The following is a 72,089-nucleotide window of genomic DNA, read 5'->3' on the forward strand; positions in this document are numbered from 1 at the left end:
ACGCTCCCGCAGTCTTTCAGGAATTCATCAATGATATCTTCCGAGATCTTCTCTATATGTGTGTTGTAGTTTATCTCGATGATATTTTGATTTTCTCCCCAGATCTGATGACCCATCGGAGGCATGTCCGTCAGGTTCTTCTGCGACTAAGGGAGAATCGCTTATATGCCAAGTTGGAGAAGTGCGTCTTTGAAAAGAGGTCTTTGCCCTTTCTGGGCTACTTCATCTCGACTCAAGGTCTTAAGATGGATCCTGAGAAACTAAAGTCTGTCCTGGAATGGCCACATCCTCAAGGTCTGAGGGCCATACAGCGGTTCCTGGGATTCCCCAATTTCTACCGGCAGTTTATTTCAAACTTCTCATCTCTGACGACTCCCATCTCTACCCATATACCCATACCAAGAAGGCTGTGAACGCCAAGGACCTCACCTACCTTCAGTCCGCTCAACGACTAAATCCCCATCAAGCCAGGTGGTCGCTGTTCTTCACCCATTTCAAATTTGTGCTCCACTACCGTCCCGCTGACAAGAATGTGAGGGCCGATGCCCTGTCCAGGTCATTTGAGATGTATGACACGGTCAAGTCCCTTCAAACTATCATAGTCCCATCCTGCATTGTAACTGCTAATCCTTTGCAGGTTAGAGACATCCCTCCGGGGAGGACTTTTGTTCGGTTGGCAGACAGGAAATTAAATCTCCGCTGGGGACACAGTTCTAAACTAGCTGGGCACGCTGGTGTTCATAATACCCGAGACCTGATTGCTAGTCACTTCTGGTGGCCCACATCTACCTAAAGATGTTCTGGACTTTGTCTCTTCCTGCACGGTGTGTGCTTCTAACAAAGTTACTCACTCCAAGCCTACCAGCCTGCTTCAACCCCAATGCCCCCTGGCAGCACATTGCGACGGACTTTGTCACAGACCTTCCTCCCTCAGCAGAATGCAACACTGTCTGGGTGGTGGTGGATCGGTTCTCTAAGATGGCACATTTTATCCTGCTGACCGGCCTACCTTCTGCTCCCTGACTGGCGAGTCTCTTCATTCAGCACATCTACAATTTTTGCGCTACAAAATGTTGCGCTATAAAATTCAAACAACGCTCCTTCCATTCTGAGCTCTGCTGTGGATCCAAACAGTAGTTTATTACCATGTTTGGGGAATTTCCGTAATCTGGAGAAATTGCTTTACAAATGTTAAGGTGCTTTTCTCCTTTATTCCTTGTAAAAATTAAAAAAATTCTATGTTTTTTTCAGAAAAAAGATTCTCATCTTCACAGATTAATTCCAATAAATTATGCAAAGAAACTGTGGGATCAAAATGCTAACTATACCCCTAGATAAATTCCTTAATTGGTGTAGTTTCCAAAATGGGGTCACTTTTGTGGGGTTTCCCCTGTTTTGGCACCACAAGACCTCTTCAAATCTGACATGGTACCTAAAATATATTTTTAAAAAAAGTAGGCCCCAAAATCCACTAGGTGCTCCTTTGATTATGAGGTAAAAAAAAAATGTATTACAAATGTCATTTGTAAATTTCACCTCTACTTTGCTTTAAGGCTGGGTTCACACGAGCATGTTACGTCTGTAATGGATGGAACGTATTTCGGCCGCAAGTCCCGGACCGAACGCAACGCAGGGAGCCGGGCTCCTAGCATCATAGTTATGTACGATGCTAGGAGTCCCTGCCTCTCCGTGGAACTACTGTCCCGTACTGAAAACATGATTACAGTACGGGACAGTTGTCCTGCAGCGAGGCAGGGACTCCTAGCATCGCACATAACTATGATGCTAGGAGCCCGGCTCCCTGCAGTGTGTTCGGTCCGGGACTTGCAGCCGAAATACGTTCCGTCCATTACGGACGTAACATGCTCGTGTGAACCCAGCCTAATTCCTGTGAAACGCCTAAGGCCTCATGCACACGACCGTAGCCATGTGCACGGCCGTAATTTCCGGGTCGGCCGGCCATGGAGTGAGAGCCGCGAGCCGGCCGCAAATCACGGGCCATTATGTTCAATGAGCCCGGACCGCAGAACACGGCCGTAATAAGGCTTGCCCATTCTTTCTGCAGTCCGGACTCCGGGGCCATGCACGGACCGTGAAAACCACGGTCGTGTGCATGGCCCCATAGGAATGAATGGGGCCACAATTCTCCCGTGGATTTTCGGGGGAATTGCGGCCGCAAAAGCACGTTCGTGTGCATGAGGCCTAATGGTTTAAGAAACTTTCTGAATGCTATTTTGAATACTTTGAGGGGTGCAGTTTTTACAATATGGTTATTTATGGGGACTTTCTAATATATAAGTCCCTCAAAGACACTTCAGAACTGAACTGGTCCCTGAAAAAATAGCCTTTTGATATTTTCTTGAAAATTTGAGAAATTGCAGCTAAAGTTCTAAGCCTTGTAACGTCCTAGAAAAATAAAAAGACGTTCAAAAAAATTATCCAAACATAAAGTAGACATATGGGGGATGTTAAGTAGTCAGTAATACCACATAAAATAGTGACTATCTGTTTTATAAACAGATACATAAAAATTTAGAAAAATGCCAATTTTTGCACATTTTCTCTAAATTTTGGTGTTTTTCACAAATAAATACTGAATTTATTGACCAAATTTTTTCACTAACACAAAGTACAATATGCCACGAGAAAACAATCTCAGAATAGCTTGGATAGATAAAAACATTCCAAAGTTATCAACAAATAAAGTAACACGTCAGATTTGAAAAAATCGGCTGTGTCCTGAAGGCCAAAACAGGCCGTGTCTTGAAGGGGTTAATGTAGGACTTAGCTTATATCACCAAATTCCTTAGTAACCTACCAAGACAGCTGTAGGACTAAATAATTAGTCCCTCCCGAAAATATGGGGCGTCCCAGGGGGCATTTCATATCTTTGTGTATCTTAGGTAAACAATGTATGAGCGGAGTAACTGGATGTCGGGGTAATAGAAATTCAAACAAATCCTTATCTATGGAGGTCTGTGGCATATGCATGATCAATCAATAACTTTAATCTCTTCATGAAACCAAACTTAGGATCTCCATTATCCTTCATGTATACCTCAAGATCATTCAACTGTCTTTCAATTTCACCAACATACATCTGCCGGTCCATAACGCTGATCGCACCCCCTTTGACAGCAGGTTTACTCACCAGATCGTCGTTATGGACCAGCTCTTGTAATGCGGTCACTTCATCATTGGTTATATTAGGATGTACCGAATGTTCACCATGACTGTTTAACTTGGTTTTCAACATATCAATGTCATTTTTCACAGAGGAAATAAAGCCTTCTAAAACATCAGAATCACAGAGGTGTAAAAATTCACTTCTATTATATAACCCAAATTTTTTTAACCATAACTCATGGGACATTGGAATCATTATATTACTTGCTATCTGCTGTTGGGAAAACCATACCTTAAGTTTAAAAGACCTAAAAAATGGCTTGCAAGTCAATGTCCATTGGCACCAGTCCATAGAGGATACTGGACAAAAAGAGAGACCTTTGCTGACTAAGGACGTTTGTGTGGGGGATAAACTTAGAGGAAATATTTACCACCAGACACTGTGTAACGTCCACGGCCTGGACCGTCAAGTGAGTGCTGGCCCGCATCTCCTACCCAGGTGACAGCACTCACTTCCACTCCGCTGTGTCCCGTAGGGTGCACACGCACACCCATGCCCGGCCTTAAAGGCCCAGCGCATGCACATGAATGTTACAAATTAGCCCTAATCACTCTGGACTATAAAAGGGGCTCTGCCCTTTAACTCCTTGCCTGAGCGTTGTTTGTATTCCTATGTTAGTCTTGCAAATGGTCCCTTAGTCGTATCCTGTTCCCTATGTTCCCGTGCCCTGCTACCTGTATCCTGCGATGTATTTGTTTCTGTGCCATCTCTAGTGTTGGAGTCGTGTTGTGCCGTCTACTTCGGTTGCTGACTTACACTACGTCTGGTGTCATCCGCCACGTTTTGCATCTCCTGCCGCCAAGGTCCCATCTTTGCCTAAGCCTTTGCTACTGTCTGGACTATTACAGGTACCCTTGTGCTTGGACTTTATATTGACTTGGTACACTGCAGTTGGGCCAGCTGCTACGCCGCTACGGCGGTGCGGCCCAGTGGGTCCACATACCCACGGATCGTGACAGTACGCTCAGACCATAGCCCCCGCTGGCCAACCCAAGAGCATGACGATGTAACAAGCCATGCAGGCAGACCCACGAGACCTTCTGTCACGACAGGACCAACTCCTCCTGGCGGTGAATTCCATTGCACATCGGCTGGATGTGCATGCTGCAGTCCCCACAGCACCTGTTCCTGTTACTCTGGCTGTTCCTCCTGCTACACCTCCTGTCAGTACCACTGCCGACTTCCTATTCTCGCTGCCACTACCTCCTCGCAATGACGGATATGCGAGGGCCTGCAGGGGATTTCTGAACCAGTGCCAGATCCGCTTCAGTCTACATCCTAGAGCATTTCCTTCTGATGGAGCAAAGATCTCAATCATAGTCTCTCTCCTTACTGGCTAGGCCCTGGCATGGGCGAATCCCGTCTGGGAACGTCAGGGACCAGAGTTCCGTGACTTGCAGTGTTTCCTACAAACTTTCCGCACAGTATTTGAGGAACCTTGATGAGTCTCTTCAGCAGCTGCATCCTTGCTGAACCTGCGCCAAGGAGACACCTCTGTGGGCGAGTATGCCATTCAGTTCCGTACCCTGGCTGCATAGCTGACCTGGAACAATGACGCCTTAGTTGCCACATTCTGGCAGGGTCTATCCTCTGATATCAAGGACAAGCTTGCCGTTTGAGATCTGCCTTCTACCCTAGATGACCTCATTCTTCTAGCCACCCGGATTGACATGAGGATTCAGGAATGGTCTCAAGAGGTTCGCCGGGCCAGAAGACTTCCTAGGCTGGCTTCTACATTCCAGCAACCCCTATTGCCCTCATCAGCTGCTCCACCTGAGGAGCCTATGCAAGTAAACCACCTCAAATTGTCTGTCCGAGAGAAACAACACAGACGCACTTCGGGACTCTGTCTGTGTTGTGGCCTCGGAGGCCATTTTGTGCGTCTGTGCCCCCAAATACAAAAAAACTCTAGGTTTGGTTGGAGAGACAACTCTAGGCAAAACGGCGCTAAAAAAAAGATTCTCTCCCAAATTGTCCATTCCCATGACCATGGTGTCCGGTGAGAAGACACACTGGGTCTCTGCCTACCAGGACTCCGGGTCTGCGGCAAACTTCATCCAACAGGACCTAGTGGATCAGCTCCGGTTGCCGATGGCTCCCTTGGAGACGCCCTTGGCTGTTGCTTCAGTGAACGGTCTTCCTCTTTCCCGATCCCATCGTGTCTGAGACCAAGTCACTGAAACACCGTGGGAGCTCTTCATACCGAGCAGATTACATTTCTCGTCTTGCCCAAAGCCATCAATCCGGTGTTGCTGGGCCTGCCCTGGCTCCGGCGTCATACTCTGGTCCTGGACTGGAATTCCGGAAAGGTTCTCCAGTGGGGCTCCAAGTGTCTCCACCGCTGTCTGTTACTGGTTCATCCTGCTCTGCCTACTATGCCTCAGTCATTGACAGGACTACCTACTCATTTTGCGCAGTTTGCAGAGTCTTTGGCAAGAAGGAGGCTGAGATGTTTTCCCAACACCGGGCGTACGACTGCCCGATTGAACTGGTTCCTGATGCTTCACCTCCCCGCGGATGCGTATACCCCCTCTCCTTGCTGAGACTCAGTCTATGTCAGCCTATATCAAGCAGAATCTGGAGAGGGGTTTCATACAAAAATCCATTTCCCGACCGACGCCGGGTTCTTCTTCGTAAAGAAAAAAAGATGGATCTCTTCGACCCTGCATTGACAACGGTGGTCTCAACCAGATCACGGTCAAAAATAAATATCCTTTGCCACTGATCTCAGAATTATTTGATCGCACACGAGTAGCCAAGATCTTCTCTAAACCAGACTTGCGTGGGGCCTACAACCTTATATGAATTCATCAAGGTGACGAGTGGAAGATGGCAATTAACACTCGAGAGCACTATGAATACCTTGTGATGCCCTTCGGCCTGTGTATCGCTCCCTGAGTCTTCCAGGAATTTGTCAATTATATCTTCAGAGATCTCCTCTAGGTCTGTGTTGTAGTCTATCTTGATGACATTTTGATCTTCTCCCCAGATCCGACGACACATCGGAGGCATGTCCGTCAAGTCCTGCTGCGATTAAGGGAGAATCGCTTGTATGCCAAGCTGGAGAAATTTACTTTTGAAAAAAATTCTTTGCCCTTCTTGGGCTACATCATCTTGAATCAGGGTCTCAGGATGGATCCTGAGAAAGTGAAGTCCATCCTGGAGTCGCCATGTCTTCAGGGCCCTACATAAGTTTTTTGGGATTTGCTAACTTCTACCGGCATTTTATCCCAAATTTCTCTTCACTGACGGCCCCCATCTCTACCCTTACTAAGAAAGGTATGAACGCCAAGGTGTGGACTTCAGAGGCAGAATCAGCATTTGATAGCTTCAAGAATGCCTTCACTTCAGCCTCGATAATCCATCATCCTGACGTTTCTCTGCAGTTCTCGTTGGAGGTGGACGCTTCTTCTGTTGATACAGGTGCACTTCTGCCCCAGAGAGGCTTCAAAGAAAAGGCAGTAATATGTGGTTATTACTCTAGACTTTTTTCCTCTGCAGAGCGCAATTACTCTATTGGGGAACGGGAGTTACTGGCCATTAAATTGGCTCTGGAAGAGTGGAGACATCTGCTTGAGGGCGCAGCTCACCCCACCTGATATACACCGACCACAAGAACCTCATCTATCTCCAGTCGGCTCAACATCTAAACCCCCGTCAAGCCAGGTGGTCACTGTTCTTCACCCGTTTCAGATTTGTGCTCTACTACTGTAAAAAATGTGAGGGCCGATGCCTTGTCCAGGTCGTTTGAAACGGAGGACACTGTGGAGTCCCCTCAAAGTATCATAGACCCATTCTGCATTGTCACTGCCAATCCGTTGAAAGTTAGAGAAATCCCTCCAGGGAGGACTTTTGTTCAATTGGCAGACATGAGAAGAATTCTCCGCTGGGGACACAGCTCCAAACTGGCTGGGCAAGCTGGTGTTCGTAAGACTTGGGACCTGATAGCTCGTCATTTCTGGTGGCCCACGCTGCCCAACGATATTGTGGACTTTGTCTCGTCCTGCACTGTGTGTGCTTCTAACAAGATGGCTCACTCCAAGCCTGCCGGCCTGCTCCAACCTCTGCTTGTGCCCATTGCTCCCTGGCAGCATATTGCAATGGACTTTGTCACTGATCTTCCTTCCTCAGCAGGATGGGTGGTGGTGGACAGGCTTTCGTAGATGGCACATTTTGTCCAGCTGACCGGAGTTACCTTCTGTTCCTCGAATGGCAAATCTCTTTATTCAGCACATCTTCCGCTTGCATGGCTTGCTCCTTCACATTGTGTCTGATCGGGGGGTTCAGTTCACCTCAAAATTCTGGAGAGCCCTCTATAAACTCCTGGATGTGAAATTGGACTTTTCCTCAACCTATCACCCCTAGTTCAATGGTCAAGTCGAGAGGATTAACCAGATCATGGAGAATTATCTCCGCCACTTAATTTCCATGCAGCAGGATGACTGGGTACAGCTTCTTCCATGGGTCGAATTCTTGTATAAAAACCACACAACTGAGTCAACCACTTCCACACCATTCTACATTGTGTATGGTCAACATCCTAGAATCGCTCCTCCTGTGTCAGCAACAACTCAGGTACCCGCAGATGACTCTGCATTTGGGGACTTTATGCAAATCTGGCAACAGACCTGGTCCTCTATTCTACTGGCAGTCGATCGCATGAAGCAAAAGGTGGATATAAGAAGAGAGCCGCCTCAGTATCTTCAGGGTACCAAAGTCTGGCTATCGTCAAGGAATATCCGTCTGAAGGTGCCTTCATACAAATTTGCTCCCAGGTTCCTCTGACCTTTTGAGATCCTGCAACAGATTAATCCATGTCTCCTTTAAGCGTCAGCTGCCTCCTACACTCAAAATCCATAACTCCTTTTATGTGTCCCTCCGGAAGCCTGTGGTCCTTAACTACTGCACTAAAACTCCTAGCCCTGCAGCTGTTCGAGGTAAAGGAGATCCTTGACTTCAAGAAAGTAGGAGGAAGAACTTTTTATTTGGTGGATTCGAAGGAGTTTTGGGCCAGAGGAGAGGTCCTGGGAGCCAGAAGAGAACCTCAATGTCCCTGCCCTCATTAAGAAATTAATCTCTCGCTCTGATCCCAAGAAGAGCGCGAGAAAGAGGGGGGATACTCTAACGTCCACGGGCACGGACCGTCATTCTGACTCACCCGACGGCCATGGATCTGTGAGTGCTGGCCCGCATCTCCTCCCCAGGAGATGCCAGCACTTCCGCTCCGGTCTATAGTGTCCCATAGGGTGCGCGCGCACGTTTGTGCCCGGCCTTAAAGGGCCAGCGCATACATGAATGTTAAAAATGAGCCCTAATCACTCTGGACTATAAAAGGGGCTCTGCCCTTTCACTCCTTGCCTGAGCGTTGTTTGTATTCCTATGTTAGTCTTGCAAATTTCCCCTTAGTCGTATCCTGTTCCGTGTTCCCGTGCCCTGCTACCTGTATCCTGTGTCCCGTTCTGTATTTGTTCCTGTGCCATCTCTAGTTTTGGAGTCGTGTTGTACTGTCTACTTTGCCTACTGACTTACATGTCTGGTGTCATCCGCCACATTTTGCATCTCCTTCCGCCAAGGTCCCATCTTTGCCCAAGCCTTTGCTACTGTCTGGACTATTACAGGTACCCTTGTGCTTGGACTTTATATTGACTTTATACACTGCTGTTGGGCCAGCTGCTACTCCACTATGGTGGTGCGGCCTAGTGGGTCCACATACCCACAGATTGTGACACACTGTAACTACTTCCTCTGTGGTGGAATATTCCTTAAAGTTTTTCCGCTTCTTGTACGGGGGACTTTCGGTGTTGACGACTCCCGCCCCTTATGGTGCCACATTTCTCTTCTCTGGTTAGATGTGTGCCTAAAAATTCAACAGTGGATTGTGAACGGAAAAACTTTTTCTTTTTCCATGCTTTTTGTTACCATCCAGGTTAGATTTAATAGCCTTTTGTTCACTCATCTGCCAATTATACACATGTCCTGTGAAATAGTCCTCATGGCCTCTATGCCATTTAGTTTCTTATTTTTCCTTCTGAAATTTGGGCTTGGACAACACGTTCCTTATATCCAAGGAGTTCAGTTGCTTCCATAATACTCAACAATTATTGTTTACTTTCCTTTAGTTGTCACTCGCCAACCCAAATTCCTTCTGCAGGAACATGATATTCAAAAGGATTATGTCAAGAGCATATTTGTTAGACAAGCCTCAAACCTGGAGCAAAATTAAGCATTATTAGGGAAGAGATTAGGTCTCAAACGTGAGTGTAATCCACGAGGGATCATGTTGTGTTTTGGAATATGTCGCTAATAGCGACAAATGCAAATTCAAAGCTACCTGTGTTTTATTGCTTGACAATGGCTGCATTGAGCAGCTGAAATGTTGCATCTTTTGCACATATGGGTGACTAACACATTTGAAGTCTATTTTGGAGTGCTGCCTCTTTTCCATTTTTTGGAAACCTCATATTGAACTAACAAGGAGTCTGTTTTCCTGAAAGAACTAGATATATCTAGATATTGTATGACAGCTCTCTTGACGTCCAGACAATGCCACTTGCTTTCATGGTCATTTTGAGGATTTTGAAAAAAGGCAGGTAGAAAAAAATCCTAATTGATATTTCAGTCTTTTGCAACTTTATGCAAAAACGCCGGTACAGTTCTCAACAGTAGGCAGTCTTGACGGATCCTTAGAAAGGGTTCTCTGCAAGAGAAGGCTTGTTGCTCCGATACTATGCGAGCTGTACATATGGCAACCAGGAAGAGCATTTTGAATAAGAGGGACTTTAGAGGAATTTCTGACAGTGGCTCCATTGGACTGGATGATAGTTAAAAAAGAACTATGGCTAAATCCCATGATGGACAAGCGGGCTTGATAGTTTAAAACACTTAATCACTGGTTGATTGAGGAAAGAAAAATCATAAAGTGCATTAATGGCTGCGTAATGTACCTTAAAATATTTTGTCCTACTGGCGAACATGGGACTTACGGGGAATATCCAGCTGGTACGTAATTTATAGTCATCCATAGGCGCGAGTGAGGGTTGCAGGGACCCTGTCTGATCCCTTTGAATTAAAAAGAGGGACTAGACAGGGCTCTCCGCTCTCGTCGCTTCAATTCAATCTAGCCATTGAACCATTGGCTTTGAACTTAATAGCAAATACAAGAATTGAAGTGTTTAAAATTACAAATGAAGATTAAAATCTGGCTCTTCGCGGATGACTTAATATAATGTGTTTAAATAACATAGAAGACAGTGTTGAGAAGACAATGAATACTTTAGTAGAATTTGGTCGGCTATCGGGTTACAAAGTGAACCAATCGAAGTCCATGGTCCTAATGTTACTAGAAGGGGCGAATCTTTCCTGGAACGGGAAGTTCAATCTTCATATAGAAAAAGAAGAGATAAAATATTTGGGGATAAAAATAAATAAATATAAATAAAATATACCATAGCAACTAAGGCCCTGTTATAAATAAAATAGATGAAGAATTAAAAAAATGTCAGGAGTTATCTTTATCTATCTTTGGAAGAGGTCATCTTTTAAAGATTTTTAGCTTCACAAGATTATTATAGCCTAAACAAATGCTCCCATAGCTTTTAAAAAATAGCGATATCAAAAAAAGTGATATTTAAGGTTTATATGGAAAGGAAAGAAATCTAAATCTAAAGTAGCAATAGAGTGTTTGTATAGGGGGAAAAAAAGAGGTATCGCGTTACCCGAAATTAGAATTTATAACTGAGCCTGTATCTTTATATATATAAAAGAATGGAGAGAAGGGAAGTCTGAATTAACCAATAAGAGAATAAAGGATCTCCTTGCACACCCAATATTTTTAAGAGGTTTACTGTGTGCAAGACCACCAGAAATGAAAGAAGGGCAAGGAAATGGTATCCTATTTAGGGAAATATTGCGACATGGAAAAAAATAAGGCGGCTATATAGAGAACCAAGTCATGATATATAGAACTAGAGCTAAGATATATTCCAAATATTGGACAAATGCTAGGATAAGGAATCAGTAAAACAGAGGACATTACAGATATTCAGGGAAAAGTAAAATGGTTTTCCGTGTTACAAACAGCAGGAAAACTGAATGCAAAACATTATTTTCATTACATGAAGGTAAAAGAGAAACTTGAACAGCTGCTAAAAGAAACAAATAAGATATAGATCGTTTAGGAAAGGGGCAATATAACAAATTGATGGAGATACCTAAAAACAATATCTCAGCGATATATGGCAGATTATTGATGAGGGCAGATAAAGGGGATATAGAGAGGCGAATAAGTCTTAAGTGGAAAAATACGATCTCCTCTGAAAATTGAAGAGAAATGTATTGGAGGATAATTCACGAGACCATTTATGCGTTCAACAAACCCTTGCAACAACATATCCAGCGATATGAACAGAAGTGTCCAAACTGCCACAAAGAGAAAGCCAATCAACTTCACGGGTTATGGTTTTGCCCTAGAATACAGGGCTTTTGGAAAGAAGTAACAGATAAAATAAATAACTTTAATGGGACATGAATATCCATAGATATATGTTCGCATATTTTGCATTCAGATAGGAATCTGGGTGTGACGGATAACACCCGATTTAGACATTACAGTACACATGTAATCTTGATGGCAGCAAAAAAAACAACAACATTTTGGGTCACTGGATCTATATGTCCACCCTGACATATACGCATTTTAGAACCATTGTAAGAAGGTTGATAATGTTAGAGTATAAAAACAATACGTACACAAAAGAACAAAGGAAAAAATATAAATCGATCTAATAGAAAACTAAGTAATATGACTAATTTATTCTCCCAAGAAATGAATCATACATTTAAAGAATTTGAATTGAGGACATAAGACAAAAGCAAGGTAGCGATAGGGCTAGAGAGGGAAGGAGGGGAGGACTGTTAAAAGTATTTATTGTGTTTTGAGACTCATGGAGACATAAGCTATGTATACTATGTTTTGAAGATTTATTATCTTTTGTATGTTATTAAATAGAAATAATAATTAAAAAAAGATATTTTTAAAAAGGGAGTTTTCCGATGGTCCAAAAGAAAACAAAAAATGAAACACTGTTAAAAATTTGATCTCATGGATTATACATACATTCCTGAAAAAATAAAAAGAGTTTAGTGTTACTCACTGACCCCCTGATATAGTGCGGCACAAATGCTCACGTATTTTCATTCTGAGGTGGGCGCTGATAAACTACATATCCCGGAATGCTCTTTTATCTTCTCCGCAGCATAATCCTCGCCTCTGTATGTAACACTTCACTATAGCTATTTCTTCTCCAATCACAGAGCCCCTTGCGGTCACCTGATTGATAACGTGCGGACATGAATGGTAGGGGAGGCAGCCCAAAAAAAAATCATGTGGGGCTGTGTCGGAGCGTAATCAAGTAGGAAAGATGCTTCCTGAATTTCGGGGATTCTACGCAGAATTTAATATGAAAGTATATTGTTAAGTGACTTGCATTCATATAGTAAGGTAAATGGTCAGGAGTGTTAGGTCACCGGATAACCCCTTAAAGGGTGTTTGCTTTAATACCTTTATCAAACCCACCCTGAAGGAACCCAACACTTGAGGCATGTCAGGCATAGATATATCACGTACTTGACACCAGGAACTAAATTTAGACCAGATATTGTCATAGAATTTTCTCGTGGACGGTCTCCTGGAAGCCAGAAGAGTAGAAATAACTTCATTAGAGAATCCTTTCACCGAGAGGATGTTCCTTTTAAATGCCATACTATTAGATGCAGGATCTCTAGACACTGGTGGAAGAACCCGTTCTGCGATAACAGAACCTCCCTAAAAGGCAATATCCCCCTTATGATAAATACAGAATATGGAACCATGCTCTGCAAGGCCAGAACGGCACTATCAGCAATGCTTCTGGGGACTCAATCTTGTTTTTTTGTAGGACTTGCTTGATCATTATGGAGGAAGGAAACACAAATTAACTTGTTGCTCCAGTCTACTGAAAAAGCACCCAATGCTACTGGATGATCCCCCTTGTAAAAGGAACAAAATAGGGGCAATTGCGTGTTTTAATATGTTGCCCTCAGGTCTATGTGAGGAACACTCATTCTCTCGGTGATTTGATGAAATACCTGAGGATTCAGTATCCATTCCTCTGGGACTAGAAACGCTCAACTCAGCTTGTCTGCTTGAGTATTGAACACCTCTCTGATATGTACTGCTGAAATGCTTAAAGAGGATCGGTCACTAGTTTATTAATTCCCTATCTCCTAACTAATCTAATAGGCACTATGATGCTGATCACTACAGTGTGATTTGTTTTTAAAAAAAATGTTTATTATTTGCAAAGTTATGAGCATTTTTCTAAATATGCTAATTTGGCTATAATAGCCAAATAGGTTACTATTTCTTTTCACTCTAAAGCAGTGTATTGTAATTTTTACTGGCTTAATACTAGCAGGAAGATGGTAGACCTGAGGGCTTTCATTAGACACAATTGCGTCTTGGGAGGGGGGCTGGTAATAGTGTGACAAGGGGAGCTCCTCCCTTTTTCTAACGGCCTAGATGGCACAATAATCTATCCCAAAGGTTACAGTGAATTGTTGACTGTAACATACAGCCAACATCCACTGAGTATAAAGTGGGCTTACCCTGTGAGCCCACTCCATACTCCCTTCCGTACCGGCTATGACATACATTTACATAAAATGTCGGTAAGCGATTAAATGGACTCAACTAATTTGGACCATACAAATGCTAAGACAATGCATGTGCACTTACAATTTATTCTATAATGATTCATACACAGCATATTTTTTGTTATGAGCAGGTCTGTTCCTGGTATTAAGCAGGAGCTGGGGCAGTCATTAGGGCAATTGCTGCACAGCTAATTCATCAGTGCAGCCACTGAGGCTTGTTTGGAGAAAGACAATTGGTCTGCCTCGCCCCCTGGCTTCAGCAGGATGTCGGTGGAATCACATGCTATGTGTGTATACTTTGTGCTTCTCTGTTGTTTTCCCAGTGGTCTTGCATTTCCTCAGTCCTTGTTTGCTTCAGTGTTTGATCTTTGCTTAGTTGTTCAGTTTTATCTGGTCTTAAACGTTGTTTATTCTGCTTGCCTTGTTTCACTAGGTTTTGGATTTGTTTTAAGTTTGTTTTCCATTGCCTGTTTTTTAGGGACGTGTTAGCAAAAGCATTTGCAGATTAAGGACAATTAGGGACAATGAGGGTTAGTAGTGTCTGGTGTTGGGGTCAGTGCTTAGAGAATTAAGAGCGAGATGGAGCCAAGATGAGCTTGTTACCATTACCCATTTGTTTCAATCATCTGCTTGACATCATCTTACCGTCCTGGTCTGCAATCGGTGTGTTCCAATTTCATGTATTCCTGTTGCCTGCTAGTGTTGTGATACGCGCTCCATATTTTCCTTCCCAGTCCAGCTGGCTCACACTTTGGTTCTAACGTAAGTCCTGGGGATAACGGAGTACGATTAGTTCCCGAGATGGGGTACTGCTATAGGTGAAGCCTAGTTCTGCTGCCTTGTAGCCAGTTAGCATTATTAAAATTTTAGAATATATGTCTCAAGTCAGACCACACAACTGAACAGGTTTGTATTTTGACATTATTATTAAAGTGTCAAACTATTATTATACCATGTGGTATAATCATTAAAACAATTATTTTTTCTATGCAGGGATCACTTTTAAAAGTTCAACTCTTAAATAAACAAAACACGATAAAATAGTAATTAATTGGACAAATTAATGACCTTGTACATGACTATACAAGTGTTAAAGGTTATTCACTTCACTAAAAACAATTCTGCATTAGAAGAGAACCTACCAGCCATTTCGGTGTGAGTAAATCAATGCAATCTTATACACTATATTAAAGAAATATATATTTAAAATCAATAGAATCCTGTCTGAACAAATGGGCATATACATCCATCCTACAAAGCGCCTACCCCCACACAATGAGCAGTGTATATTGTGGATGATGTTACAAATTGACATGGTGTCCCCATAGGAATGTTAAAGCCTGCTCCCCATGTTAGAAAGTCTGGCCAGAAGTTAAAATACTAAACTCCGCCATCTTCACTTTGAAACACCAGTCAGTACTTTGTCACTGCAATTTCTACAGTCAATCTGGGTTTCCTAGGAGAACAAGCAGACATGGGATACCCAATCATGGTGGTTGTGGTTAGGGTTAACATTGCTAAGCATAGTTATTTGGTATATCTACCATTACTATTGCAAGTATAAGAAAAACACAAAAAAATAAAAATGAGAAAATTATTCAACACATCATGTCCAATTTTTTTGTTTTTTAATCGGATCGGTATATTTAATTGTAGGCATTTTATTTTTTTTTGTAAATTATCAGGTCAATGGTTGGGAGACTGAAAAAAAAGATAAAACTAATAAATTTGTCATCAGTTCTAAAACTAGTTTAAATCCATTCCAGTACACAAATATACTGCAAAATAGTACACAGAGGTAATGAAATCAAATCGTTAAAAACATTGTCAGAAGTGAGTATTTTCCAAAACTGTTGTACCTGAAATTTAAATGCAATTAAAAACTCTACATAATGATGTACAATTTGTGGGGGAAAAAAATAGGGTTATAGAGTAGATTTAAAAAAAAATAAAAATGTAGTTCGGTCCTAAAGAGCATAATTAACTGACAAAGGGATTAACCCAATTATGGAGTCAAAGTGCCCCTTTCTTGTAGAAATAAAAGAAATAGGATGGGAGAATTGTCTTCAAACCTCGCAGATAAACACATTTAAAAATAAATAAATTGGCAAATAAAATGAATTTGAAAAAAAACAACAACAAGTTTTTGTATCAGTGTGCTGCAGTGTATTTTTTGTCAAAAACAAAACTATACCTTTTATATAAATAGTAAAAGTTAATTCATACTTGAAAAAGCAGAATGCAGAATGGCACTTTACTTTTAATTTCATGTTGTGTTATGAATATGAAAACTTAAGGGTGACATTTATCTGCACAAAGCTTAAAAACTAAACTAATGTTTTACATAAACACAGTTTGTTTTTCTAGGACATCATGCAGTCTATCTACAAAAATTTCAGTTAAGAACAAACCCTGATTAATATCCATCATAAATCATTAACTTATAAAATACTGTATGTTAGTGTCAAAATAAGGTGTCTACATCTCTATAAGTCCTTTAAACTTGATGTCCCTGGAGGTTATAAAAAAAACAAAAAAAAAAAAAAACAATAGCAAATGTAGCTTATTGGGGTGTACTTTGCATGTAAGGGTGCAAAATTACATTAACAGCTTTCATAATATTTCTGTTTATCCTTTTATTTAGGTTGTTTTTAACAGTTAATATTAAGATTTAAAATAAACTTTTCAATGCCACAGACATTAGAAATATGTTAATTATGCTGTCCAAAACTGAGGCTTTAATACAGTGCAATTTAAAATATTTCTATATCTTTCTTTGCAACAAGAGCATCATAGAAGTATATCTATATACCCAATCCAATTTTTCAAAGTAACGAAAATTGGGCTATCCTGTTAAATTAGTGTGTAACGGGGGACAAAAAGGTAAATGTGTATTTGTCGGAACCTTTCAGAACTGGTTCAGTGACTTAACAATTAACTTATTGTGAAGAGTTGCAGAATATGTTAGCACTATATAAAACATTATTTTGCATACATTAAAAGTCTTACATTTTTTAAATCTGTCAACTTACTCTTGTAGCCTTTATATATTTTAAAATCAAAAGATAGCCAAAAGTATATTTATGGTTCAAATATTGTTCGAAGAAAAAAAAAAAAAAAAAAGTGTTCCTAATTTCAGGATTACTATATGTTTATTATGATAATGCTAATACAATAATAGTAATCCTGGGGCTCAAAATTCAACAAAATATATATTTTTGTAAAGAACACGTATATCTAAATAGTGGCATACTACCTGCTACTTTTAATACAAGTATTCACACTTCCATTTTTACACCTTAAAAATACTTCTATTTCTTCTGATTTTACATACAGGTGTAAACATTTATTTAGCAGAAGTAGCTAATATTTTATTGAAAATTGAGTGTAGAAATATAACTATACATATGACCACTTATATCCATCCAAAACTGCTATTTCTCACTATGACAGAAGTCATGCATGGGAATTTTCTGCTATGCCTCAAATCCTTACCTTGTTGGCATATCACTGCAAAGTAAAACTTTGTTTTCCGTTCTCCTACTATTATATTTACGGATTGTTTGTTGAGAATATATACCTGACATGTGATTAAAATGACAAAGTTCTATAGACTGGACCCAACACACACACACACTATGTGCAAAGGGTGGGTAAATAAAAATACTGAAATCTCAAAACTCATTAAATTGATGACACGTTCCCCAAATTATGTTTTATTGAAATTTCACACGGTTTGAAATATATCGAACACATACACGAAATACAAAATTAAAACAATAATAATAATAATAATAATAAATTACCCACCCCTTTCCTGGAAAAAAACAAAACAATGATTGTCAAGGCTAGACAGAAGTCTAATTGTTGAATAAATGTATTCACAAATCACAAATTTTAAAATGCTAAATAAAAGCAAAATAAACTGCCAATAGTCATTGATTGTCTTATCCATATTATTCAATTCAATTTGCCATTCTTAAATAATAGTATAAAAACTTCAAGTACAAACACATCGCTCCACTGAATTATGTATTTTTTCTGTCTCCATTTTACTAGGTCTTAAGATTTTGATAAAAATAACAAAAACAGCATGTTTCCCATTTATTAGAAACATCTCATATTAACAATTGTACATTTCAGATGTTAACTTCAGATGTGGTTATCGTCTATAAATAGAAATAAAAAACCAGAAGACCCATTTATGAGTTTTCACAGAAGATGTATTTTTTTACTATAGTACAACATCAGTCTAGTATATATATAAAAAAACAAAAAAACAATCCTAGGAATTAGCTAAGTAATCTCAGGCAAAACACTGCTTTTATAGAACTCAAATGATACCTGTGTTTGTATTAGGTCATAGCTTTGTCTTAATGCAAGCAACAGTAGTTAAAATAATATGTATACAATTTTTAATTTACTAAACATTTTATATTGAAGTGCCATTCATTCAATATTTCTCTTTGTTAGAATTCACATTTTTATATAGGTATTTTATATATTGCATCTGTAAACAGGTGTATTCTTCAGGAAACATGGTATGTGCTGGCTAAGATTAAATCGGATTTAAAAAAAACAGGTAGAAAATACACGCACAACACTGTGCAATTTTTCATCTTGAGAACACAAAGTTGCAATTTTAACAGCATATTTCTCGCAGATAAAATAATATTCAAATAAATTATCATCTTGTAGGTACAGGATAGAACTATTCATGCGGCTCTGTTTAAATAGTGAACAGAAGGAAATTAAAAGCAGCATTCAAGTTGTTTGACAAACACCTCATGAATTTAAGTTATACAAAAATGATACGTTATAAAGCCAAGTTGAACATTTAACTACCGTTCACAATCCTCTTATTTATTTCAAATTAGGTTTCCACAAATAAAAGCTCACAATTCATATTTTAACCATTACGGAATCTGACGATGTTTTTAGAAAATGTAAAAAATTAAGCCTAGCTTTAAGTGGAAGCATTTATCCCTTTGCTTTTTTTAATTGATGAGGAGGTGCAGGATATTCTCAGTTTAGAGTAAAACTTATATCGAGTAGCTTTACCACAGAAATCATCTGCAAATTAAATAATGTCACTAGACAGTTCCCAGTGTTAACCGACCCGAGCATAAATCCCCCCCCCCAAATTCCACCAAACAAAAATAAATAGAATAAATTGATTTAAAATAGCATTCAGTGTAGAGACTTATGACGTGTTGATCTGATAAAGTGCAACACTGATACGCAACAAATAAATAATTCGTTTAACAAATGATTTTCCATGTGATACTCAGATTCTATAATGCCATGGCTCAATTGATATTTGCATAACACAATTTTGATTTCTCTCGAAATTGAAAACTTTAGGTTGAGTGTAAAAGGGATATTTAACATCTTGTTAAATACACTGACAGTGCATTTGTGTATGTGCAGCATACATAACATTAGACCTTGTATGCATGCATGAACATACATTGCATTCATTTCCAAAGTTCTTGAGAGCTATCTTCTAAAGCCCAGTCTCTCACCCCGGGCAAGTTCAAGGCTTCACTTTTAACAGAAAGAGAGTTTACCAGTTCACAGTGAAATTTTCTGATGTGCCTATATAGGTCTCCAGACTGTGTAAACCTTCTCTCGCACCACTTACAAGCATGCGGTTTCTCCCGTGTATGAACCACAGCATGCCGGCTCAGGTTGTGAGAGTACTGGAAACTTTTTCCACACTGAGTGCAAGTGAAAGGCTTTTCCCCAGAATGAGTCCTCTCGTGACGTTTTAGAGTGTACATACAGGAAAAAGTCTTACCACAGAGAGAGCAGGTAGGGACATGGACATCATTAGTGGGTTTACTTCGTATGCCATCTTGTTCTCGAAAGTGTGTACTTAAATGAATTTGAAGGATATGTGGGCTTGGAAAAACTTTGTTGCAAAGTGGGCACATAAAGATTTGCCCGGCAGGATTAAGCATGTTTGAAACAAAAGGAAGAAGACTGGTGTCCATATTATTTTCTATCTGAACTCTCTCATTATCAGGAGTGATCATTTCATCATCACTTGCCTTTTCATCGTGATCCAATTCTCTTAAGACTGAATCTTCTCGTACAGAACCCAAGTGGACGGACTCATAATGTGTCCTTACATCATTGCTTATGCCTTCCTTTACATTGCTTTGCTCCATATGATATTCAGTAGTATTTATAGCATTTTCATCACAAGATGCTTCTTTTTCTACCTTTACATGAACTAGATTGTTTCTTAATGTCTCTGGTGAAGAGAAGTAGGAGGTACTCAGTGGTTCTGCGCCTGACACACTTGATTTCACAGACAGGTCCAGGACACAGTCTGAATCTGCTGTATCCCTTATGGAAGTGTTAGACCTCCCAGATAAGGAGCCAGCTGAGCTGCAAGGGCTAGGTGCTGTTTTTACAGCGGTTGTGTGAGTTTCAGTTTCTGCACTAGTTTGAGTAATGCTGGTTGGATCAGAGGACAACCTCAACCACATGTTCCCAGAGTCCGCTGTCAAATCACCTCTGCTAGGAATGTTTAATTTTTCCGCTTCACCCTCTTCATCATCACTAGGCAGATCACCTGCCATGTGGCTACTACCATCTGAGAGGCTCTCTACTTTATCTGAACAACTTGAATAGTCTTCCTCTTTTTTTGTGCTGTCTGCCTCAGTTGTAGCTTTTTCTTTCAGTTTCTTTTTACAGACTTTCACAATGTCGTACATGTGGAGAAAACTGGCAGCTGCAAGAACATCTTCAATAGGCAAATCTTTAAACTGGAGTTTCCCTTCGTACATGAATTCAAGCAGGAGAGCAAAGGCTGGAGCTGTAACAATGTCACTGTTCAAGTTAACAATGTCTCTTTTGTCTAGCTGATCCTTGTAAAAGAGGTGGAAATACATGCTGCATGAAGCCAGTACAGCTCGGTGAGCTCGGAAATGGGCATCTCCTACCAGAACAGTACAATCGCACAGAAATCCTTGATCTCTCTGCTCGCTCAAACACTGTAGCAAATGTCTGCTGTGTTCTGGAAAATCCATAATGTCTTCATAACCTAAACAGAAATCTTATATTAGAAGGGATCACATGATTCTTATTAAAAATAAAATTGAAAAATAAATCTTAGTTTACTGAATCTATAAGCAAATGCTAGACATAACTCACACGTAATAATCCTAGAACTGCTATTTTAAAAAGGAACAGAACTTTTACGAGAGAAACAAATTTACACACGTTTCACAGATCAGATATTCTATGCATCGCTAACGGACATGACCTTCATAATACGTTTTTTCCCAGTGAACAAAAAAGATCATTAAAGTTTTGAAAGCAAGCCTATTTTCAGCCATATAACTCAATACTGGGATTTTGATCTTCTACTTTGTTCATACTTTAGTCAGGCCATGCTAGCGTAATAAAATGTTCTGTTCGTAAACCTAGTGTGTAGAGCTAAACAAGTAGTACAAGGTATCACATTAGGTACATTATTATGTAAAAGGAGAAAAAAAAAACTATTTCTGCAACCAAATATGTTTTACAATAAAATAATCTTGCATTATCTTTACAAAAACAAAAGAATGCTAAGATTAACAAATACAATCACTTTAAGTGCCCTGTAACTCACATCAATCCTAATCCTTAAGAGGGCTAAAAATAAAGATTTGAGGGCAGCTCACAAGGTAGCTGTGATCAAATTAGTAGGCTGAAAGGACAGAGGGACGAAGAAGGAAGCTTATAAACATCTGATCCAGCTGACGGTGGCCATATGGCAGCTGCTGCCCAGATAAAGAGATTAAGAATAGAGGAGTGCGATTACAGCTGTCTGGCCAATTCAAGCAGCTCAAATCTACAAGTTCTAAATTAGTTTGCTAGTACATAAACAAGTACGGAGAATACATGCAAAAAACGCACAATATATTTCTACGACAGGCAGATCCAGAAAATGCAGACACAAAAGTCTAAAAGATGAAGGTGAATTTTTAATAGGAACGGTGAAAAGGACACTTAATAGATCGAATTGACGACAACCTAATTTAGGCCCGTTGTTCCTTCTCGGTACTTTCAGACTGCCAAACATGACTGCACTTAAAACTAAAATAAGATATTTTGGAGCACTTAATATGCTTAAAATCTGCAACACGAGGATGGTGAATAGTTACAATGTTCCACAACAAAAACCAATAAACATGCATCGTGCACTCCTTATTTTAACCACATCTACATAGCAGAAAGAAGTCGAATATATGACAATGACAAAAACAAACAAAAAGTCCTTAATAATGTTAGGAATTCTAGGAAACGGCAGATCTAAAGAGAAACCGTTACCAAAAGATGAAATAAGTCACACTGAAAATAAAGAAAACAATACATAAGAAACGATCATCAATATACAACTGCATTTACTGCAAGTCCTACCTTTTTTATACATAGACCTGATGATGTACTCCCCTTTCACAAGTGCTGAATGCTGGTTGTATATTGATCGACTCAAGAAAATAAAAAAAATTAAATAAATAAAAGAAGGGAAAAAAAAAAAACCAGACTGACAAACAGATGCAAAGTGGAGAGGATGTTAGAGAGGAATAAGATACCTTTTCCCCACACAGCTCTGCACACACTAACTCCCTGGCTGTGTGTTAGAATAAAAGGCTGAGGGATGGCAAGCTGTCAGCTGCTCTGACATCATGTTCAGATGGAAATGCTACCTCCAGCTGTGCTCCTTTTAATGCCATATGCTGCTCCTCTACACTCCTGCCACCAGCTTTTTCTTAGGAGAACTTTTTTTTCTTCAGTTTGTATAAACAAAAACTTCAAAGTTTCCTCTTCTCTAAACTTTCTCCACATACCAACTTAACATATGGACTATTATAATTATGGAATTTTCTAACAACTTCACACCATTTTTGATGATTTTATGTATTGAAGGCATGAACTTCTACAACATGTTGCTTATAAAAATAATATGCTGTGTATATTTCTGAATACAATGCAAAGACATACATCAATGTACTATATATATATATATATATATATATATATATATATATATATATATATATACACACACACACACACACACACACGCGAAGGTGAATTATAACATGAAAAAAAAATCCTAATTTTCCTATTATACAAGTAAAAAGTTTATTTTACATATTTATTATATTACAGAATTAAAATATGTCCAAAATACAATCTCCTTAAGTGCGAGTTATTATTATTGCAGATTTAAGAGTGCTGTTGGCAAACATACACGCAAAAAGATCAGGATCTTCTTGCAAGAGGCTGATGAAATAACACTGCAACCTCGTAGTGAACGAACACACGTTTCTATTCTGTTTATGCACCTCACATCTGTGAGTGTCATATAAACACTAAACATTAGGTAGGTGAAATACAACCTGACGCTTAAATCATGTGAATGTAGAATTGGAATTGCTAAATTTAGAAGCAAAAGGCTCCTGAAAACAAATACAAAAACTGGGTAACAATTTCAGATACTTATACAGTAGCCTAACAGTATTTACTCATAGGAAAATTGGTTTCCCTGCGGCTGTATTTCTGTAGCTTGCTCCTTAATACATCATTTTCCTAGCTATTAGCCCACATATTTTTACTTAAATGCAGAGGCTGGCATAGAAAAGTGCAGCGCCTCTTACACCTATTGTGCTTACCTGATTGGAGACGACATTCTAGAGTGGGCTGCGTTCTTCCCGGGTGAGGGGCACTCATTGAAGCGTGCCATGTGATAGTAACACGGAGCATAAAGCAGCCAGTGCACGACATGCACCCCAAAGAACTGCCATGTGTGCGACTGAGAAAAAGCACCAAGTCAGGCTGAAGACCTCTGGTATAGGCATCTGATGTGGTAAGGGGTGTGGGGCAATCCCCAGCTCCTCACCCCAGTGCCTCGACTACTGAATTATTAATAAAGGAGCTATGCGTTGTAATCCAGGTGAAACTTTAGTGTAACCATACGTTTTGCCCTTTTTATAATACACTGAATAAAGTATTTGATTTTATTGTATTCTAAGGCCCTATTCACACGAACGTGTCCGTTTTGCACGCGTAGGAAACGCAGTGTTTTTCCTGCATTGCAGTTCCATGTGACATCAGTGTATGGCGCGCGTTTGTGCTTTTTACGCGCGTTTGTCATCCGTATCTCGCACGGTTTTTACATTGAGAAAAAAATACACCTTCGGTTTTTTCGCCATCATTTCTTTAGCAACTGTTGCGTTAATCACTGATAGCACACAGATGTGCGTCCGTGTGCTGCCCATGATTTTCATGCACCCATTGACTTTGATGGGTGCGTGATGTGCAAAAACCGCATAAGAATAGGACATGTAGTGAGCTTCACGCAGCGGACACACGCTTGCGTGAAAAACATAATATCTGAATGGACCCATTGAATCGCATAGGTCCGTGTGACATCCGTTGTTTTAACGCGCGCAACACGGACGTGAAATACGTTCGTGTGAATAAGGCCTTAAACAAATTGCTTAAAGGATTTTCTTAGAATTTAGGATTAGGTCTAATTAAGTTCAGCAAGAAAAGTGCTGAATTTTAGTAATGGACACCCTGGATTAAAGTAGTCCTCGATCTGAGACTCCACTCTACATGGATCTTTATGATTTTATTCATTCATATCCATATAGATATTTATTGGATGCGCCAATTACTGCATGCACCTCAGTCATATAACACAGTCCTCAAGTTCTTGGCTTTACAACTATGCTGAAACTGGGTTTACATTACAAAAATGTTGAGTTCTCTACATACTGAAGATGAAAATCCCTATTCATAAAGGGGTCCTCTACGCATACTCAAATTAAGCTCTGGCTCTAAACTTTTACACCTCCGATTTACCTTTATGTGAGGATGGGTCATCAATATTGATGACCTATTACCTTACAGAGAGGGCCAGTCCCAGCCCACTGGTGATGTGGATAACGTGCTACAGCAGCAGGCCATCGTGGTCAAATGACTTGTCGCCAGTATGGAAAACACAACATGTAGGATACAACAATTTGGACTTCGATACCGATACTTGGTGTAGTATTGCGATTTTGATACCAAAACGATACTTTGCCAACAGTAATATAAAAAAAGAAGTGAGGCATGAGGTGTGATGAAATTTGAATATGCCTCACATTAATAGTAATTAACCCCATCATGTTTCTCAGTCATAACTGCTTTGATCGCAGCATTCAGGAGAATAGAGGCGGAGATGAGAGGTTTCTCTGATCTCCGGCGTTAGAGCGGGGCTGCGGCTCTGTAATACAGCCATTGCCCCGCTCCTGACAACAAGTGCGCGTGCGGTTAGCATGAGGTGATGCGGCCGGCGCTGCACTACTGAGCGGCAGTTCAGGCACTGAAGACAGAAAATGGGGGTGTTTTGCAGTGCACCCGCCATGTTCTGTCTTCAGTGCCGCCGCTCATTAGTTCAGCGCTGGCCACATCGCATCATCCTGACCCCGCGCACTTGTCAGGACTCAGGAGCGGGGCACGGGCTAGATTACTCAGCCGCAGCCCCGCTCTAATACATTCATGTGTTACAATACTGAGCTGTGCGGCCACACAGCCTAGTACCGAAATACATGAAATAACAGTATGGAACCGTTTGGGGGTGCATGGTATCGAAACTTTTGCATCGTGCATCCCTATGTAGGAGAGGAAGCTGGCAGTGCATATAAGATGTGAAAGAAAAGTTTCAATATACGCATCTTAGTGCCCAAAAACATGTAAAAAAACGTAATTAAACCCGCATGAAACGCATGGTGCATGTGATTTAAACGCTGGGAAAAAAAAAAAAAGGGTGTGTGAAGAAGGCCTTACAATCCATATTAAAACACTCATTTCTTTGCTGGAGGTGGACTTTTGGCCTCAGGATAAAGGGACAATCTCTGTATAAGCCGTAATACATAAGTGGTCCATACTACAACTGTGCTCCCACAGGTGGCAGCAGCTCAAAAATATTAGTGTATATGAATATAAATAAATACTTATGAAATGTGAATAATTCCTATGTAAGTAGCACATTTAGCAATACTAGAGTCTGGGTGCTGGCCCCTATGGTCTCTAGAAGCAGTATACCCCTTTAGCTCACACATTTCCACATAGACGTGGAAGTTCCATTACAAACAATGGAGAACCCACCATCATAGCTTGGAGATGAGCACGATAGATCTATCAGTTACCAGCAGAAAAGGCATGGCACTGATAAGAGCACTGTGGTCACTTTTTTCTCGTGACCAGTGGAGCAACTGCCCCCCTAATGCTAGCATCTTAAATACCTGACACGTGAGAAGATACAATGTGCGAATAGGTGCACATACATTAAGGCATCCTTAACACAGGGTTTTCATCTGGCGTAGAAAATGTTATGCCATTTTTACATAAAAAAAAAATTTTGTTTCTTTTATTATGAAATATTTTAAATGTCATACCCAAGCTACGATAAAAAAAAAACAAAAAAAAAAACACACTGAACCCAAAAACACCACAAGCCAAAACACTGTATGTAGAGTTCAATATTTCACTAGACTTTAAGGTAACATCTGGCCACAGCATTTTTTACCTCAAATAAACGTAATTAAAAATGCCAATGGAAAACTAAGCAAGGCGCTGTGTAAATCCAGCCTAAAGCTTATGCTAAAAAAAATTTGCATTTATATCATTTTATGGTGTTAGAAGAAATTTTCTATAACAAACGCTAAAACCTTAGTAAAAAACAAACGGAAGAGGTTTCTTAACTTAAATTTATGTCAAAACTTGACATTTTGCTTTTCCAATTTACTGTGCCTATTATGGACTGAAAAAATACACTAAAATTGCCCAGAGGAAAAAAGGAAAATCACAAACCACGAAGTGCATGCAGTGGTTGAACATGTAAGTAACACCACAAGAGGCAGAAGATATTTAATGGAAACTAACTTTTCAAACAACTTATGCTGATCTAATAGTATACCTGCTAAGTATCAACTTTGTAATTTACTTACTGTTAAAATTTAGTTTTATTCATTCTGTGTGAAGTTACTGCCACTAGGTTTCTCCCTACCTGTAATTGGCTGTCCACCCCGTTGTCAAGCAAAATCCGTCTCTGGTTATAGAGCAGAAGAGACGGAGTGCAGGAAGTCGGGGTGTCTAGCAGAGGGGTGCAGGAGCAGATGCGCAAAGGGGGTCTATGGAGAGGGGTTTCATGAAGAGGGAGCAGAGACAGAGGAGACACAGGCTGCTGGTAAGATTTATATCTCACTACAGTGCAAGATTTTCAGCTACACTGCTTATTACTGCTGTATAATCTCCTCCATGCTGCTTCTAGTTCAAAGGGTGTGCTATAAAGAGATAGTGGTTCAGGATGTTCTCTGCTCTGTGTGTGCTGTATGGGAGATATGATAGCAGTTAGGCTCTACCCACCTGCTCAGGGAAAGCTGAGAAATAGAGACAGCCTGCAATGGGCAAAACTGCTAAAAATGAAGAACACAAGTCATATAATGGCCAGAAATAGTCTTATTCATCATGTTCACCCACAACAACTTATTCTGAATAGTCATCTGAAAAGTTAGGTACGGTTTAAAGCACCATCAAATACAGAGCTTTGTAAAGTACAGGAAGGTACCGTAGTGATATTGTATAGACATGCAGTGACGCCACCATTGGTTAACCAAGCCATGAAAAAAACACTCTGGCCTGATCAATGCTTTCATCAACATGACGGGATACATGTCAAAAACATGGGCACAGGACTGAAAACTTAAAGGGGGTTTTCTCATTTCGGACATTTATGGCATATCTACAGGATATGCCATACATGTCCAATAGATGTGGGTCCGAACCTACCTCTAGAACGGGACCCCTTACCTCATCCTACCTTGTCCCGCGGTCGTTGCTCCCTGGCCACCGAGTTACGACGTGGCCGGGAGTACAAAAACAGCAGGGCTTGCTGAGCTACATGGTTTCCGTAACTACCATAAAACTTATTAGGAGTTACGGAAAAAGCGTAGCTTATTATGTATTATTGTATAAGTTACCGTAACTCCCATTCACTTCTATGGGAGCTAGTCAAACAGTGTAGCTTAACAGTTTCTGTACTCCCGGCCACCTCAACATAATCTTTGGATACGGCTTAAAAGTCCGAGCTAAGAACACCCGTTGAGTATAGTGCCTATTGTTACCTTCACTTAACTTTAGTCCAACATTTCTGAAGTTGTTTGTTCCATTTACCCCAACCCCACCTCACAATAACGCATTATATGGTGGCCATTTAAATGAATAAGCAATGATTTTACAAAGTTGTACCGACTCCACCAGAAGAGAGACGTTCTTTCTAGCTGCTCTGCTGTGGCTTATAGTCGAAATGTCAAGTAAATCCACCCTAATAGGGCACATGGAAAGTGGTAGTCCAGATGAAACAATTCGTTTAAGGCTATGCTGACATGCAGTGTAAATAATTTAGGATTTCGTTTTAGGCTATATTCATACCACGTTTTAGGCTATATCCACACCACGTGTTAAGCTATATCCACACCACGTGTTAAGCTATATCCACACCACATTTTAGGCTATATCCACACCACGTTTTAGGCTATATCCACACCACGTTTTAATGCTGTTGAAAGGTTCTGCTTCAAGAAAAAAAAAAAAAAAGTACCTTTAAAATAAGATATCCTGTTGCCATTCCCTTCTATTGTAAAATAAACAGGATCCGACTGGATCCTGTTCTTCAATTGGGCAGAGACTAGGGAGCCTGCATCATTTGTGTGTCCGGTTGCATCTGGTTTTATAGGTAAATTATACCATAATAATAAAACCGTACCTTCAAAAAGGGTGCCAAAAGGTGACATGAACAGAGCCTCGAAGTCAGAATTTGCCATAAACTTGGCCTTGGATCTCACCCTTTGCACAACCCATGGTGAAATCCGAAGCAAAATTCTGCGACAGATAGGGCAGATACATTTTAAGATTCCCCAGCTTGTCTACAATCTGCTGCGTTTCGTAAATCCCCATTCACTAGCAATGTAATATAAATTCACACTGAAAATCTGCATGAAATACACGACATCTGGGGATATATATATTTTGCCATTGGATAGGCTGTGGAAGCACACGTTGCAATTTTGCATCCCATTTAAAAACATTAAGATTGCAGAAGGGTGCAACCTTATTAACATGCTGTGCGACAAGAAGACATTCCCTGGAATAAGTTGCTTGATGTAAAACCTAAAGCAATGGTCAATTTTCATCCTCGCACAGCAGATTTACAGGTTCACAGTGCCAGCTTGATGCTTTCATTGGGGGGCTGGCATGGTGAAAGTCACTGTAGCACCAGTTCTAAGGGAATCCAAAGAGGTGCAGGATAGAGGAATACTTATGGTTTCCAATTTGGGAAGATTTATAAGAAATGAAGATGCAACGCACAGATGTAGACGGCATGCATTGTCAGTAACAATATCGTAACAGCAAGTCACGAACATTGGATCACACATGCAAACAGCGTTCTCTATTTTAAAGTTCTGGAAAAATAAAAAAAAATAAAACACACACATACTATATATATATATATATATATATATATATATATATATATATATATATATAATAAAAAAAATAAAAAACTACTACAGAAACTGTAATATGACAAATATACAAGTTACCAAATAGAAGAACCCCATTAATAAACTAAAACTGCATCTGAGATATTAGTGGGACCGACACAAGAAAATAGGCGAGGGCGACACGGCGACTGCGCAACATTAAGATTGGTAATGTTGCGCTGCCAGTCGCGCCGAACGATAGTAAATGCGATCACACAGAGCAGGCGGCGTGGATTTCTGGGCATTGTCATGTCGCAGCAAGTTGCGACCACATTTTTCTACCATTCGGCGCAATGTAGTAACGTGACCTTGCAATCTTAGGTCGTGCAACTAAAAAATAAGTCACGGTGTAGCCCTAAAACCTAAATGATATTTATCTACTTGAACTCCTGTCCAGGGTTGAAATTTCTTTGGAAATGAAGGTTTTATCTAGAAGCTCTTTTTAGAGATAAATGACAATGCAGAATGTACAGCGGTCTATTGTTATATACAGTATATGGTCAGTAGTAGTGGGGGATGGGTCATAACCAATAGTTAAACCCGACACTATAAAAGGGGAGGAAAAAAACACAAGACATGAGAAACCTTTTGAAATGCAAACATGAGAAAGTAATAGAACATACATATCTACTTACACATATATTCTACATAGAAAAGAAGCATAAAACGCCAGGGACAAATCCCACCAGACTAATGGCCGGTCACATACACGTACAGGACTACTAGAAGCCGCAGCTCAGCCCAATGGAACACGACATTGGAAGCCCAAATTCGAGCAGCCAGCGAAGTGTCATGTGAACGGCAGCGTGAAGTCGCTGCGGGGTCTGAGGTCACATGCCGGGCGGCAGCAGTTACGGAACTCGTCTCGCAGACCTGTTCCATATCCTCACGTCCTTCCTTCTGGGAAGAGTGAGTCAGCGGCAGACGCAGCTCGTCCTTGACCCTGCCCGGCACTCACTGAAGCAACCCTCCATTACCCGCGCCTCTTACTCTTAGAATGCTGGCCACTGCTCGTCCAGTGACCGCAGGATCTGCTGCTTCTCTCCGCCAAGCGTCGAAGTCAGCGCTCTCTTATCAAGGTCTCCCCAGCGCACAGACCCGGGGCGGCACTCGGCGCACACATCAGCCTGGCGCGTATTAGGCGGGCCAGGTGCCAGGAAAGGTGGCCACAGAGGCGAACAGGGAAGGATGGCAGAGTCTGGCAAAGTACAGCGCCTGCGCGAGAGTTCACGGGGGTAGAGGCGGGGAATTGTCGGCGCCGCTCTCTGGAGTGTCTGCCGCTGGCAGTGTTCGTCCATGTGTACTTCGATTTGTTTGTTGCGCATTGTGTGATAGTGAAAAGTGCTGCACGATATTAGTCATATGGTAGAGTAGTTGTAGTTCATGAAAGACTGGCAGTCGCGCTGCGACATGACCACACGCTCTCCTCAGGCGGCATTTCTGTAGCAGGTGGAATGAACGGGTCCCCACATTACACTAAAAAGCTTTGCTTACTAGGAAGGATAAAGCAGTGGAGGAAGAGACTGTTGTGGTGAACAGTATGTTGGTGGTGTACTGATTATATATATATACATACACACAAAAGTGTTAGGACACCTACAGCATACCTCACAATTTTGAAATGTAAAGAGGGACAAATCCTGCGGCGCCGTGTCTTATTTTTTTTTCATTTAGCCCCTTCTCTAACCTCAACCAATCGCTGCCCATACACACCCAGTTCAACCCACACAGTATAATGCCACAGTATAATGCCCCCCCCCCCCCAAACTTCTCATGGCCGACGGTCCGCAGCTTTCAGCTGCATCCCTGGGTCTAAGTGACCCAACAATTCAGCACTAGCAGCCGGGGCGTCACTAAGGGCTTAAAATGTCAGGGGAAATAGCCCTAAGGGTATGTGCACACACACTTTTTACGTCCGTAATTTACGAACGTATTTCGGCCGCAAGTCCCGGACCGAACACAGTGCACAGTGCATGTACGATGCTAGGAGTCCCTGCCTCGCTGCAGGACAACTGTCCCGTAGTGTAATCATGTTTTCAGTACGGGACAGTTGTCCTGCAGCGAGGCAGGGACTTCTAGCATCGTACATAAGTATGATGCTAGGAGCCCGGCTCCTTGCACTGTGTTCGGTCCGGGACTTGCGGCCGAAATACGTCCGTCAATTACGGACGTAATTAGTGTGTGTGCACATACCCTAATACATATGTGTCCGCCCAAAAAAAAAAAGGTGTATAGGAGACCGCATATCTATAGCACTACGACCCTATAAACTATGGATAGGATTAGATACAGTGGCTCAGCAGACAGTATCACACATGATAGGATTAGATACAATGACTCAGCAGACAGTATCACACATGATAGGATTAGATACACAGCTCAGCAGACAGTATCACACATGATAGGATTAGATACAATGACTCAGCAGACCGTATCACACATGATTGGATTAGATACAGGGCCCAGCTCACTGACATTGCAGCTCCAGCGCTGGACCCAGGAAAGGTAAGAATAATAATTTTGCTTCTTTATGTGTTACTGATTATTTTTGTGTGTTTGTGTTTTTTTACAGGTTCGGTTGTTGGACTTCGGATACGAGGACTTCAATGACTGCGTTTTTTATTCTCAATAAAATGGTTAATGATGGTTGTTTTTTTATTTCAATAAAATATTTTTTCTATGTGCTTGTATCTTTTTAAACTTTATTATCACCGCCTTAGTAATGGCCGCTGGCTGATTGACAACCTCCATTACTAAGGCGGGGCTTAATGTTAGCAGGTGCAGAGGCTACACTAACCCCCGTTATTACCTCGGTACCCACCGCCACCAGGAGTACTGGGAAGAGCCGGGTACGAACCAGTACACGACCATCTGCAGTTACGGTCAGGCACCGTGGTGGCCGCAGGCTTGTAGTATTAGGCTGGGGAAGGCCAAAAACAGTGGCCCCTACCACCCTGGTAATGCTGCCTGCTGCTGTGTTGTATCTGGCTGGTTATGAAAATTGGGGGGGACCCCACATCGTTCTTTCCAATTATTATTATTATTATTTTTTTTTAAAATGACGTGAGTTCCCCCCCATTTTTCATAACCAGCCAGATACAATAAAGCAGCAGCAGCCTAGCATTACCAGGGTGGGAAGGGCCACTGTTTTTGGCCTTTCCCCTCCTGATACTACCAGCCTGCGGCCAACCCAGTGGCCGACCATCACTACAGATGGTCAGGTACTGGATCGTACCCGGCTCTTCCCAGCACCCCTGGTTGCGGTGGGTACCGGGGTAATAAAGGGGGTTAGTGTTCGCCTCTGCACCGGCTAACACTAAGCCCCGCCTTAGCAATGGATGCTGTCAATCAGCCGGCGGCCATTACTAAGGCGGTAGTAATATAGTTTAAAAAAAAAAACACAAAGACATAGAAAAAATATTTTATTGAAATAAAAAAAAAAAACACACAGCCCTCATTAACCATTTTATTGATAATATAAAAAGCCGTCATCGAAGTAGTCCTGGAATCCGACGTAGTCCAACGACCGAACCTGTAAGAAAACACACAAAAAACTATTAGTAACACATGTGTTAGGCTTAGATACAGGGCCCATGTGTGATACTGTCTGTGGGACCCTGTATCCAAGCCTACCACAAGGTAGGCTTAGATACAGGGTCCAGCAGACCGTAATCTTATACAGTATAAGATTACTGTGTGCTGGGGCCCTGTATCTAAACCGACAGTGTGGTAGGCTTAGATACAGGGTCCCACAGACAGGATCACACATGGGCCATGTATCTAAGCCTACCATGTGATTGTCTTAGATACAGGGCCCAGCAGACAGGATCACACAATCTGTGATCCTGTCTCATGGGCCCTCTAAGGGTATGTTCACACGGCCTATTTACGGACGTAATTCGGGCGTTTTTGCCCCGAATTACGTCTGAAAATAGCGCCTCAATAGCGCTGACAAACATCTGCCCATTGAAAGCAATGGGCAGACGTTTGTCTGTTCACACGAGGCGTATATTTACGCGCCGCTGTCAAATGACGGCGCGTAAATAGACGCCCGCGTAGAAGAAGTGACCTGTCACTTCTTTGGCCGTAATTGGAGCCGCTATTCATTGACTCCAATGAATAGCAGCGCTAATTACGGCCGTAATTGACGCGGCGTTCAAGCGCCTGCACATGCCGGTACGGCTGAAATTACGGGGATGTTTTCAGGCTGAAACATCCCCGTAATTTCAGCCGTTACGGACCCCCGCCGTGTGAACATACCCTAAGCCTGCTACATCGTAGGCTTAAAGGGGTTGTGCAGTCCCTAAACATTGATGGCCTGTCCTCAGGATAGGCCATGAATAGCTGATGTGTCTGGGTCCGACTCCCGGGACCTTCCTGGTTCCGGATCGCAGCGGAGGTCCTGACGTCACAGCGCTATGCGCCGCGCACATCGAGAGGACAGAACTTCCGCCGCGGCTGAAGAGGAAGGTAAGACTCCTGGGACCCGCCAATTAGCTGTTTTGAAGGGGCCGTAGCACTTGTACGAGAGTACAGTGTATGGTACTATTATATTCAGGAGCACAGTGTATAGTACTATTATATTCAGGAGCGCAGTGTATAGTACTATTATATTCAGGAGTGCAGTGTATAGTACTATTATATTCAGGAGTGCAGTGTATAGTACTATTATATTCAGGAGCGCAGTGTATAGTACTATTATATTCAGGAGTAGAGTGTATAGTACTATTATATTCAGGAGTACAGTGTATAGTACTATTATATTCAGGAGTACAGTGTATGGTACTATTATATTCAGGAGCACAGTGTATAGTACTATTATATTCAGGAGTACAGTGTATGGTACTATTATATTCAGGAGCGCAGTGTATAGTACTATTATATTCAGGAGCACAGTGTATAGTTCTATTATATACAGGAGTACAGTGTATAGTACTATTATATTCAGGAGCACAGTGTATAGTACTATTATATTCAGGAGTACAGTGTATAGTACTATTATATTCAGGAGTACAGTGTATGGTACTATTATATTCAGGAGCGCAGTGTATAGTACTATTATATTCAGGAGCACAGTGTATAGTTCTATTATATACAGGAGTACAGTGTATAGTACTATTATATTCAGGAGCACAGTGTATAGTACTATTATATTCAGGAGTACAGTGTATAGTACTATAATATTCAGGGGCACAGTGTATAGTGCTGTTATATTCAGGGGCACAGTGTATAGTACTGTTATATTCAGGAGCACAGTGTATAGTACTATTATATTCAGGGGCACATTGTATAGTACTGTTATATTCAGGGGCACAGTGTATGATACTATTATATTCAGGAGCACAGTGTATAGTACTATTATATTCAGGAGCACAGTGTATAGTACTATTATATTCAGGAGCACAGTGTATAATACTATTATATTCAGGAGTGCAGTGCATAGTACTATTATAATCAGGAGCACAGTGTATAGTACCATTATATTCAGGAGCACAGTGTATAGTACAATTATATTCAGGAGTACAGTGTATATTACTATTATATTCAGGGGCACATTGTATAGTACTGTTATATTCAGGAGCACAGTGTATAGTACTATTATATTCAGGGGCGTAGTGTATAGTAGTATTATATTCAGGGGCACAGTGTATAGTACTGTTATATTCAGGGGCACAGTGTATGGTACTATTATATTCATAGGCACAGTATATAGTACTATTATATTTAGGGGCATAGAGTATGGCAGCATGAGAATTTTATCTTTGTTTATAGGTGTGGAAATTTTGGAAAAGTAAGGAGCCAAAGACATCTGAGCGGCAAACTGCAGAAATGGGTTGCGGCCAGCAGAGGTTGTCATGGAGGTCTGACCCAGATGGAGGAGAAAGAGAGCGACTCCAATCTGAGAAGACGTCACCTGTGAGTCAGTAAATGTTTATTCTCCCTATGACTGCATTGTATCACTACTGTATTCACTGTATGATCTGCAGCGAGTTGATTGGTGTGTCGTTCTTTTTTGTGAAATAGCAACTCCCAACATATCCTTACCATTGTTCAGGCCATACTGGGAGCTGTTGTTTTATGCTGTACAAACTTATATGGCAGGGGTTAAAGGGGTTGTCTGGGCATGGGGTAATTTTTCATACTGATGACCCATCCACAGGATAGGTCATCCGTATATGATCGGTCGGGGTCCGCATTGATCAGCTGTTCCGGCTGCCTCCCACTCCATAAGTTATGCAGTGGTTGGTGCCGGAAGCAGCAGAAGGCTCCAACCACTGTATAGTGGCCGTACTGCAGCTCTGCTACTTTTTACTTGAATAGGAGCAGTACTGCAGTGTAGCAGCACGGCCGCTATGCAGTGGTCGGAGCCTTTTGCTTCCGGCGACGACCACTACATAACTTATGGTGCCGGAGGCAGCCGATCAGTGCAGGGTCCAGGTGTCGGACTCCCACCGATCATAAACTGATCATCAGTATGAAAAACAGAATTTGCAAATGATCTCTGTACTGAGCTGTATTTGTGCTCGTGCTGTATATATGTACTGAGCTTGGTTCTGGTGCTGTATATATTTACTGAGCTTGGTTCTGGTGTTGTGTGTGTGTGTGTGTGTGTGTGTGTGTGTGTGTGTGTGTGTGTGTGTGTGTATATATATATATATATATATATATATATACTGAGCTTGGGTCTGGTGTTGTATTTATGTACTTGGCCTTGTTCTGGTGCTGTATTTATGTACTGAGCTTTGTTCTGGTGCTGTGCATATGTACTGAGCTTTGTTCTGGTGCTGTATATATTTACTGAGTTTTGTTCTGGTGCTGTATATATTTACTGAGCTTGGTTCTGGTGTTGTGTGTGTGTGTGTATATATATATACACGGAGCTTGGGTCTGGTGCTTTATTTATGTACTGTGCTTTGTTCTGGTGCTGTATTTATGTACTGAGCTTTGTTCTGGTGCTGTACATATGCACTGAGCTTGGTTCTGAGGCTGTATATAAGTACTGAGCTTGGTTCTGGCACTGTATCTGTGCATTAGCCAGGAGATTTGTCGTGGCTTACTGTTCACGCCGCACTGTCCTCCACCCTTCCCACATTGCACAGCCTAACTAAATGGGCTGAGCACGCTTAGGATATTTAATGTGCACATATTGGTCTATATGTAATTGGTGAGTTTAATATAATGAGTGTGGGTAGGTATGTAGGTATTCTTATGTAATTATATACATAGTGTGGAAATCCAGTTAAACATTCTGGACAGGGAATTTATTTATAGTCCACTTTAATAAAGAGTGTATTTGGAATATTGCAATTGTTTTATTTATTAGAATCATTTCCCATGTCGCAATACCCCGCAAAACCCGCACCCCCCCCCTCGGGTGCATATGTCTTTGTCGGCAAAACAGAGAACCTGTTGTTAAAATGTTTAAGGCCACCCCTGTCATGCATTGGTAATGCCCCCACACAGTATTATGCCCCCATAGTGCCCCCCCATAGTATAATTCCCCTATAGTGCCACAGTACAACGTCCCCATACTGGCTTTCCACAGTATAGTGTCTCCCCAACACAGTATAATCCCCCCATAGTGGCCATCACACAGAATGCCCCCATAGTGGGCCCTTTTTAGCATAATGCACTCATAGTGCCCTCACACTGTATAATACCCCTATAGTACCCACCACACAAAGTATAATGCCCCCACACATAGTATGATGCCCCATAGTGCCTTCCCAGGGTATAATTCCCCCACAGTGCCTTCCCACAGTATTATTCCCCACACAGTATAATGCCCCCACAGTCCCCCCCACAATATAATGCCCCATACGCACAGTATAATATACTCACATTGCCCACTACGCACAGTATAATGGCCCCATAGTGACCACCAGACAGTATAATACCCCCATAGTGCCCACCACACACTGCATAAAGCCCATATTGCCTTCCCACACAGTATAATGCACCCACACACAGTTTAATACCCACACATACAGTATAATTAATGCCCCCCAACACAGTATAATGCCCCCATAGCTGCCCCAACACAGTATAATGCCTCTATAGATGCCCCCACCCCAAGTATAATGTCTTCATAGTGCCTAATAAAAATAATAAATACTTAGCCCCATTTCTATGACGAGTGGGGGAGATCCCTCAGCAGGTCTACTCCGATCTGTGAAATGTGTGGCTCGGCGCAGACAGGCGCGATGACGTCACTGCATCGCGTCTGTCTACGCCAAGCCGCTCACATCAGACGTTACATAGTAAATGGTGGAGCAGGGAGCTGACTGCTCCCTGCTCCACTATTGTGTTTAACTGTATCTGCATCCTGAGTTGACACAGGGACACCACCTGGAATCCGAGACTGTCCCACTGAATCCAGGACGGTTTGGAGGTATGCCTACAGGAGCTTTTACAACATCCCATTCTGAAATCATAGGCATTAATATGGAGTGGGTCCCCCTTTGCAGCTTAACAGCTTCCACTCTTCTGGGAAGGCTTTTTTTTTTTTTTACAAGATTTTGGAGTGTGTCTGTAAATTTTTGCCAATTTATCCAGAAGAGCATTTGTGAGGTCAGACACTGATGGAAAGGAGGGCCTGGCTCGCAATCTCCGTTCTAGTTCATCCCAAAGGTGTTTGATGGGGTTGAAGTCAGGGCCTGTCAAGCTCTTCCACAGCAAACTCACTCCACCATGCCTTTATGGTCATTGTGTACCTTTATGATAACATGCTGATCGGTGGGGGTCTGACCGCTGGGATCCCGACCAATCACAAGAACAGGGATACCAATCCTCTGAACAAATGAAGCAGCAGGTCGCGAGTGCGCATTGCCGCTCCATTCACTGTCTATGGAACTTCCGGAGCTAGCCAAGTACTTTGCTCGGCTATCTCCAGCAGTGCCATAGGGAATGAATGGAGCAGCAGGGTGCCTGCCAGACCTGCTGCTCTATTCATTCGAAGAATGGAACCCCCATTTTTGTGATCGTGGGGGTCCCAGCGATCGGACCCCACCAATCAGCATGTTATCTTCTATCCTGTGGTTAGGGAATAACATTTAATTTTGGGACAACCCATTTAAGATTTCCCTTCACTGGAACTAAAGGGCCCAGGCCAAACTCTAAAAAACGCAGCCCCATAGCATTATCCCTTCTCCACCAAATTGTACAGTCCAGCAGGTAATGTTCTTCTGGCATTCGCCAAACCCAGACTCATCCGTCAGACTGCCAGATAGAGAAGCGTGACCCATTACTACAGAGCACACATTTCCATTGCTCCAGAGTCCCGTGGCAGCGTGCTTTACACCACTCCATCCGATGATAGGCATTGGGCTTGTAATGTTTTTGCGCTGATGTTAATTCCAAAGGAGGTTTGGAACTCTTCAGTTATTGAATCAGCAGAGCATTGGGGACTTTTATGCACTATGCGCCTCACCACTCGGCTTTGTAACTTTGTGGTCTGCCACTATATGACTGAGTTGCTGTGCTTCCTAAATACACCTCTTAATCATTGAACTCAGGTGTTTCATTCAGTAACTTTGTCATAACTGTATCAAATCCAGCACCTAGCCATGCACTCTGTCTTTACAAACCTTTGTGAAAGAATGGGTCGTTCTAAAGAGATCACTGAATTTAAGCGTAGTACTGTAATAGGAAGAGACCGTTGCAACAAGTTAGTTTATTAAATTTCTTCCCTCCTAGATATTCCACGATCAACTGTGAGTAGTATTATTGCTAAGTGGAAGGGGTGGGTCCAATTTGAATATAAAAAAAACATGATTTCTACATGTAAAAATATATATATAGCACACAAAAAAATGGCGACAGAACACTGCGAACACTAATGCCACTAAATATAAATATGCCTTACTGCTAAATCTACTTACAATAGGGAGGTTCTTAGCGCACATTTTGATCAAATTGTGTGAGCCCACCTGCCACGACAAGGCTACCTCTATGAGGTGGGAACCTACGCTGTAAATACACCCAGAGCTGGGCCCAAACCTACATATTCCTGGAGATGGTAGGAACTAACACCAAACTAATTAAAATCACCCAGGCCAGAATGGGAGGAGTACAAGATCAAAAAATGGAGGCAGTCACTAACCCCACATATATGAATCACATAAACAACACAAAAGATTGAACAGCACATTCCAACAAAATGTGTATACAGGTGCAAGAACACCTATATATAATTGTAAAGGGAAGTGTCCCCTATCTTTATTTTATATATATATATATATATATATATATATATATAGTCTCATGAGCCAGGGCTGTAGGGACACAGCTCTGGTCATGAATGACCATTGCACAAACAAAGCAAGGCAATCAGTTATTGTCCTGTTTTGAATAGAACCGATGGAGACAGGAGATACTGCTTTGATCTCCTGTCTCCATTTTAAACTTCCCACGCCCGCGGGCACTCTTGCACGCTCATGGGTCGCACGGTCGATCACGATAACCGCACCGACCCATGTTAGCCGGGGCGAGCGCCACTCACCGCTACGAGCGTACCGGTAGTGTTTAAATAGCCCTGCGTCGGTAGGCTCAGTAGCTGGGACCTGCCCGCACCAACGCCAGCTCACCTGTCCTGCCTCCTGCCCTGCGGACCTCCGGCTCCTCTATAGGCCGGCTCCTGCTCCTGTTCCTCACCGCTCCACCAACAAACCTCTCCTGCTCCCCCGGCTGCATACTTCTAAGTATCACCTCTTTCACCCTACACGATGAGCATTTCCCCTGATTTAACCCTTACCTTCCCCTATGCAATGAGCATTGCCCATTGTTAACACTTTATACCTACATGAACATCCCCTGGTTAAACCTCACATTACCTGCACATTCCCATATCCCTAGTTAACCCTTTCCCACATGCCTGTACATCCCTTGGTCCCTGAGTTAACCCTTTACCTACCTACACATCCCCTGGTACACATCCCTTGTTAACCCTTGCTGTCCTGCATTTCCCTTGAGTACATCTCTGGTTAACCCTTTCCCACCTGCCCATTGACAACCCTTTACCTGATTATCCCCTTGTAACACCTTATCCTCCACCTCTCTTGTTAACCCTTAGTGTACAGGGACAGTTATATTTAGGAGGAAGTGGGACAGAAATAGTGAGCATGTATGTATTGTAACGCAACGTATATATGTATGTTTAGGTAAGTGGGTGGGTGTATAGATTAGGATTGTGAACCTTGTTTATACTGTACCATGTGTAGTGTTCGTGTATTCAATACATATTAAGTTATGTGTATTGGGATACACTGATACTATACTGTGACTATTTACTGTGGTTGGTGTATTTTATCTAAGTATTATTTACTGTGTGTATTAATAAATATTACCTTTATTTCTACTATACAGCTGTATCCACTTACTTAATAGCAAAGCAATTAGATTGACGTTAGTATAAGAAAAAGGTAGAACTAGGCATAACCCTAGTGACCTTGATAGGTAGTAGTAGTAGTGGGCGACACTACCCAGTGAACCCCGCTATTACTCCACCCCCTTTTACATTGGTGAGCCAGTTCAAACTGTTTTCAATTTATTTCTGTGTTTTGTACAATAAAATTGTGTTAATACGTGAACTAAGAGAGGTGGAGAAACGTGTACAGGTTAAGTACGTACACGATGTATTGTTGGGTTATACTGTGCGCCTAGACGTTTTGAAGTTCGGATGAGTAACACAATTTTATTTAAAGAGGCTCTGTCACCAGATTTTGCAACCCCTATCTCCTATTGCAGCAGATCGGCGCTGCAATGGAGATAAGAGTAACGTTTTGTTTTTTTTTTAAACGAGCATTTTTGGCCAAGTTATGACCATTTTTATATTTATGTAAATGAGGCTTTCTAAAGTACAACTGGGCGTGTTTAAAGTAAAAGTACAACTGGTCGTGTATTGTGTATGTACATCTGGGCGTTTTTACTTCTTTTACTAGCTGGGCGTTGTGTATAGAAGTATCATCCACTTCTCTTCACAACGCCCAGCTTCTGGCAGTGCAGACACACAGCGTGTTCTCGAGAGATCACGCTGTGACGTCACTCACTTCCTGCCCCAGGTCCTGCATCGTGTCGGACACATCGGCACCAGAGGCTACAGTTGATTCTGCAGCAGCATCGGCGTTTGCAGGTAAGTAGCTACATCGACTTACCTGCAAACGCCGATGCTGCTGCAGAATCAAATGTAGCCTCTGGTGCCGATGTGTCCTCGCTGGTCCGACACGATGCAGGACCTGGGGCAGGAAGTGAGTGATGTCACAGCATGATCTCTTGAGAACACGCTGTGTCTGCACTGCCAGAAGCTGGGCGTTGTGAAGAGAAGTGGATGATACTTCTATACACAACGCCCAGCTAGTAAAAGTAGTAAAAACGCCCAGATGTAACGAACACAATACACGCCCAGTTGTTTTTTTACTTTAAACACGCCCAGTTGTACTTTAGAAAGCCTCATTTACATAAATATAAAAATGGTCATAACTTGGCCAAAAATGCTCGTTTTAAAAAAACAAAAAAACGTAAACTCTTATCTACATTGCAGCGCCGATCTGCTGCAATAGGAGATAGGGGTTGCAAAATCTGGTGACAGAGCCTCTTTAAGGCTTAGAACAGGATATAATTGGAAGCAGCGAATCTAATACTATTGTTTTTTTCTAAGTTATTAACGTCTTTTATTTTACTTTGCGGCATGCTGCACTACGGCGATGAATCATCGGACGAGCGAGCAACACATACAAAAGAGCTTGCAGAAGTATAGATGTCGGTGTCCTTCTGGTGAAGTCCAGCTGATCGGTAAAAGGTGTTCTGGAAAAAAAAGGACCTTTTTCAAAGCAGCGAAGGACAAGGCTTCACATGCTTGCTAAACTTATCTGTGTTTATGAGGAGATGTGGAAACCTGATAACTCAGAAATGAAAAGTGATTCCCCAAATTTTCACTGCCAGTGTTGTGTCAACAATGTGAAGCAGGTTTGTGCTTTGCAGACACAACTGGCAGAGAATGCCCAATGTAAAATTGTTAGAGATAAGCAAATTTGCATGCTGGAATCGCAGGTGATAGTTTTGAGAAATCATGGTGAAGATCTTGATGCACAGCTGACTTGGTCTTGCACTGTGATCAATGCATTTAACCCCTTCCCTTCGTAAACAATTTTCAGATTCAAATTTTCCTTTTTTCCTCCCCACCTTCCAAAAGCTTTTTTTTTTTTTTTTCTCGTCAATATAGTCCTATGAGGGCTTGATTTTTGCGGGACGAGTTGTAGTTTTCCGTAGCACCATTTATTGTGCCATATAATGTACTAGGAAACGGGGAAAAAATTATTTGCGGGGTAGAAAATGAAAAAAAAAACACAGATTCCTCCATTGTTTTTTGCGCTTTGTTTTTACGGAATTCACTGTGCAACTAAAACAACATGTTAACTTTATTCTGGCGTCAATACGATTATGGCTATACCAAATATGTATAGTTTTTTTCTATATTTTACTACTTTTACAAGTAAAAAACGAAGTGTAAAAAATGTAATTTATTTTGTGTCACCAAATTCTGAGAGCCATAACTTTTTTAATTTTGTGGTATGAGGGCTTATTTTTTGCGGGATAAGCTGTAGTGTTTAATGATACAATATTGGAGTTCATGTAACGTTTTGCTCACTTTTTATTCAATTTTTTTGTGGGAGATGAGGTCACTAAAAAATAGTGATGCTGGCGCTTACAACTTTTTTACGGCGTGCACAGTGTGGGTTAAATAATGATATATTGTAATAGTTCAGACTTTTACGGCTGCGGCGATACCAATTATATATATATATATATATATTTTTTTTACTATGCTCTAGGGGGGAAATGGAAAAAGGGGTGTTTTTTGAACTTTTTATTTTTAATTAATCATTAGTCCTCCAGCCAGCCATAGCAACAATCGCCACCCCGCGATTGCATTGCGGGGGGCGCAATGAGCTGCTAGAGGGGGTCGTCCCCCTCTTTTTAACTATTTAAATGCCGCGGTCGCTATTGACCGCAGCATTTAACGGGTTAAACGAGCGTGATAACGCTCGAGCGAGATCCTGTTTGTTACTGTGAAGTGTCGGCTGTCAGCCGTCACCCGCATCGTATGGAGCGCGTTCACTCCGTGAGCCCGTTCCATGCTTCCCCCTACCCGGCTATTACGTATAAACACGTCAAATGTCGGGAAGGGGTTAAGGATAAGGCGGCGTCTACTGATGCGATCATTACCAAGTTAAATGATGAGCTTACTGCTAGGTCACAATTGGTAACCAGTATGCAAAATATTATAAAGGATTTTTCAAAAATTTTATCGGCCTTGTCCTTTTCCCAAAAGTCAAGGCTTGATTCCGCTGTAAGTTTGCCCTCTAAAGGGCAAAAAGGGGGGGAGTAGAAAGAGTGATGGATCAGATGTCCCAAATTGTGATCCCATCCAGAAATCTGAAGGTAACACTGTTACGAAAGTGTTACGTAAATGTAAGCGTACAACCCTAGCCATGCAAAAATTTAAGAGATCATGTACTGGTGGCTGCCCTAAGTCCAGCAGAACATGTACCATTAAATGTTTTGCATGTGCCGGCTCAGGCCATATTGCTAAGTACTTCAAGTCTTTGGGTACTAAGAAATGTGGTCCTGTTAAATATTTTAAATGTGGTCAGACGGCACATATTGTTAATGTGGATGATTATAATATGTATGAACGTTTCACACATTTTCTCTATTATTTTTACATGTTTTTTTGAGTGTAAACCTCTGCTTGTGAGTTTTAGACACAAATATATGTTATAATAATATATATATTTGAAACAATTCCTGTTTGTCACAAAGTTATGTGAAGGTGGACATGGCTGCCAACAGCACGCCAAGAAAATTGGAAATGTCAGATTGTCAACTTTCAAGAAATATATAGAGTTCTGAGTGTACTCGCTTATTAAGGTATGTAATTCCTGTATTTTATACAGTAGTTTGTTACTTTTTTAAATCTGCATCTTAAAACCAGTTTTTTGTTCTCTTCAGTTCTGGCGATTTTATGAGGATATGTGCTTGTACACATAGCCAGAAATGGTATGTATGAACTCTGCACGCTTTGAACTTTTATTTTTAGGATATGCCTCTAATTAACTGCTTAGGTCACACTTTTAGCCACAAAGATAAAAAAAAATGTGCATCCTGACACAAAATTGCATAACGGTGTTTATGTGTATGAAGTCAGCTGACCTGACTTGTTGTTTGACGTTGTGGGGGTGAGTGTGTAGCTTGCTCTAGGTATGATGTTTTTCTCTGCTGTTTTTCTCCATAGAATATCAAAATAGACAGGAATAACACATATACAAAAATACACTAAAAAGGCTTGTAAAAAAAAAGCCATAAAAGCCACTTTAAATGCATGGCGTGCTTTTACATGCGCTTTAAAAAGAGGACAAACTGTGTATGCGAAGGGAGCCTTAAAGGTTACCTGTCAGCAACTTTATGCCTTTTTGAGGACAGCATAAAGTAGTGATAGACCCGCTGAAATGAGTGGGTCTGTCACTTATGCGAGAGTTGGGAGGAAGAAGTTCGGTGTATTCATGAGCTGCTGCTCCCCCCCCCCCCTCTGCCCAGCCACTGCATATTGACTGACTGCCTTTTCCCTACGCACAGTAAGGGTATGTTCACACGACCAAGTTTCAGACGTAATTGGAGCCGTTTTTCATTGACTCCATTGAAAAACAGCTCCAATTACGTCCGTAATGGATGCCGCGAAAAACGCGAGTACGAGCATTTACGTCTGAAATTCAGGAACTGTTTTCGCCTGAAAAAAGCTTTGTAATTTCAGACGTTTTTTTTTCGCTGTCATGTAAACATACCCTAATAGGGCGAAAGCTTTCAGTTAGCGCCTGAGGGAGCGGCAGCTCATAAGTATGGCAGATTTCTTCCTTCTCGGTGCTCATTCTTCTCAGCTATAACCTTTAAACTGTAAGTTAACAAAAATCACTCATCTCAAACATAATCCACAAAAAAGATAGTAGACCGCATTCAGTCAGGTGCAAAAAAGACTTACACGCTTATTTGTACATCCAACATGACATCGCTGCATTCCGCAGAAACCTTTGTCTAGCATTAAGACCAGGACAACCAACAGGGAAAACAAGTACCTTTACAGCATTTATATACTTTACTTTCTTGCTGTTATTTACCAACAGGTGGTTAATTCATCCCTATCATTTAAAAAAAAAACAACACGGATGGTGGTCTAAAACCAACGGCACATCGTGGGTCAGGGCACCAGGTTTCGGGAACCCCCCACGTGCACAAGGCCCTACAGCATCTCTGGGTATCTTTGCACCTGTTTGTGAATACTTTACCTAATAAATCGGACAGATGACCTTTATTTCTATAGGAGACTCAAAAAAAGCATATCCCATCAGTCTAATCTATTAATGTCACTGCATTTATTATAGAGACATATTAATTAGTAAGTGTGTCAGACATTGTTCACACAAAGATAGATGCAGTTATTCATGTTTTGTCACATTCTCCTGAATAGTCATATTTTCATCATGTTTAAATATCTTCCATCTTATGGAATTTTACTGAAAGAGGTGATCTAAAGAAACATAAAAACGACTCCATTAGGAACATACAATGATAAAAATAATCTGGGTCAATGTATATAAACAAAATCACATACACAATCTGCCCCTTGACATTGAAAAAGACATCCAGTAAATATATAGCTAAATAATATACTCCATATCTAAACCCTTTGGCTGTAAACTATCCAATAAAAAAATATAGTATAGTAGTATATATAATAAATCCTATACAGCTCAGTAATACGTAATAAGTAAAACATGTTGTTATAACGTAATGAAATCAGGTGCCCCGACGACTTGCACTTATTTTCTGCTAAATAATGCACAACAAACAGGTCAACTAATTAACCCCTTTGAAAAATTTTAATTTTTGATTTTTCCTCCCCGAATCCCAAAAGCCACGTCATTTTTGTTCTCAACGAATTACACACTTTATATCAGTAAAGATTTTTAACTTTCGTATTTCGAGATCTGATGTATGATCGAAGTGTTCCCTTTATTTTTTTGAGCAGTGTTGCTCTCTATCACTTGTCTGGTAGAATTGTGTGGTGGAAAATGTAAATCAGTGGTTTGGCATTAAGGGACCAGGATCTGAGTTGAGTTATTTCTGATCCTGTACATTGCTGTAATACACAGCTGACACTAGCAAAATGAGAAGAATTAGTCAGAAAGGATAAGGAGAGAGAAATGGTCGGTGGCCATCACCTGAAAAACCCTTTCCTTTTTGGGGTTGTCTTGCTGATGCCTCTCCAGTACGCCTGTTGCCACTTTTTCATTTGCACCAATGCAGGTGAAATAAATTCACAATCGCTTAGGCTTATCAAGGCTAGGGCTGCACTGAGACTTTTTGTAGCGCTACTAATTTATTTTAACCCCTTCCCGACATCCGCCGTATATATATATGGCGTTGTCGGGAAGGGGTTCCCGCAAACCACAGTACCATTACATTGGGATGATAGTGCGGGCTCAGAAGTATATTACTGCTGACACCCTCTGGTAAAGCCCATGACCGGAGCTATTCTCCGATCCGGCCGATTAACCCCTCAGATGCTGCGCTCAATAGAGAAAGCAGCATCTGAGTGGTTTTTACCCGACCGGCACCCCAGCGACGCTGGGTTGTTATGGCAACCGGAGGCCAAATAATGGCCTCCGTATCTGCCTTGTATGGAAGCCAATGAGGACCCGCCGAAGCAGGTCCCTATCGGCTTGCTGTCAGTGAATATACTCTAATACACTGCACTATTTATGTAATGCAGTGTATTAGAATAGTGATCGGGGCTTCAGGCCTTCAAGTCCCCTAGTGGGACAAATAAAAAAAATAAAAAAATATACATAATTGGTATCACCAGGTCCATATTGTCCAAAACTATAAAACTATTAGGTAATTTATCCCTCACGGTAAACGCCGTAAAAAAACACCAAAAACATTAAAAACAACTCCAGTATCCATTTTTTTAGGACACATCTCCTCCCAAAAAATGGAATCAAAAGTGATCAAAAAGTCACATTTACTCCAAAATAGTACCAATAAAAACGACAGCCCGTCCCACAAAAAAAAAATCCCTGACACAGCATTGTCCACGCAAAAATAAAAAAGTTATGGGTCTTAGAAAACAGAAAACAAATGATTTTTTTCCCAAAAAATTATTTTATTGTGTAAAATACACAAAAAAAACTGCACAAAAAAAAGCTGCAATACACAAAAAAAACTATATAAATTTGGCACTGCCGTAATTGTATCGACCGGCAGAATAAAGTTAACATGTAATTTATGGCTCATGGTGAATGCCGAAAACCCCCCCAATAAAAAACCATTCCTGAATTGCTTGTTTTTGGTCATTTCCTCCTCCAAAAAAATTACATAAAAAGTGATCAAAAAGTCATATATGTCCCAAAATAGTACCAATAAAATCTACTGCTTGTCTTGAAAAAAAACAAGCCCACACACAGCTCCATCAACCGAAAAATAAAAAAGTTATTGCACGAATAATGCGATCATGAAAATACATCCCGATTCATCCCCAACTCATGAAAGAATAAAGTAACGTTAAAACCAAGCACACCATTGTTTTTCTTGTGAAATTCTCGATAAGTTTGATGTGTCACATGACCCTCTTCCCATTGAAAAAACTAAAGTTGGATACAAAATGGCCGACTTCAAAATGGCCGCCATGGTCAACACCCAGCTTGAAAAGTTTCCCCCCTCCCATATACTAATGTGCCACAAACAGGAAGTTAATATCACCAACCATTCCCATTTTATTTAGGTGTATCCATATAAATGGCCCACCCTGTAGGTCATAACTCAGTCAAAAATGATAGTTTTTCTAAATAAAAAACACTGCTGTAATATATCTTACAGCGCCGATCACATCATGTACAAGATAGGCCACTTATAATGTGGTGACCGAGCCTCTTTAATTCCTGTGAAACGTCTAAAGGGTTAAGAAACTTTCTAAATGCTGTTTTGAATACTCTGAGGGTGCAGTTTTTAAAATGGGGAGACTTAATGGGGGTTTCTAATATAAAAGGCCCTCAAAGCCACTTCACAAGTGAACTGGCCCCTGTAAAAATAGCCTTTTGACATTTTCTTGAAATGTGAGAAATTGCTGCTAAAGTTCTAAGGCTTGTAATGTCCTAAAAAAACTGATGCCAATCTAAAGTAGACATATGGGGGATGTTAATGAGAAAAATTTTTGTGTGGTATAACGGCCTGTCTTACAAGCGGATACATTTATATTTAGAAAAATTCAAATTTTTGCAATTTTTCGTTACATTTTGGGGTTTCTCACAATTAAATACTGAATGTATCGAGCAAATTTTGCCAGTAACATAAAGTTTAATGTTTTACGAGAAAACAATTATAATCGCCCTCAAAGCCACTACACAACTGTACTGGCCTCTGTAGAAACAGGCTTTTGAAATTTTCTTGAAAATGTGAAAAATTGCTGCTAATGTTCGTGGCCTGCAGTCGGCATGAACGGACGCATGTAGAGGTAGCGCCCGTTACTAACCTGGATTAGTAGGTATCCTGCTCAAAATCCTGTGGCCGATTATGTCCCTCATACTCATCTACCGGCACTGACACCTGTGGACAGTAGATATGGGTCCTACGAGGCAGACAACTGCCGCGGAGAAGCTAAAAATCTATGCGAGAGACTGCTCCCAAGATGGCGCCCAGGCTTCTCAGGCACCACGTGCCAGACCACCTCGTGGGCAATCATCTGCCACTGACTCCACTTAGGATACAGGCCCTGATGCTGAGCTTACTTTGAAGAAATTATATGAGCAGTTACCTATGGCTATTACCTCCTCCACCTCCTCACTGACTGGGAAGATTGAGGAAGCGAGGGTACACCTAGGCCTACTCTGCCATAATGTGCAGCGTCTCCGTAAGAGATTCAAGGAGACGGGGCACCGCATTTCATCCTTAGATAATAATACCGCCAATATGCCGGAGCATTTATCTGCTGTTAAGAGATCGGTGGGTTTATGGCAACAAAAATGCGATGATTTGGAAGATCGTTCCAGGAGGAACAATGTGCGTATTATTGGTATGCCTGATTGGGCAGAGGGATCCTCCCCTAAGAAAGTTATTGAGAAATGGATACGGTCTACTTTTACGGGGGCTCAATTTTCATCTGCCTTTGTTGTGGATCGTGCTCATCGGGTACCAGCGAGACCTCTTTAGCCAGGAATGCCCCCTAGACCTCTATTGGCCCGACTTCTGAACTGGAAAGACCGTGACCTGATCTTTCAACTAGCAAGAACACATCAGGAGATTAACTATGACAACACCAGAATCTCCCTATTTCCGGTTTTCTCGGCAGAGTTGCAGAAGAAGTGCGCCACATTTATATCTGTAAAAAGGCGTTTCCGGGATCTCAATATTTCATATTCGATGGCGTATCCGGCAAGACTTCGTGTGGTGGATGGTGAGAAACCTGTATTTACTGTGGATCCGAAAGAAGCTGAGGACTGGATACTTAGAAGACCACGGGGTCCGCCTTTATACTGTACGTATGGATCTATTATTCACTTGAACTTATTCTTCATATATTCCTGATGTTCATTGTCCGGTGACTATACCCTTACTGAGATATGGGATGAGGTAGATAGAATGTTTTTCTGATTTCCATGGACTGTGGATCCTGAAAACACCCCTCGTCACCTTTATATTTACTGCATGGACTTTGGGCTGATGTTTTGGCCTTTTATGATATTTGCGGGTACGTTACATGTGTTTCACTCACCTTCTGTGCAGACCAGTTTTTCTTTGCTTACTGTATGCACAGATTACCCATAACCATGAGCCACAATGTTACGCCTTTTTTCTAGTTTTAGATAGGTATATAGTTATGGAGGAAGATATCCTCTGATATGGGCCTTGTACGGCCTAGTTGAGAAGTTTGTTCAGAAGCTTGCTACTTTTCACATTTATTTAAATGACATTATACATGTGTATTACTTACGCCATGCTCCTCTGGCGATATTAATATTCTCTCTGTTTGCATATAAATTTGTAATACTATTATGGCGATGTTGAAAGTAGTGTCTTGGAATATTCGGGGTTTGGGTCACGCACATAAACATAATGCGGTTTTCGCCCATGTTAGGAAATTCGGTTCTCCTCTTTTGTGCCTACAGGAGACCCACTTGACCTCTGACACGATTGTCAGATTACAAAAACCCTGTGTCCAATGGGCTAGACACTTATGGCATACCCCGTACTCACGTGGAGTATCGATTTTAGTGCGTCGCTCGGTGCAATGGGAAGCGACTAGAACTGTTACCGATATAGAGGATAGATACATTTTTATACACGCATATATCAATTGTGTCTCATATGTGATCACTAGTGTGTACATTCCCCCACCAGCTAACTTGTCGGTATTGCAGCTAGCTGCCAATTTTGTATCTAACTTTCCTGATGCCAGGATTTTGTGTATGGGGGACTATAACATGTTATTAGATCCGAGTATGGACAGGTTTAACCGCTCTGGGGGACGCTACACTTTCTTGTTCAGGTTCCTCATTATGCAAATTGATATCTGAACTGGGCGAGTTAGAGTTGTGGAGAGAGCACCATCCATATATTAGTACATTTTCCTGCTTCACTCCTTCCAGGAGGGAATTGGCCAGAATAGAATATATGATAGCCTCTGCTTTGGTGGCACTTATGGTCTCTATGATTGAATATGCATCCCATGATGTATCCGATCATGCCCCATTGCAGGTGGAACTAGAATTATATGACAGGTGAGCGAGCAAAACTAATTTGAGGATACCCCTGGTTTGATTCTCATTAATTGGCTCTTATGATCGAATGCCAGATCAGCTGGGTCAATTCCTGGAGTTTCATCAGTTTGAAGATAACTTGTTGTTAAAATGGGAAACCTTAAAGGCTTATTTACAGGGATGCTTAAGATCCACTATTTCTTTTATAAAGAAGTCTCATAGAATAGAAAACGACTTGGCTGAGTCATGTAAAACCCTAGAGGCATCCTTTTTGTTAGATCCAATGGAAATTAGTTGGGTATCACGGTTACAGGAGGGCAGGAGATATATGCTTTATCTCAAAGAAAAGAGTGATAGGAAACTAATCTTTCTTAAACAGAATGCATTTGAAATAGGTAATCAATCTAACAGATTACTAGCTCATATAGTGCACAATGACCAGTCTTCACCGGCTATTCAACAGATCCTACACGAAGACGGACAGGTGCTTAATAGGGCAGAACGAATAGTGGATAGATTCTCTAGATTCTATGATGACTTATATAAATCCCGTACTAAATACTCTGTAATGGATTTAAGGAAATACTTAGATGGTATCACATTTCCATCATTGACTTTGTAGGATCAGAATTTGTTAGACTTCGAAATTACCCTGGAAAGGATAAGCTGCCCTAAAGGACATGTCTAACGGGAAATCTCCTGGACCTGATGATATTCCTCTGGAGGTGTATAGTAAATATGTAGATGTTTTGGGTCCGGAACTACTAAATATGTTTCATGCAGCCTTTTCTACTGGCCAATTACAAACCTCTTTATATGAAGCTATGATTGTGGTGCTGCTAAAACTGGATAAAGATCCAAAGGTGTGTGGGTCTTATAGGCCCATTTCTTTTCTCAATATCTTTGTAAAGGATTTACCAGACACAGCTTCTGTGTCGACGCCCGTGTTTAATCAGTCTGCATCTGCTCCTAGGTCTGATAGAGTGACTCGATCTGCTACCAATCAGGCTGGTAGGCTGAGGAGTGGGAGAACCTATCACAGCCTGACCAGAGGGAGCTAGCTCCCGCCCTCGGTCTATTTATACCTTCATTTCCTGCTTTTCCATTGCCTGTGATTCTGTCCTGTTTCCTTACTCTGCTGTTCCTGCTTGTACTATTGACTTCTGCTTCAATTTGACCCCGGCTTTACGGACTACTCTCCTGCTCTGCGTTTTGTACCTCGTACACTCCTGGTTTGTCTCGGCTCGTTCACTACTCTTGTTGCTCACGGTGTTGCCGTGGGCAACTGCCCCATTTCCCTTAGCTTCTATGTATCCTCTTCTGATTGTCTGTCGTGCACTTATTGAGCGTAGGGACCATCGCCCAGTTGTATGCCGTCAACCTAGGACGGGCCGTGCAAGTAGGCAGGGACTGAGTGGCGGGTAGATTAGGGCTCACTTGTCTGTCTCCCTACCCCGTCATTACATAATCACAGTCCCATATACCTTTTCTACCCTGGTCCCTGACACACTATGGACCCCCTTGAGGCCCTGGCTCAGCAAATGCAGGGTCTCTCCCTACAGGTCCAAGAACTGGCTCAGAGGTGCAACCAGCGTTATGCCACCCTGGTAGTGCCCTCCACCTCACCTCTTGAACCCCACCTCAAGTTGCCTGACCGGTTCTCAGGGGACCGGAAGACTTTTTTCTCCTTTCAGGAGAGTTGTAGGCTCTATTTCCGTCTAAGGCCCCACTCCTCAGGTTCTGAGAGCCAGCGAGTGGGTATAATTATGTCCCGGCTCCAGGACGGCCTCCAAGAATGGGCCTTCTCCTTGGCTCCTGACTCCCCTGAACTTTCCTCTGTTGACCTTTTTTTATCTGCTCTCGGGCTCATCTATAACAAGACTGACAAGACTGCCTTTGCCGAGAGTCAGCTGGTGACCTTACGTCAGGGTAAGAGACCCGTTGAGGAGTACTGTTCTGACTTTAGGAAGTGGTGTGTAGCTTCTCGGTGGAATGACCCTGCCTTGAGGTGCCAGTTTAGATTGGGTCTGTCGAACGCCCTGAAAGACCTGTTAGTTAGCTATCCCTCTTCTGACTCTCTAGATCAGGTTATGACTTTAGCGGTACGTCTGGACCGACGTCTCAGGGAACGACGACTTGAACGTTTTTGTGCCTTCTCCCCTATGATGGCTCCCGAGGTTCCTTTGCTTCGTTCTTCCACGAAAAACTCGGATGAACCAATGCAACTCAGGGCCTCGGTGTCTCCCCAACAACGTAGAGAGCTCAGCAGGAAGAATGGTCTCTGCTTCTATTGTGGGGATGACAAGCATCAAGTGAACGACTGTCCTAGGCGTAAGAATACTCCAGCCGGAAAACTTCCGTGCCTAAATGACCATCGGGGAGGTCGCTTGGGCGCACAGGTATTTCCCGTAAATAGGAAACCTAATAAGATCTTGCTTCCCTTTCAGGTCTCTTTTGAGGGTAGGTCTGCCACCGGCAGTGCCTTCGTGAATTCAGGGTCTTCTGCTAATATTATGTCTGTGGAATTTGCTATGTCTCTAGCTATGCCATTGATTGATTTGCCTAAACCTGTCCCGGTAGTGGGTATCGACTCCACTCCACTTGCTAACGGTTATTTTACACAGCATGCTCCTGTTTTTGAACTCATTGTTGGCTCCATTCATTTGGCTCAGTGCTCTGTACTGGTGATGCAGGGATTATCGTCCGATTTGGTTTTAGGCCTTCCCTGGTTGCAGATGCATAATCCCACGTTTAACTGGAATACTGGGGATCTTACCAAATGGGGTAATGAATGCATGACGTCCTGTTTTTCTGTTAATTTTATTTCTCTCCCTGAGGAGGTGAACACTCTGCCTGAGTTTATCCAGGACTTCGCTGATGTTTTTTCTAAAAAGGCCTCCGAAATGTTACCTCCTCATAGAGAATACGATTGCGAAATCGATTTGGTACCAGGAGCTAAGGTCCCTAAGGGTAGGATTTTTAATCTCTCTCTCTTGTCCCGAACGTGAGGCCATGAGAGAATATATCCAGGAAAGCCTGGCCAATGGTTACATTCGCCCCTCTACTTCTCCGGTCGGTGCTGGCTTCTTCGTAGGGAAGAAGATTGGTGGTCTTAGGCCGTGCATCGATTACCGAAACTTGAATAAGGTCATTGTAAGGAACCAATATCCCCTTCCTTTGATTCCTGATCTCTTCAATCAGGTTCAGGGGGCCCAATGGTTCTCTAAGTTTGATCTTCGGGGGGCTTATAACCTTATCCGAATCAGAGAAGGGGATGAGTGGAAGACTGCGTTTAACACGCCCGAAGGTCATTTCGAATACCTCGTCATGCCCTTTGGGTTGTGTAATGCTCCCGCGGTCTTCCAGAATTTCATAAATGATATTTTAATAGACTACCTGGGGGTATTTCTTGTAGTGTACCTTGATAACATACTTGTGTTTTCCAAGGACTGGTCCTCCCACATTGAGCATGTCAGGAAGGTGCTCCAGGCCCTTCGGGAAAACAAACTCTTTGCTAATTCCGAAAAATGTGTGTTTGGGGTGCAGGAGATACCATTTTTGGGTCAAATCCTCACTCCTATTGAATTCCGCATGGACCCTGCCAAGGTTCAGGCTGTGGCTGAATGGGTCCAACCTGCCTCCCTGAAGGCGTTACTGTGCTTCCTGGGGTTTGCTAATTATTACAGGAGATTTATTGCTAACTTCTCGGTCATCTCTAAGCCTCTTACGGATCTTACTCGCAAGGGTGCTGATCTCCTCCACTGGCCTCCGGAGGCGGTCCAGGCTTTTGAGATCCTTAAGAAGTGCTTTATCTCTGCCCCAGTGCTGATTCAGCCTAACCAAATGGAGCCATTCATCGTGGAGGTTGACGCCTCCGAGGTGGGAGTATGTGCTGTCTTGTCCCAGGGTACCAGGTCCCTCACCCATCTCCGCCCCTGTGCCTACTTCTCCAGGAAGTTCTCGCCCACTCAGAGTAACTATGACGTGGGCAACCGTGAACTCTTGGCCATCAAATGGGCATTTGAAGAGTGGCGCCACTACTTGGAGGGGGCTAGGCACCAGGTAACTGTCCTTACTGACCACAAGAATCTGGTTTTCCTAGAATCTGCCCGGAGGCTAAACCCGAGACAAGCTCGATGGGCGTTGTTTTTTACTAGATTCAACTTTGTGGTCACCTATAGGGCTGGGTCTAAAAATATTAAAGCTGATGCACTGTCGCGTAGCTTCATGGCCAGCCCTCCTTCGGAGGAAGATCCTGCTAGTGTTTAGCTCCCAGGTATAATCATATCCTCTGTTGATTCTGACTTAGTCTTCGAAATTGCGGCTGATCAAGGTTCAGCTCCGGGGAACCTTCCTGAGAACAAGCTGTTTGTTCCCCTGCAATTCTGGCTAATGGTACTCAGGGAAAATCATGACTCTGCACTATCTGGCCACCCAGGCATCTTGGGTACCAAGCACCTTATTGCTAGAAAATATTGGTGGCCTGGGTTGCCTAAAGACGTTAAGGCCTACGTCGCCGATTGTAAAATTTGTGCTAGGTCCAAGACTCCCAGGTCCCGACCAGCGGGCTTACTATGTTCTTTGCCCATTCCCCAGAGACCTTGGACCCATATCTCCATGGATTTTATCACCGATCTGCCTCCATCTCAAGGCAAGTCGGTCGTGTGGGTTGTAGTAGACCGCTTCAATAAGATGTGCCACTTTGTGCCCCTCAAGAAACTACCCAATGCCAAGACGTTAGCTACCTTGTTTGTCAAACACATCCTGCGCTCTCCATGGGGTTCCTGTCAATATAGTTTCTGACAGAGTGGTAGAATTTGTTTCATTGTTTTGGAGAGCATTCTGTAAAAAGTTGGAGATTGATCTGTCCTTCTCCTCGGCCTTCCATCCTGAAACTAATGGCCAAACTGAGAGGACTAATCAGTCTCTAGAACAATATTTAAGGTGTTTTATCTCCGACTGTCAATATGATTGGGTCTCCTTCATTTCCCTCGCCAAATTTTCCCTTAATAACCGGGTCAGTAACTCGTCAGGGGTCTCCCCCTTTTTTTGTAATTTTGGGTTTAATCCACGGTTCTTCTCCGTTTCACCTGGTGGTTCCAACAATCCCGAGGTAGATGTAGTTCATCGGGAACTGTGCACAGTCTGGGCCCAGGTTCAGAAGAACCTAGAGGCGTCCCAGAACATACAAAAGACTCAGGCAGATAGAAGACGTTCTGCTAACCCCTTGTTTGTGGTCGAGGATCTGGTGTGGCTATCTTAAAAAATTTTGCGTCTTAAAGTTCCGTCCAAAAAATTTGCTCCCCGGTATATATAGGGACGTACAAGGTCATTGAGGTCCTTAACCCTGTCTCCTTCCGTCTGGAGTTACCCCCGTATTTTCAAATACACAACGTGTTTCATGCCTCCCTCCTCAAACGCTGCTCCCCGTCCTTGGCTACTTCGAGGAAACCTCCGGTCCCTGTTCTCACCCCCGAAGGGGTAGAATTCGAGGTGGCCAAGATTGTGGATAGCAAGATGGTCCAAGGCTCCGTCCAGTACCTGGTCCATTGGAGAGGATACGGGCCTGAGAAGAGGACTTGGGTACCAGCCCGGAATGTTCACGCTGGGGTATTGCTCAGGAGGTTCCATCTTCGGTTCCCCAATAGGCCAGGTCCACCTAGGAAGGGTCCAGTGGCCCCTTATAAAAGGGGGGGGGTACTGTAAAGGATTTACCAGACACAGCTTCTGTGTTGAGGCCCCTGTTTAATCAGTCTGCATCTGCTCCTAGGTCTGATAGAGTGACTCGATCTGCTACCAATCAGGCTGGTAGGCTGAGGAGTGGGAGAACCTATCACAAACTGGCCAGATGGAGCAAGCTCCCGCCCTCGGTCTATTTATACCTTCATTTCCTGCTTTTCCTTTGCCTGTGATTCTGTCCTGTTTCCTGGTTCTGCTGTTCCTGCTTGTACTATTGACCTCTTCTTCAATTTCACCCTGGCTTTACTGACTACTCTCCCGCTCTGCGTTTGGTACCTCGTACACTCCTGGTTTGACTCCGCTCGTTTACTACTCTTGTTGCTCACGGTGTTGCCGTGGGCAACTGCCCCATTTCCCTTAGCTTCTGTGTACCCTCGTCTGTTTGTCTGTCGTGCACTTATTGAGCGTATGGACTGTCGCACAGTTGTACGCCGTCGTCTAGGATGGACTGTGCAAGTAAGCAGGGACTGAGTGGCGGGTAGATTATGGCTCACCTGTCTGTCTCCCTACCCCGACATTACAATCTTGACCAAAATTTTAGCAAAGCGGCTTAATAATATTATATCTTGCTTGATTCATGAGGACCAAACGGGATTCATGCCGGGTAGGTCCACTTCTGAAAATATATGGAGAGTCAAGGCGGTTTCCCAAGTGGGGGTTGGTGGAGGGTAGAAATGGGCCTTGGCTTCGCATGACGTGGCCAAGGCTTTTGATTCCGTGGAGTGGTTGTATCTGCATGAAGTATTGTCTAGATTCGGATTTGGTCCCAGGTTCTCTAAGTGGGTATCTATACTGTATCATACCCGAGGGCAAACGTATTAGTGAATGGGATGGGGTCCTCCTTCTTTGACCTAGGGAGGACTACCAGGCAAGGCTGTCCTTTGTCCCCACTCTTGTTTGCTATAGCTATTATATCGTTGGCTTTGAGGATTTGACAGGATTGTGAGTATCGGGGAGTGTGTGTGGGGCATAGAGAATGCAGTATAGGCTTATATGCCGACGATATGATTCTCTTCATGTCGGATGTGGATATAACACTCCCTAGAGCGATTGACTTGATAACACAATTTGGCCCATTCTCAGGTATTTTGATTAATTGGTCAAAATCTGCATTAATTTCTTTGTGGTAATGTGGCCTGATAGGGGATGTCTGGTCACACTCCCGTCGCTTGCGTGAAGGAACTACGGGCGTAAGGGACATCACAGCGTGATCTCGCAAGATCACGCTTTGCTGTGGATTAAGCTGGTCATGAATGAAGAGAAGTGTATGACGCTGATTGATCAGCGTCATACACTTCTCTTTACTACGCCCACTTGGTCAAGAGTAAAAAAAAAACGCCCACTTGGGCATTAAAAACAAATTTGCATAACACTTAATACTTTGTCAAAAATAAAAGATTTTTTTTTAAAAAAAACACATTACTTATCTACATTAAAGCGCCTATTAGATTAGGTAGAAGATAGGGCAGTTATAAACTGGTGACCGAGCCTCTATACATTTAGAAAAATTAATATTTTTTTAATTTTTCGCTAAATTTTGGTGTTTTTCACAATTAAATACTCAATGTATCGACCAAATTTTGCCAGAAATATAAAGTCCAATGTGTCATGAAAAAACAGTCTTAGAAAGTGAAACATGTAAGGTTTGAAAAATTAGGCTCTGTCAGGAAGGTCAAAAGTGGCCACAGCGGGAAGGGGTTAACTATGACCGCTTCAATCCAAGATTGCATGTAACTCAATGTACTCATTTGCACTTCAGCTGTACCTTCTGATGGTAACCTTACACAACCCCATACATGTACAGCTGAGTTTACCATGTTATAGGTACTGCTGAGCAGACTCTGGGGCAGTTTAAATAATCTGTCTAGCCTACGTCATTCTGGAGATATCGGTGCCTTTGTTATTGGCGCCTGATATGTAAATTAGCCCCTGTACTGTCAGTGGGACATTCCTGGACATGGCAGCGGTGTGTGACAGTTAGTGCTCTGACACTGTCCAATCAGCTGCGGTCAGTGTCAGCGGCTTTTGATGTGTGATGTGTCTCGTGAGGTCACACAGTCTTCTCATCACTGGCTGACAGGAGCTGGAGAGAGAAGGAGAGCGTTCGCCCGCACACACACCGCAGTAATCCACAACAGATGCCGTCGCCGAAGAGGCAAAGCTCTCCTCCTCTCTCCCGCTCCTGTCAGCCAGTGATGAGAAGACTGTGTGATCTCGCGACAGATCACACAGCAGAAGCCGCTCTGACGCTGTCCGCAACTGATTGGACAGTGTCGAAGCGCTATCACGCACCCCCCTACCCTTTACATGTCCAGGAACGCCCAACTGACACAAAACAGGGGTTAATTTAGATATTGGTCGCCAATAATAGCAGCACTGATACAGTGAAGGAAATAAGTATTTGATCCCTTGCTGATTTTGTAAGTTTGCCCACTGTCAAAGACATGAACAGTCTAGAATTTTTAGGCTAGGTTAATTTTACCAGTGAGAGATAGATTATATATATATATAAAAAAAAAGAAAATCACATAGTCAAAATGATATATATTTATTTGCATTGTGCATAGAGAAATAAGTATTTGATCCCCTACCAACCATTAAGAGTTCAGCCTCCTCCAGACCAGTTACACGCTCCAAATCAACTTGGTGCCTGCATTAAAGACAGCTGTCTTAAATGATCACCTGTATAAAAGACTCCTGTCCACAGACTCAATTAATCAGTCTGACTCTAACCTCTACAACATCGGCAAGACCAAAGAGCTTTCTAAGGATGTCAGGGACAAGATCATAGACCTGCACAAGGCTGGAATGGGCTACAAAACCATAAGTAAGACGCTGGGTGAGAAGGAGACAACTGTTGGTGCAATAGTAAGAAAATGTAAGACATACAAAATGACTGTCAATCGACATCGATCTGGGGCTCCATGCAAAATCTCACCTCGTGGGGTATCCTTGATCCTGAGGAAGGTGAGAGCTCAGCCGAAAATTACACGAGGGGAACTTGTTAATGATCTCAAGGCAGCTGGGACCACAGTCACCAAGAAAACCATTGGTAACACATTACGCCGTAATGGATTAAAATCCTGCAGTGCCCGCATGGTCTCCCTGCTCAAGAAGGCACATGTACAGGCCCGTCTGAAGATTGCAAATGAACATCTAGATGATTCTGAGAGTGATTGGGAGAAGGTGCTGTGGTCAGATGAGACTAAAATTGAGCTCTTTGGCATTAACTCAACTCGCCGTGTTTGGAGGAAGAGAAATGCTGCCTATGACCCAAAGAACACCGTCCCCACTGTCAAGCATGGGGGTGGAAACATTATGTTTTGGGGCTGTTTCTCTGCTAAGGGCACAGGACTACTTCACCGCATCAAGGGGAGAATGGATGGAGCCATGTACCCTCAAATCCTGAGTGACAACCTCCTTCCCTCCACCAGGACATTAAATATGGCTCGAGGCTGGGTCTTCCAGCACGATAATGACCCGAAACATACAGCAAAGGCAACAAAGGAGTGGCTCAAAAAGAATCACATTAAGGTCATGGAGTGGCCTAGCCAGTCTCCAGACCTTAATCCCATCGAAATCTTATGGAGGGAGCTGAAGATCCGAGTTGCCAAGCGACAGCCTTGAAATCTTAATGATTTACAGATGATCTGCAAAGAGGAGTGGGCCAAAATTCCATCTAACATGTGTGCAAACCTCATCATTAACTACAAAAAACGTCTGACTGCTGTGCTTGCCAACAAGGGTTTTGCCACCAAGTATTAAGTCTTGTTTGCCAAAGGGATCAAATACTTATTTCTCTGTGCACAATGCAAATAAATATATATAATTTTGACAATGTGATTTTCTGTTTTTTTTTATTTTATATAATCTATCTCTCACTGGTAAAATTAACCTTGCCTAAAAATTCTAGACTGTTCATGTCTTTGACAGTGGGCAAACTTACAAAATCAGCAAGGGATCAAATACTTATTTCCTTCACTGTATCTCCAGGATGGCGGAGGCTAGACCGTTAATTCAAAGTACCCCAGAGTCTATGCAGCAGCGCCTATAACATGGTAAACTCAGCTGAACATGTATGGGGTAGTAAAAGGTTCTCGCAGCATCAAATAAGTTGCACTAAGCACAAATATCAATAAAGTTTATAAATTTTTACGCTGTCCCTATCGTGTCCGTACCTGATCTTTAGCGTACGCTCCACTGACCGCTTCTCTAGCTATACCCGTTACACACTACATTAATCGCAATAACGATTATCACTAGAGATGAGCAAATCCATTCTACATAATCAAACTTGTTACGAATTTCCCAAAATCCGAAACTTAAGATTCACCCTGCATAAATCGCTCAAAATGGTGACCACCATTTTACAGATTAGAAGACAGAAAAGAAGGATCACATGACCTTGGGCAGCGGCCTGGCGGGCTTTCCCATAAAGCCTTGCAGGCGGCCGCTCTTTCTAGCACAGCGAATAATGAGGGGTATAGGTGGGAGTTATTAGTGACTCAGTGGATGACCGTCATATAGTCATAGCCACTATAAACAGCACAACCAGGAAATGCTGGTGCTGGGGATAAAGATAGGAGAGGGAGGATGTCAGACAGAGAGTGAGAGAGTAAAACACAGCATACAGATAGACAGTGAATTAGTGTCCGTGAATGTTTCATAGTGAGGAGAAGGGAATAGATAGTTAGATTTACAATAATTTGATAGAGATATAGATTTTAGAGAGAGATAGGAGTCATTCATTGTCAATGTGTTAGTTAAGTAGGCACAGGCAGCCATTGCTGTGAGCAGGGCCGCCATCAGGGGGGTATTAGGGGTACTACTGTAGGGGGCCCGGCCAAACTTAATTGAAAGGGGGGCCCGGCAACTGCCGCGACTTGCCTTTGTTAGAAAAAAACAGGCCCCTGCAATGGGGCCTGTTCTTTTCACCAAAGCAATGTCGTGAGCTGCGGGCCCCCCTCTCATCAAACACCGCTGTGAGCTGCGGGCCCCCCTCTCATCTAACACTGCCGCGAAACACCGCGCGCGACCGCGCGCGCGAACGACCGCAAGCGCGCGCCGGCGCGCTCGTTACCGCAAACGCGCGCTCACGCGCGAACGACCTGGGGAAGGCTGGAAAGCAACCCGCTCGTGCCCGCCGCCGAGAGGGATGCGGTGCGCACGCACCAAAAGTACAGCGACCAATCAACTGGGAAGAACAGCGGCGCACAGTCTAATTACCTGCTGGCCCGCCTCCGACTCCTCGTCCTCCTCCTCCGCCTCCTCGTCCTCCTCCTCGGCCTCCTCGTCCAGCGCCTCCTCGTCCGACTCCGCCTCCGCCTCCTCCTTCTTCTCCTCCTCCAGAGCGTAGCTGCGTAAGGAGAGGGGGAGGAGTCCAGTTCTTGCGCGACGGCAGGAGTTCTTCGATCCCCGCAATTTTCTGGAGCCTGGAGGTGAAGGACGACATCTGGACCGAAGACATCGCCTGACGAGGACTGGAGAGGGAGCAGCTCTTCTGACACAGTGAGTAAAGTGTCTGAAAGTGCTGTTTATGTATGGCCCTGTTCACACAGAGTATTTTTGCAGGCCAAAAAAATCTGCCTCAAAATTCCTTAAAGAATTTTGAGGCAGATTTTGACCTGCCCACACTATCTTGCCGCGTTTTTTGCTGCGTTTTTTGCCCTCGGCGATTGAGGACAGCAGACAAAAAACGCAGCGAAAAATGCATTTTCTGCCTCCCATTGATTTCGATGGGAGGTCAGAGGCGGAACCGCGGCAAGAAAGGACGTGCTGCTTTTTCTTTTTTCCGCGACTGGCTCCCATTGATTTCAGATTAAATCAATGGGAGGCGGTTTTGGAAGTTTTTTGGTGCTGATTCTGACGCAGTGTCCGAGTCAATATCAAGGCCCAAAAACTCTGTGAACTGGGCCTTATTGTTAGGGCTTATTCAGACGAACGTGTAATACGTCCGTGCAACGTGTGTGATTTTCACGCGCCTCGCACGGACCTATGTTAGTCTATGGGGCCGTGCAGACTGTCAGTGATTTTCACGCAGCGTGTGTCCGTGTGTCCGCTGCGTAAAACTCACGACATGTCCAATATTTGTGCATTGTTCGCGCATCACGCACCCACTGAAGTCAATGGGTGCGTGAAAGTCACGCCCAGCACTTCCCAGCAGTATAAACTATGAATGAAAACAGAAAAGCACCACGTGCAACAAACATACAAACAGAGTGTCATAATGATGGCGGCTGCGCGAAAATCACGCAGCCACGCATCATACGCTGCTGACACACGGAGCTGTTATGGACCTTTTGCATGCGCAAAACGCCACGTTTTTTGCGCACGCAAAAATCACACGCTTGTGTAAATCCGGCCTTAGGGTAGGAACACACTAGGCATGAACACTGCGGATTTTATGCAACACATTTTATTGTGGAAAATCCGCAGCGTATCACAGTCACAGCCGAGTGGATGAGATTTGAACAAATCTCATCCACACGCTGCAAAAAAAATTGACCTGCAGTGTGGCTTTTTAGGCCGCAGCATGTCAATTTATGCTGCAGAATCGCCACTCGTCTGGTGCGGAAATGTTGCGGTTCTGCCGCAAAAATCACAAAAGAGAAAAAAAAAAGGCACTTTTTTAAATTGATAAAAAAGTTTATACTTACCCCGGCCGTAGTCCTGGTGACGCGATCTTCTATTCTTAGCGCAGCTCCTGGAGCTGCTGCCGGTCTCTAAATAGGCAGTTGGTCCAGTAGAATTTGGAATTATTTTTTTTTGTGAACCAGCTTAAAAAAATACAAAACTTTTGTGTTAGGGCCTGTTCACATCACCGTTCGCTTCCGCTCCGGGGTTCCATCTGAGGTTTCTGTCGGGTGAACACCGCAACGGAAAGTGAAAGTGATAGCACAGCTTCCGTTTCAGTCACCATTGATCTCAATGGTGACGGAAACATCGCTAATGGTTTCCGTTCGTCACCATTCCGGCTGGTTTTCGGACGGAATCAATAGTGCAGTCGACTGCGCTAATTGTGACGGAAGCTGTGCTGTCACTTTCACTTTCCGTTGCGGGGTTCACCCGACGGAAACCTCAGATGGAACCCCGGAGCGGAAGCGAACAGTGATGTGAACAGGCCCTAACACAAAAGTTTTGTATTTTTTTAAGCTGGTTCACAAAAAAAAATAATTCCAAATTCTACTGGACCAACTGCCTATTTAGAGACCGGCAGCAGCTCCAGGAGCGACATCATAAGGGACACACTAGGCGGATATGCTGAGTAAAACTACACAGCTTATCCGCCCCGGTAGCCGCAGGGAATTCTGCAAGCAAAACCGCACCAAGTAGTGGTGCAGGTTTCGTGAGGCGTGTCCGCTGCGGGAATCCTGCAGGGAAAAAAAAGTTTAGACTTCCCCCGGCCGTAGTCCTGGTGACGCATCTCTCTCTTCTGAACGTAGCCCCGCCTCCTGGGATGACGCTGTAGACCATGTGACCGCTGCAGCAGTCACATGGGATGAAACGTCATGACAGAAGGCTGAGCTGCGCTAAGACTAGAGGATCGCGTCACCAGGACTACGGCCGGGGCAAGTCTAAACTTTTTTATAAATTTAAAAAAGTGCCTTTTTATTTTTTCTCATGTGTGATTTTTGCGGCAGAACCGCAGCATTTCCACAACAGAGGAGCGGCGATTCCACAGAATACATTGACATGCTGCGGCTTAAAAAGCCAAAAGCCACACTGCAGGTCAATTTTTTTTGCAGAGTGTGGATGAGATTTGTTCATATCTCATCCACTCTGCTGCGACTGTGATACGCTGCGGATTTTCCACAATAAAATGTGTTGCATAAAATCCGCAGTGTTCATGCCTAGTGTGTTCCTACCCTAAGGCCGGATTCACACGAGCGCGTGCTATTTGCGCGCGCAAAAACATGGCGTTTTGCGCATGCAAAAGGTCCATAACAGCTCCGTGTGTCAGCAGCGTATGATGCGCGGCTGCGTGATTTTCGCGCCATCATTATGACACTCTGTTTGTATGTTTGTAGCACGTGGTGCTTTTCTGTTTTCATTCATAGTTTATACTGCTGCGGAAGTGCTGGGCGTGATTTTCACCCACCCATTGACTTCAATGGGTGCGTGATGCGCGAACAATGCACAAATATAGGACATGTCGTGAGTTTTACGCAGCGGACACACGGACACACGCTGCGTGAAAATCACTGACAGTCTGCATGGCCCCATAGAGTAACATAGGTCCGTGTGAAAATCACGCGCGTTGCACGGACGTATTACACGTTCGTCTGAATAAGCCCTAACAATAAGGCCCAGTTCACAGAGTTTTTGGGCCTTGATATTGACTCGGACACTGCGTCAGAATCAGCACCAAAAAACTTCCAAAACCGCCTCCCATTGATTTAATCTGAAATCAATGGGAGCCAGTCGCGGAAAAAAGAAAAAGCAGCACGTCCTTTCTTGCCGCGGTTCTGCCTCTGACCTCCCATCGAAATCAATGGGAGGCAGAAAATGCATTTTTCCCTGCGTTTTTTTGTCTGCTGTCATCAATCGCCGCGGGCAAAAAACGCGGCAAGATAGTGTGGGCAGGTCAATATCTGCCTCAAAATTCGGTGCGCGGTTCCAGGCGGTCGCGGGTGCCCATGCGCAGGAGTTTGCGGGTGCGCGCGATCGGTCGCACGGGCGGCGGTGTTTGACGGCCCCATGACGACCCCCATGCTACCCAGGGCCGCCATCAGGGGGGGTATTATGGGTGCTGATGTGAGAGGCCCGGCCAAACCTAATTGAAAGGGGGGCCCGCAGCTCACAACATTCTTTTGGTGAAAAAAACGGGCCCCATTGCAGGGGCCTGGTTTTTTTCTACCAAAGGCAAGTCGCGGCAGTTTGCCGGGCCCCCCTTTCAATTAGGTTTGGCCGGGCCTCTCACATCAGTACCCCTAATACCCCCCCTGATGGCCGCCCTGGGTACCATGATATAGTGCTGGACGGAGTACCGTTAACAGGCGGTGCCACGGTAGGGGGGCCCAAAAAATTTAGCTGTAGGGGGCCCTGAAATTCCTGATGGCGGCCCTGGCTGTGAGTGAGTGCTGCTGCAGCTATACAGTTCTTACATTAATTTGTGAATCGCCAATCTTCATCACATCATTCGCAAAGCTTCTTCAGTAATAGTAATCATAATGCTGCTAACGATCAGCAGGCAGCAGCAGCACACTATTTTGCATATATACAGGGCCGGCCTTCGCCTATATGGCTCCCTGTGTGGAAATTTGTTTTAATGCCCCTAAGAAATAAAATATAGTGGTCAAACAATGTGGGTATATTCAGATGGTGTGGTCAGGTCACATTTTTTTTTACGGCTGTCGCAAAATGCAGCAGAATGCTGAGGTATTTGGGGAATTACAGCAAAACTGCAACATTTTGCCACGTTTTTGCGCCAGTCGCAGTAAAAACACATCTTGAACTGAATATACTTTCAGACACTTATAATATGAACCATTGAGATGGACAAAGACGTACCAAATCTGAATTCAAAACCATTGATCAGATGTTCATTTATGCAGTATTGCAATTGCTTTATCCATATTTCTTGCTTAACTCTTTCCCACCGTAGCCATTTTTCGGATTTTCACTTTCGTTCTTTCCTTCCTCACCTTCCAAAAGCCATGACTTTTTCATCAATATAGCCGTATGAGGGCTTGTTTTTTGCTGGACGAGTTGGAGATTTTCACACCACCATTTATTGTACCATATAATGTATTGGGAAGCTGGAAAAAAATTATTTGTGTGGTGGAATAGGAAAAAACAGCGATTCCGCAATCTTCTGGGGGTTTTCGTTTTTACGGCATTCACGACGCGGTAAAAAATATTATATAAATTCTGCGGGTCAATATGGTTATAATAATACCATATTCACAAGGGAAAAACTGATTGTTAAAATAAAATTTGACTTTTGTCGCCATATTTTGAGAGCCATAACTTTTTATTTTTCTGTCGATTTGAGCGGTTTGAGGGCTGTTTTGTTTTTTTTTGCGAGCTGTAGTTTCTATTGGTGCCATTTTGGGGTACATAAAACTTCTTGATTACTTTTTATTCCATTTGTTGTGGGAGTGATTCTGGCGATTACATGTTTTTATTTTTTATGGCGTTCACCGCACGGACTATATAATGATATATTGTAGTAGTTCTGACTTTTACAGACCTGGGGATACCAGTTATGTTAAAAAAAAAAAATAGTATTTATATATAAAAAAAAACTGTATTTCACTGTATTTAACTTTTTTTTACATGTCTCTCTAACGGACTTGAACCAGTGATCGTTGGATCGTTTGCCGGATCTACTGCAATACTAATGTATTGCAGTATATCGTTATACTGACACTCTCCTATGATGCCCTGCCGGAGGCCATAGGAATACAAAGATGGCAGACCTGGGGCCTTCATCAGGCTCCCAGGCTGCCTTGCCAACCAACGGCACCCTGCGATCGATTCGCAGGGGGGCCGTTGCAATTTTACAGGGGGTTGTCCCCCTGTTTCTAACCATCTAAATGCCGCGGTCGCTATTGACTGTGGATATTAACGAGTTAAACAAGCAGCATCCCGCTCGTTACACTGAATTGTCGGCTGAAAGATAAAGCCGACACACTCGTTCTATGGAGTGGCTTAGCCCGTGAACCTGCTCCATACTTCCCCTCCCAACGTGCAGCGTATATATTAAGAAGAAGTTTTTACATACTTTTTTTGCAGTAAACTGCAAAATGTGCAGGAGGAGCAATTTTTAACTAACGTCACCATATATTAATCCCGTGCCCAAATTATGCAACCATATAGTGGTTAATATTATACCATACCCTCTAAATAATGTGCCATACAATGTCCAAATAATGGTATTCAAAGCCTCCTAAAAACACCATAATGTATAAAATAAGACTGTGCCCACATATGTAATTTACCCAAATAATATGCCATACCGTATCCATATAATGCTCCATATTGTACCCAATAAGGTATACAGTAGCTAAATAATATGCCATACTGTATCTAAATAATACATGATACTCTGTGGCTAGATATTATATCATACCGCACATACTGTATGCAAACAATGCAGTATACAGTGGCCAAATGATATAGCATACTGGACCCAAAAAACTCATACCGCATCCACAGTGCCATACAGTGGTTAAATGATAACACTAAACAGTATCCAAATAATACAGCTTTACAGTGCCCAAATGATGCACTATGTAGGATCCAAACTCGTTATTACACACAGCACCTTACAAAATATACTGTACAATATATATGATATATATTATATACGTACGATGTGTGTGTGTGTGTGTGTGTGTATGTATATATATATATATATAAAGAGTGCATTGTATATGTACATAATAATATATAATAAACATAGTTACACATACATAGAGATATTAACACATACATTTATATAATGACGGATACATATAGTTACACATATACATAATGACACATACATATACATAGCGACCCATGCATATAACTAGTGACATGCATATAGTTACCCATCCATATACTATGCACGGCAGGGGCGTAGCTAGAGGCTCATGGGCCCCGATGCAAAAATTCTTACTGGGCCCGCCCCCCGCAAACTTCTCATGGCCGACGGTCCGCTTTCAGCTGCATCGCTGGGTCTCCTAAGTGACCCAACAATGCAGCACTAGCAGCCGGGGGTGTCACTAAGGCTGGGTTCACACACACTATTTACGGACATAATTCGGGCGTTTTAGCATTGAATTACGTCCGAAAATGCGGCTCAAAAGCGTCGGCAAACATCTGCCCATTCATTTGAATGGGTCTTACGATGTTCTGTGCCGACGGTCATTTTTTTTTACGCGTCGCTGTCAAAAGGCGGCGCGTAAAAAAGTGCCTGTCACTTCTTCAGACGTAAATGGAGCCGTTTTCCATGGACTCCATGGAAAACCAGCTTCAGTTACTTCCGTAATGGACGCAGCAAAAGACGCCTGCACATGCCATTACGGCTGAAATTACGGTGCTGTTTTCTCCTGAAAACAGCACCGTAATTTCAGCCGTAACAGACGCTGCCGTGTGAACATACCCTCAGGGCTTAAAATGTCCAGGAAATAGCCCCAATACATATGTGTCCGCCCCCAAAAAAAGTGTGTATATGAGACAGCATAGCATATCTATAGCACTACGACCCTATAAACTATGGATAGGATTAGATACAGTGGCTGAGCAGACAGTATCACACATGATAGGATTAGATACAGTGGCTCAGAAGGCAGTATCACACATGATAGGATTAGATACACAGCTCAGCAGACAGTATCACACATGATAGGATTAGATACAGTGGCCCAGCAGACAGTATCACACATGATAGGATTAGATACAGTGGCTCAGCAGACAGTACCACACATGATAGGATTAGATACAGTGGCTCAGCAAACAGTACCACACATGATAGGATTAGATACAGTGGCTCAGCAGACAGTATCACACATGATAGGATTAGATACAGTGGCTCAGCAGACAGTATCACACATGATCGGATTAGATATAGGGCCCAGCAGACAGTATCATACATGATTGGATTAGATACACAGCTCAGCAGACTGTATCACACATGATAGAATTAGATACAGGGCCCAGCTCGCTGACATTGCGGCTCCAGCGCTGGACCCAGGATAGGTAAGAATAATAATTTTGCTTCTTTATGTGTTACTGATTATTTTTGTGTTTGTGTTTTTTTTACAGGTTCGGTTGTTGGACTTCGGATTTGAGGACTTCAATGACGGCGTTTTTTTTATTCTCAATAAAATGGTTAATGAGGGTTGTGTGTGTTTTTTTATTTCAATAAAATATTTTTTCTATGTGCTTGTATCTTTTTAAACTTTATTATCACCGCCTTAGTAATGGCCGCTGGCTGATTGACAACCTCCATTACTAAGGCGAGGCTTAATGTTAGCCGGTGCAGAGGCTACACTAACCCCCATTATTACCCCGGTACCCACCGCCACCAGGGGTACTGGGAAGAGCCGGGTACAAACCAGTACCCGACCATCTGTAGTGACGGGCAGGCACCGGGGTGGCCGCAGGCTGGTAGTATTAGGCTGGGGAAGGCCAAAAACAGTGGCCCTTCCCACCCTTGTAATGCTGCCTGCTGCTGCTGTGTTGTATCTGGCTGGTTATGAAAATTGGGGGGGACCTGACATCGTTCTTTCCAATTATTATTATTTTTTTTTTTTTTTTTAAATGACGTGGGGTCCCCCCCATTTTCATAACCAGCCAGATACAATAAAGCAGCAGCAGGCAGCATTACCAGGATGGGAAGGGCCACTGTTTTTGGCCTTTCCCCTCCTGATAATACCAGCCTGCGGCCACCCCAGTGGCCGACCATCACTACAGATGGTCAGGCACTGGATCGTACCCGGCTCTTCCCAGCACCCCTGGTGGCGGTGGGTACCGGGGTAATAAAGGGGGTTAGTGTTAGCATCTGCATCCGCTAACACTAAGCCGCGCCTTAGCAATGGATGCTGTCAATCAGCCGGCGGCCATTACTAAGGCGGTAGTAATATAGTTTAAAAAAAAAACACAAAGACATAGAAAAAATATTTTATTGAAATAAAAAAAAAAACACACAGCCCTCATTAACCATTTTATTAATAAAAAAAAAAGCTGTCATCGAAGTAGTCCTGGAATCCGCCGTAGTCCAACGACCGAACCTGTAAGAAAACACACAAAAAATGATTAGTAACACATGTGTTAGGGTATGTGCACACACACTAATTACGTCCGTAATTGACGGACGTATTTCGGCCGCAAGTAGTGGACCAAACACAGTGCAGGGAGCCGGGCTCCTAGCATTATAGTTATGTATGACGCTAGGAGTCCCTGCCTCGCTGCCGGACAACTGTCCCGTACTGAAAACATGTTTACAGTATGGGACAGTTGTCCTGCAGCGAGCCAGGGACTCCTAGCATCGTACATAACTATGATGCTAGGAGCCCGGCTCCCTGCACTGTGTTCGGTCCGGTACTTGCGGCCGAAATACGTCCGTCAATTACGGACGTAATTAGTGTCTGTGCACATACCCTAAGGCTTAGATACAGGGCCCATGTGTGATACTGTCTGTGGGACCCTGTATCTAAGCCTACCACAAGGTAGGCTTAGATACAGGGTCCAGCAGACAGTAATCTTATACAGTATTTGATTACTGTGTGCTGGGGCCCTGTATCAAAACCTACAGTGTGGTAGGCTTAGATACAGGGCCCAGCAGACAGGATCACGCATGGGCCATGTATCTAAGCCTACCATGTGATTGGCTTAGATACAGGGCCCAGCAGACAGGATCACACAATCTGTGATCCTGTCTCATGGGCCCCCTAAGCCTGATACATCGTAGGCTTAGGGGGTTGTGCAGTCCCTAAACATTGATGGCCTATCCACAGGATAGGCCATCAATAGCTGATGTGTCGGGGTCCGTCTCCCGGGACCCGCAAATCAGCTGTTTTGAAGGGGCCGCAGCACTCGTACGAGAGCTGCTTCCCCTTCATTTCACTACTCGCTCACACTGTGAATCGCCGACACCGATTCACAGTGTGACCGGAATGAAGTGACAGGAATGAAGTGACAGGAATGAAGTGACAGGAATGAAGGGGAGCAGCTCTCGTACGAGTGCTGCGGCCCCTTCAAAACAGCTGATTGGCGGGCCCCGGGAGTTAGACCCCGCCAGTCAGGGCTAACCTTACCTTCCTCTTCGGCCGCGGCGGGAGTTCTGTAGTCTCGATGCTGTGCGCGGCGGCATAGCGCTGTGACATCATGCGCTGCGCACAGCGCCTGACATCAGGACCTCCGCTGCGATCCGGAACCAGGAAGGTAAGTAAAGTATGTTACTATAGTAACAGGGGCCCGCGGCCCGAGTTACTATAGTAACTTTTTATTGATGTGGTGCGGGGGGCCCTATAGCTACGCCAGTGATGCACGGAGACATATACAATACATAGTGACACATACATATACAGTACATTGTGACACATACATATACAGTACATAGTGACACATGCTCATACA

The 72,089-nt window shown here is 42.8% G+C and overlaps 1 protein-coding gene across 6 annotated transcripts; it reads right to left on the reverse strand.

Moving 5' to 3' along the window:
• Nucleotides 1-17,582: 17,582 nt before the first annotated feature.
• ZBTB18 (zinc finger and BTB domain containing 18) lies at nt 17,583-30,659 on the reverse strand. 6 transcript variants are annotated; one of them, XM_075862458.1, is made up of 2 exons: nt 30,466-30,659; nt 17,583-20,933 (listed from the first exon to the last, which is right to left on the reverse strand). In XM_075862458.1, exon 2 carries the CDS (start codon nt 20,917-20,919, stop codon nt 19,357-19,359), a length of 1,563 nt encoding a protein of 520 aa, XP_075718573.1. In that variant the 5' UTR covers nt 20,920-20,933; nt 30,466-30,659; the 3' UTR covers nt 17,583-19,356. The 6 variants fall into 6 exon arrangements, with proteins under 6 accessions (XP_075718573.1, XP_075718571.1, XP_075718577.1 ...); XM_075862456.1 differs by lacking the exon at nt 30,466-30,659 and adding an exon at nt 30,111-30,259; XM_075862462.1 differs by lacking the exon at nt 30,466-30,659 and adding an exon at nt 23,554-23,721.
• Between the last annotated feature and the right edge of the window lie 41,430 nt (nt 30,660-72,089).

This window comes from Rhinoderma darwinii, chromosome 4, assembly GCF_050947455.1.
Source record: "Rhinoderma darwinii isolate aRhiDar2 chromosome 4, aRhiDar2.hap1, whole genome shotgun sequence".
NCBI lineage: Eukaryota > Metazoa > Chordata > Amphibia > Anura > Rhinodermatidae > Rhinoderma > Rhinoderma darwinii.

Coding starts and splice junctions, on each gene's coding strand:
- ZBTB18 (XM_075862462.1), bottom strand. CDS start 23,665: ATGTCGTGCACTGGCTGCTTTATGCTCCGTGTTACTATCACATGGCAC. Junction 20,934..23,553: donor AGAATGTCGTCTCCAATCAG/GTAAGCACAATA, acceptor ATTTCTGTTTAG/GTTATGAAGACATTATGGAT.